The 72089-nt window shown below is 37.4% G+C and overlaps 2 protein-coding genes across 2 annotated transcripts; one reads left to right on the top strand and one right to left on the bottom strand.

Moving 5' to 3' along the window:
* Positions 1 to 20857: 20857 nt before the first annotated feature.
* On the bottom strand, positions 20858 to 24270 carry LOC145793931 (uncharacterized). The gene is made up of 3 exons (XM_082876840.1): positions 24208 to 24270; positions 21051 to 21566; positions 20858 to 20920 (listed from the first exon to the last, which is right to left on the bottom strand). Exons 1-3 carry the CDS (start codon positions 24268 to 24270, stop codon positions 20858 to 20860), a joined length of 642 nt encoding a protein of 213 aa, XP_082732966.1.
* Positions 24271 to 27654: 3384 nt separating this feature from the next.
* On the top strand, positions 27655 to 29164 carry LOC145793119 (putative germin-like protein 2-1). Its single transcript, XM_082875704.1, has 2 exons — positions 27655 to 27882; positions 28462 to 29164. The coding sequence occupies exons 1-2, from the start codon at positions 27765 to 27767 to the stop codon at positions 29010 to 29012; spliced, it is 669 nt and encodes a 222-aa protein (XP_082731830.1). The 5' UTR covers positions 27655 to 27764; the 3' UTR covers positions 29013 to 29164.
* Positions 29165 to 72089: the final 42925 nt, after the last annotated feature.

The following is a 72089-nucleotide window of genomic DNA, read 5'->3' on the forward strand; positions in this document are numbered from 1 at the left end:
ATATTGTAATGTCAATTGATTGAGATTATGTAAGTTCAGTAAAGTTATAAGTTGACTACTACAAAAAGTACAGTTGCCACGTATATGCATATTGTCTGATACAAAACAGTTAAGAGTTGCAATCAAATGGACATAATTGAAACAAAAGTTCACAATTGATGATGCAAAGCGAGGCCATTCAAAATTTGTGCAAAACAAATAACATAAACACAAAAGTACATGGGCTGCTGTAAGAATTGATCTCGAAAAAAAATTAGCATATTCCTTGGTGATGGATTTCGTTTGTTTACAAACATATGTACGAAACCAACAGGTAGCAAGTCTTGAAGGAGAAAACTAACACTGTTGGTGCGAGGTGACCAATATCCATCAGATGCAATGATGACAATTCCTGCAAAGTATTCCAATCAATATTTACAAGAACACAAACAAACAGCTACAACATGTGGCTGTTAACCGGAAAATTTTGCGTAAACACAAACAACAACACCCACAATTTCCCAACACTTATACAGATTTTGAAACGGACAAAAGAAATGACACACATCAAAATTTTGCATTTAGTTCACACAACTTACAATTGAAATAATTATGTGTACAAGCAATAAATGCATAATTTCCCAAAAATTGAAGACGAATGACTACATTTTGTTTTTCATTTAGTGCTGAAGGAGTACACGCACATACTTTTATGAAGGCTCGACTACAAAGAACCAAGAAGCAACTGAACTATTTCATGACGGGGTTAAACAATCTGGACACGATTCTGCTGTCAGTCAAATTGATGCTCATCCCAGGCACAAAAACCAGATGAAACCCCATCAAGTTGAGGGCTTCAATTTCCTACTGAGCAACTTGGTTGCAGAGAATCGAGGTGGCTGCATCCTGGCCCATGCTCCATTACCTTCGGGTGCTCAGACAGTGGGCAGATCAGAGAAGAATACTTTTCTGGGCATACAAGCAAGTTTCTTCAATTGTATGTGACAATGAAACAAGCAAGACTGCCGCTGCCTGCCAACAAAGATTACTAGCGTACCCATCCATTCTCATTCTGGACGAAGGTCATACTCCCACAAATGAAAGTACGCATTTCATGAACTCGCTTAATAAAGTCCAGACAACCCGCAACTCATGAATGACAGCTACCTTCCTCTTGAAATGTAACTGCTATTCAACAGCAAGATGATAACTTCAAGAGAAAGGTTACTGCCATTCAAGAGTTGCATGCAATGACAGGCAAGGCTGTCCATTTCTATGCATGAGATTTTCTTCGTGAATTGCGTGGGCTTGTTAACTTTTCTGAATTTCTTCACGTCATCCCTACAACAGTTCGTGAAGTTGAAGAACTGAACAACTTAGTTAAGAAGTTGAACATCACCTGGGATGGGAGCACACTCTATGTGCATGCACAGTTGAGATCCCTCCTAAAAAGTTCACCTATAGACACGTCAACCACAGAAACAGAGGGCATTGACGATGCCCGGATGGACCACATCTTAGAAAAGTTGGATAGTAGAGAAGAACTGAAGGCAAACTTCTTCCTTAATCTGTTAGGCTTGTCCAAATCAGGTGGGGAGAAGGTATTGGTTTTCAGCCATCGTGTCCACCCGTTTAAGTTGTTGGAAAGGCTAGCCATGAAAGTGAAGGCTTCAACTCTGGAATCGAAATTGGGTGTGGGGAACGAATAGCTCTCTACAAAATTTGGAAATCGTCATCCTCGTTTCAGTTCTTTCAATTGGCTTTCCTATGTTTTAAGTTGAATACCGTCAACTATGCATGAATTTCAGCACTGAAACAAACAGTTGTTTCTTGTGTTGCACGGACTCGAGTACGGGTGCCGGGTGTGGGTATGTATGTACAAGTCCGACTCATTAAATCTTAACCCTACATTCAATGATACGCGGTCTGGGGAAAAAATATCATATTTTTAATCTAATATGTGACATAAAATGGTACTATATGTAACTTACAGTGTCAAAATGACATTTATAGTAATTTGACAATAATTTGCACATATAATAATTGTGTTATATAGAATTATATAAGAAGGGTCCATTTTTCAGGTATCCGACACATATCCCATACCCTTGTCCGACTCTCAGGTGTCCGACACGGGTATTTGATTTATTTTGAAGACTCCGTGTAACACAGATTGTTTCTAAACATAAGTTCCGGCAATATAAAATCACCGAGTACTACAAAATTGAAAGCAGAATTCAACCGAGTGTGCTAGCCGTTGTGGGATCAAAATTAGTCATTGTTTGTTTATCGAGTTTCTTATTTTTGCTTTCTTGGCTACTCTTAAAAAAAAAAAAATTTCCCGTGCCAACATTACACAAATTTTTTTTAAAGTCTCTTTCGTTATATATAACCTAACCTAACAAGTTCGCCATGTAAATGCAGAACACCTTTTATGCTTGTTGCTAACTACTATGATACCTATGTTCAACTTGCAGCACTGGTAGCAGAGGGAAGATTCCTATTCGAAAGGGAGAAAATACAAAAATCGAGTACAGAGCAGTTCTTATTGGGTCGATTTCGGTTAGCAGAGGGAAAAGTTCCTATTCGAATAGCACAAAATACGGAAATGGAGTACACAACTGTTCCTATTGGGTCGATTTCGGGTTGGGTGTGAAGGTATATGTGAATGAAAGAAGACAAACAAGGAGACAAAGAATGTACCAGCACGAAATAAAGGAAATACCAACCGGCGCAAACAAACCGACGGTGGTGCTTGATTAACCCTTGCGGTTGTGCTCCACCGACAAAAATCAACTTCAAAAAAGAATTTATGCATCCACTTCCCTAGCTAGCCTTCCTAAGAACTTAAGCTTTGTTCTTTCAATATGATTTTTGCCCTCAAATATTTTTCTCTGTAAAACCCTACAGCTATGGGGAAATGGAACAACGGAGAGACGGGGAGAGAGAAAGACAAACAAAGAGAGAGGTTCGAGATGAAAGAGAGACGGACGGGCCGAGGGAACTTACACCTCTTCTGAACACTTCGGCATCTTTGAAAATTTTATACTTTATCTGACAACTTACACGTTTTTATGAAAAGTGACATCATTTATAAATTAATTATCTTCATAAAAGTTACACCTTGGAACTTATATCATTTTGTAAAAACGAAACATTCAGCTTCATTGGTCTTCTTTGGGAACTTATATCTTTTGTAAAAACGGAACATTTAGCTTCGATGATTGGTCTTCTTTGGGAACTTATACATTTTGTAAAAACTCCCAAAGTTTACACCAATTCCTAAATTTTACACCTTTTCAAAAAATTTACACCTTTTCTCGGAAATATTTACAACTTTTTTGAAAAATTACACATTTTGTGGAAAGCCTCTTTCATAAAATTTACACTTATTATTTGAAGTTACACCTTTAGTGAAAAACAAAACTTACATCTTTTATAAGGTCATTTACACCTTCATTGGAAAAACATACACCATATTTGAAAATGTTATACCTTTTGTCAAATAATTTCTTTTAACAAACTTTATCAAAAGCATATTTTCCATAAAATGTGTAAATTTTCAAAAAAAAGGTCTAATTGACTTCACCAAAGATGTAACTCCTATTTACAAGGTGTAAATTTTTTTAAACATTTTGTTTCACAAAAGGAGTACCTTTTTAGAAGAGGTGTAAGTTTTTAAAATAATGAGTAAAGTTTTTAAAAAGGTGTAAGTTTTGCTGGCAGAAAAGGTGTAATATCCCATAAAAAGTGTAAATTATATGGAAAAGGTTATTCACAAAAGCAGTAACCATTCAGAAACGGTGTAAGTATTCCCACAAAAGGTGTAATCATTCAGAAAAGGTTAATGTTTTTAACAAAAGGAATAAATTTTATGCAAATATTCCTTCCATGAAAGGTGTATATGTTCAAAAACATGTATGTGGTTTTCACAAAAGATGGAAGTTATGTCACAAATGGTGTAACTTCCCATTAAAGGTGTAAATTTTATGGAAAATATAATTCAGATTTCCATAAAAGGTGTAAACATGTTCCGAAAAGATGTAACTTATTTCACAAAAGGTGTAAGTTCTAATGAAAGGTGTATATTTTGTTCCTGAAAATGTTTCACAAACAGAATAACTTCTTATTAAAGGTTTAATTATTTCCACCAAAATGTGTAAACTTTCAGAAAAAATTAAGCTTCTGACAAAAGGTTTTAACCTATATGAAAACATATTTTCCTTACGTATAAATTTTTTCACATAAGAAGTCCGTTTCAGAGAAGATGAGTTTGGGAGGGCTTGGAATAGCGACTCTAAGTCCAAATCCAACCAAGTATGTCAATGTAAAAGAGAACCGTTTGTAATATAGAGCAACGGACAAACAGACAGAGAGAGAGATAGACTGAGATCAACAGACACAGAGACCTAGATGGACAGTGATCGACAGAGACAGCCAGACCAAGATCGACAGAGAAGAGACCCACATGGACACAGACAGACCAAGATCACTAGAGACAGACCGAGATAGACAGAGAGAGACCGACATCGACAGAGAATAGGCCGACATCGACAGAGAGAGGCCAAGATCGATAGCTAGAGACAAAAAAAAAAACCTTTGATTTAAGGCGGCGGTGGCCGTGGAAGTGGCGGTGTCAGACGGCAGTGAGCATCGGAGGCCACCGACGCTTGGGTGGTCAGCGGGGGTCACAAACCCTTTGATTTGTTCAGTGGTTGTCCCAATTTGTTTATGAACACTTTGAAGTGTTACTCTTTTTGTGTTTATGAACACTTTGAAATGTTACTCCTTTTGTGGTTATGAACACTTTGAAATGTTACTCCTTTTGTGAAATAATTTTTTCCATACAATTTATACTTTTTGTTGAAATTTACACCTTTTTTGAAAGCCCAACTTAAACCTTTTTCAAAAGTCCCTTACATCTTTTGTGAAAAAAAAAAATTCATCAAATTTATATCTTTTGCTAAAATTTACATCATTTCGTGGAAGTGCTTATATCTTTTCTAAAAAGTTACTCATTTTGTGAAACTATTTATCTCGTTAGATTTATACTTTTTTCGAACATACACCTTTTGTGAAAGCCAAACTTAAGCCTTTTTCTGAAGTCAGCTATATCTTTTGTGAAAAAAAAAAAAAATTCATCGAATTTACAGATTTTTCCTAAACTTACACTTTGTCCTGAAAAAACTTACACCATTGCTGAAAAGTTACTCCTTTTGCGAAAGAATTTTTGTCATAAGATTTATACCTTTTTGAAACTTACACATTTTCTGAAAGCCCAACTTAAACCTTTTTCTGAAGTCACTTATATCTTTTGTGGAAAAAAAAATGATGAAATTTACACTTTTTGCCTCAACTTACAGCTTTTCGTGAAAAAACTTACACCGTTGCTGAAAAGTTACTCCTTTTGTGAAAGAATTTTTGGAATAAGATTTATACCTTTTATGAAACTTACACCTTTTCTGAAAGCCCAACTTAAACCTTTTTCTGAAGTCACTTACATCTTTTGTGGAAAAAAAAAATATTCATATAATTTATATCTTTTGCTAAAATTTACACCTTTTCGTGGAAGTGCTTATATCTTTTCTGAAAAGTTACTTATTTTGTGAAATAATTTTGAAATTATTGTAAGTTCAAAAGGCATAAGTATTATGTGTAAGTTGTCAAAAAATTCAAAAGGCGTAAGTATTATGTGTAAGTTGTAAAAATTTTATGAAATAAAATTTTTCACATATGGTGTAACTTTCAGAAAAGTTATTACTTGTTTTACAAAAGATTTAAGTATTATGTGTAAGTTGTCATTCACCTATGGTGTAACTTTCAGAAAAATATAACTTGTTTTACAAAAGATGTAAGTATTATGTGTAAGTGACAAAATTTTATGAAATAAAAATTTTCACATATGGTGTAACTTTCAGAGAAGGTATAACTTGTTTTACAAAAGATATCAGTATCATGTGTAAGTTGTCATTCACCTATGGTGTAACTTCCAGAAAAGGTATAACTTATTTTACAAAAGATGTAAATTTTTTTACAACTTACACATAATACTTACCCCTTTTGAACTTAGAATAATTTCAAAATCATTTCACAAAATGAGTAACTTTTCGGAAAAGATATAAGCACTTCCACGAAAAGGTGTAAAGTTTAGCAAAAGATATAAATTTTACGAATTTTTTTTCCCACAAAAGATGTAAGTTACTTCAGAAAAAGGTTTAAGTTTGGCTTTTAGAAAAGGTGTAAGTTTCATAAAAGGTATAAATCTTATTACAAAAATTCTTTCACAAAATGATAACTTTTCAGCAACGGTGTAAGTTTTTTCACGAAAAACCGTAAGTTTAGGCAAAATGTGTAAATTTCATCAATTTTTTTTTTCCACAAAAGATACTTCTCACAGGAGGTTTAAGTATTTCAACGAAAAGGCGTAAATTTTAAAAAATAAATTATTTCACAAATGTTTAACCTTCCACAAATAGTGTAAGTGTTTTCACAGGAGATGTAAGTAACTTCGCAAAACCTGTAAGTTCCTAAAGCCAATCAAACTATATTTGTCTTCTTCAAATAATGGCAATGTGAGAGAGAATGGCGTTTCAGAGGGCTTGGTCTTTCTCTCAGTAGAAGTCCAGTTCAGAGAAGACGAGTTTGGGAGGGCTTGGAATAGCGACTCCAAGTCCAAATCCAACGAAGAATGTCAATGTAAAAGAGAACCGTTTTAAATATAGAACAACGGACAGAGAGAGAGAGAGAGATAGACTGAGATCAATAGACAGAGACCTAGATGGACAGTGATCGACAGAGACAGCCAGACCAAGATCGACAGAGAGGGACCGAATCGACAGAGACAGCCAGACCGAGATTGACAGAGAGGGACCGAATTGACAGAGACAGCCAAACCGAGATCGACAGAGAGGGATCGAATCGACAGAGATCGACAGAGAAGAGACCACATGGACACAGACAGACCAAGATCGCTGGAGACAGACCGAGAGAGACCGACATCGACGGCTGACATCGACAGAGAGAGACCAAGATCGATAGCCAGAGAGAAAAAAACCTTTGATTTGTGGCAGCGGTGGCCGTGGAAGTGGCCGTGGCTTGGAGGCGGCGGTGGCCGTGGAGGTGGCGACGACAGTGAGCACCGGAGGCCACCGACGCTCGGGTGGTCAGCGGGGGTCACGAACCCTTTTGATTTGTGGTTATGAACACTTTGAAATGTTACTCCTTTTGTGTTTATGAACACTTTGAAATGTTACTCCTTTTGTGAAATTACTTTTTCCATAAAATTTATACTTTTTATTTAAATTTACACATTTTGTGAAAGCCAAACTTAAACATTTTTCTGAAGTCGCTTATATATTTTGTGAAAAAAAAAAATCATCAAATTTACATATTTTGCTAAAACTTACACCTTTTTGTGAAAACACTTATACCGCTGCGGCAAAGTTACTCCTTTTGTGAAAGAATTTTTGTCATAAGATTTATACCTTTTCTTGAAACTTACACTTTTTGTGAAAGCCAAACTTAAACATTTTTCTGAAGTCACTTATATATTTTGTGGAAAAAAAATCATCAAATTTATACATTTTGCTAAAACTTACACCTTTTTGTGAAAACACTTACACCGCTGCGGTAAAATTACTCCTTTTGTGAAAGAATTTTTGTCATAAGATTTATACCTTTTCTTGAAACTTACACCTTTTGTGAAAGCCATACTTAAACATTTTTCTCAAGTCACTTATATATTTTGTGAAAAAAAAAATTCATCAAATTTACACATTTTGCTAAAACTTACACCTTTTCCTGAAAATGCTTACACCGTGCCGAAAAGTTACTCTTTTTGTGAAAGAATTTTTGTCATAAGATTTATACCTTTTCTTGAAACATACACCTTTTGTGAAAGCCAAACTTAAACATTTTTCTCAAGTCACTTATATATTTTGTGAAAAAAAAAATTCATCAAATTTACACATTTTCTAAAACTTACACCTTTTCGTGAAAATACTTACACCATGGTGGAAAAGTTACTCCTTTTGTGAAAGAATTTTTGTCATAAGATTTATACATTTTCTTGATACATACACCTTTTGTGAAAGCCCAACTTAAACCTTTTTCTGAAATCACTTATATCTTTTGTAAAAAAAAAAATTCGTAAAATTTATATCTTTTGCTAAAATTTATATGGTGTAACTTTCAGAAAAGGTATAACTTGTTTTACAAAAGATATAAGTATTATGTGTAAGTTATCATTCACATATGGTGTAACTTTCAGAAAATGTATAACTTGTTTTAAAAAAGATGTAAGTATTATGTGTAAGTTGTCATTCACATATGGTGTAACTTTCAGAAAAGGTATAACTTGTTTTAAAAAAGATGTAAGTATTATGTATAAGTTGTCATTCACGTATGGTGTAACTTTTAGAAAAGTATAACTTGTTTTACAAAAGCCGTAAGTATTATGTGTAAGTTGTCAAAAAATTTTGAAATAAAATTTTTCACATATGGTGTAACTTTCAGAAAAGGTATAACTTTTTTTATAAAAGATATAAGTGTTATGTGTAAGTTGTCATTCACATATGGTGTAACTTTCAGAAAATATATAACTTGTTTTACAAAAAATGTAAGTACTATGTGTAAGTTGTCAAAATTTTATGAAATAAAATGTTCCACATATGGTGTAACTTTGACAAAAGGTATAACTTGTTTTACAAAAGATGTAAATATTATGTGTAAGTTGTCAAAAGTTACGCCTTTGGTGAGCAATTTTACAAAAGTTGTAAGTTGTCAGAAAAGTGTAAGAACTTTCACAAAAAAGTGTAAGTTCTCACAAAAGGTGTAAGTTTTCACAAAAGCAGTAAGTTTTCACAAACGGTGTAAATTTTCAAAAATCCCTTACGCCTTTTTCTGAAATTACGTAGGCCTTTTGTTAAAATTTACGCCTTCTGTGAAAATTTACACATTTTGTGAAATTATTTACACATTTTCTGACAAAATTACACTTTTAGTCATATAATATATTCTTTTATTCATTTACCTGTTGGTGACCTGCTTCCAATGTGTTAGTTTTCAAATATTTGGGTATAACTCAATACCCAAAAAAATGTAAAGGTAACATAAAAAAGTATAAATACCTTGCATACCATATACAATACACACTTAAGAAAAGTTCTTTGAAAATATCACCATTGCTGCCACGCATTTATAGCACTTTTCCCTAAGCATCTTGTACAAGATTACAATAGTTAATTGTTGTCTCCTAACTATTCACGAGTGGCTTGGGAAGTTAATAAATAATCAATTTATTTGCTTATTTGTTATAAGTTAATATATTATTTCTCTATTGTTTATATATTTTTTTTGAAAGAAAAATAGAAAGTCACTGAATAAGCAAATTCTAAACCATCCCAATATGGGAGATTATAGAAAGATAAAAGAAACGTCATCATTATATGAGACAAAGAGTACTGTTTAAATTTTTTTATTTTTATATAATAATAACAAGAAGATTGATGTTATGGTACACATCTTCAAAAATTGGGACGAATTACATGTAAGTCATAATAAGTGAACTTATTATCTAATAGGTCATATCAGGCTTGGTCCTAAGATTTTCGAGGCCTAAAGCCAATAATGAACTAATAAATATCACTAGATCATTTAGAACCTTTCACATTTTTTTTTTATTCAACTAATTTTTTTTTGAAGGTAAAGAGTAAAAGATTTGTATCAAAAGAGTTTGGTTAGGAATTAGATAAGGAGAGAGAGTGGACCATTTTTATTTTCAATGAGCCTCTTAATTTTTCAATGAGTCAATTTACTTTAAGTTAGTTTGGGCTTCATTAATTTTTCTTGGACTTAAAATTAACCTACTATATTACCCTAAATTATAATAGGAGAGGACCCCTTTTTTTGGTGTATTTTGAGGGGCCCTAAGCTATGGCCTGGTCGGCCTATGCCTATGTAACGACCCCATCACGTATAATGATTAGTACTTGATTAATTACGAGGATTTGAAATTTAATTGCCGAGTATTATAATTTAATTTGGGATTTATGAGGATTGTGGGATCTGACTCGTATATGATTCTATTAAAGTGTTATTTTGGAATTAGAAATTAAGGGTCCAAATGGCTTAAGGAAGTGAAGTTAAGAAGTTGAATCGATCTAATTTTAATTACGGGCCCATTTGAGAGTTTAATTAAATATTCGATTTAGTTTAGTGAAATTGAGATTCGATAATTAGGTCCTAATTGGAGTTGATTAAGTCATGAGGATTGAGGATTGTGGTTATTATAAATTAAATTTAATTATGATGTGCCCAATTTAAATATGTAATTTATTGATGGAAATTTGAGTCTGATCCGAAATTGAAGGCTTAGATGATTTGGGAGATCAAAATTGATAATGATAATAAATTTAATTTAATATTTGGAACCTTTTGGGAGTCTAAAAATCTGATTCGAATTAATAAATTTAATATAATTAATTAGGCTCTAATGGAAGTCAAACTAAACTAATTTAATTATGTGAGATTTGTGATTAGGTATGATTAATTTAATTATGTGTTAATCAAGATTTATTTAGATTAAGTGTTGCCTAATTAAGTTAATTTTAATCATAAATTGAATGGTGTAAAATTTGAGGGTGTATGTGAGTGTGTGTGCAGAGAAATTTTGTGTGTGCAGAGAGATCATGTGTATGTGTGTGCATGTAAGTCTTGAGGTGGGCTTCAAAAAGAGTGTGCACGTGTGCTTGTGAGGTGTCAAGAGGTAGAGTGTAGGTTGGTGTCTCTATGCTAGTGAACTCTTGAATATTCATTTGGGTTCAAAACACTTTTGTGCCGTTTGGTAACACTTACGTTTTCAATTTTCTGTTTATATTTACAAAAATTTAAAAAACTTAAATAAAAACTTGTTTGATAAAATTTTTGATTTACAAATCAGTGGTCTCAGTTTATAAATTTGGCCAAAAAATAAAAACATAAAAAATGTGTTTCCATTTTGAGTTTTCAGTTTTTTTTTTTTTATCACCCAACATTAGCCACCACCCGCCATCATTTTCCACTACCGTCTTCCGCCACCACCACCCACCCTCCACCACCACCCGCCACCACCACCCACCAGCCACCCACTTGCCACCACCACCCATCTCTCGCCGCCGCCGCCACCACCACCACCACCCACCTGTCATCCACCCACCACCTGCCACTACCATTTACTGCCCGCCACCACTACCCGTCACTTACTTGCCACCACCACTCACCATCCATCTACCACCACCATTCACCACCTGCCACTACCACTGCCACCAGCCACCCACTGCCACCAGCCACCTGCCACCCACCTGTCACTACCACCCACCACTCACCACCACCACCACCACCACCCACTCGCTGCCACTTACCATCCGCCACCGTCACCCACCCACCCACCACCACCACCACCACCACCACCCGCCACCACCACCCACCACCCACCACCACCACCACCACCACCCACTTGCTACCACCTACCACCCGCCACCGTCACCCACCCACCCACCCGCCACCTGCCACCTACCCGTCACCACCCGCCATCCGCCACCCATTTGCTACCACCACCTACCACCCGCCGGCACCGCCACCGTCACTCACCCACCCACCCGCCACCACCCACTACCACCCGCAACCCGCCCGCCACCGCCACCACTACCACCACCACTACCACCCACTTGCTGCCACCCACCACCGTCACCCATCCACCCACCACCACCACCCGCCACCCACCAGCACCTGCCATCGGCCACTCACCACCCGCCACCCACCTGCCACCACCACCCACCACCACCATCTCCCACTCACTACCACCCACCACCCGCCACCGTCACCCACCCACCCACTACCACCACCACCCACCCGCCACCACCCGCCACCACCAGCTACCCACCACCCACCGTCACCACTTTTTACTACCGTCTTCCGCTGCCACTTGCCATTTCTCACTCTTTTTTATATTTTTAAAATTTTTTAAACATTTTGTCAATTACCAAACGCATTTGTAGTTTATGTTTTTCTAAAAATAAACAAAAACCAGTTTATAAAATTTTTATAAATATAAACTGAAAACGTAAACGTTACTGTAACAGCGCCCGCGGGGGACCTCGTGCTACAGTTCGGACTCGATTTGTGTCACGGTTCTTAATCTGAACCAAAGAGTCCAAATCTGGCAAATCGTTTGAGAAAACAGATTTTGTTGAAAAAGTAGTGCCAAACATGGACTGCTTTGCCAGATACAGAGTCGCCACCTAAATATTTTAAAATGGGGGGAATTTAGGAAACCCTGACTCGGTGCCGAAGGCCACACGTCCGTCATCACCGGAGTTGTCTCGGCTCGGGAGCTTGGGTACGATCGGGGAAGGTCAGCTATGAGCACCCCCTTTCGCCCGGTCCGAAGACCGGCCTCTACTAACCATGATATCCGTTTTTGAAAACTTTACGTGTTCTTATTCCATTTATTAGCCTAGAATTACTACGTTATGCGCACAGCAAACAAGTATAGACTAGATTGCCTAATTTGGAAATAAACATTGCATATCCGTTTGGTTTGAAAATGCTTTGGAATTTGCTACTCGCAAGTAGGCTAAAATACGGATTTCAACGAGTTTTTCCAACTCAAGCAATCCAACCTTCACCCACAGGCATTCAAAACAGTTTTAACACATAAGCATCTAGCCACATGTTAAGCATGCTGTCATGGTAACATTCACACTCATGCGATATGCTAAAGCGGAAATACTTACATAGTACTCCGTGCCAAAACAAAGAACTTGTTAGCAAACATGCATGATCCAAGTCCATGTGAAGTGCCTAATGCATCGCATACAAAATGTTACTAGAATAGGCTCGGCTATCCTAAACATGTCATGTGAAAATGCACAACTTTCACATATTCAGTTTGGAATTGAAGTACTGATGCAGTTAGCGTGATGTACCGAGCCTAATGCATGTAATACGAATGCATGGATGCACGCATGCATAGCATAAGGTATGCTAAATTAAACGTGCCCTAATCTACCATCATAAGCAGGTAAATAAAAGGGAAGAAAGACGTGAGGTTGGAAGACATACACACACTCACACACACTTATTACAGATTTGCCCTCGCTCGGAGGGACCGAATAAATATTACAAATTAATTAACTACGCAAGCTAATTAAATATTACAAATTAATTAATTAACAAATTAACTAATTTAGGAAAACAGTAAAACGTCTCGAGAAGCGCGCCGCCATGCGCAAGCTGCCTCTGTTTTCCTCCCTTTCCTCCTCTAGAGGTTGTCAAAACCTCAGGACTACATCCTTGGACAGAGGGGATCATCACCGGCTAGATGAAATTGCCACCGGCAGTGTAGTATGGCCATCGGCACAAAATAGGGTCTGTCGGCAGAGAAAATGGTGCCGGTCGGCACATTACACTGCCGGTCGGCAGAGTATTCCTGTAGAACCTGCAACTCACAGCAACAGAGGGCAAAACAAGGCATGGTAGCACAATTCAAGGCATGTATGCACCAACCATGTCTCTTATCATTGTAATGACTCAAAGGGACATGTGCCTCGGTTCTCGGACCACCAATCACGCATTTCCATGCATGATGGCCCAAGGAACCAAGTATGCAACTTTGATTTCAAATGCATGCAAACCAATCAAACAAATTAGGCCCTATTCCTATCACCAATTCAAGGAACAAGGCATGCATGCAAAATGCAATACAACCTAGGCATACAAGCTAGGAATGCAACATGACATGGCAAGGCACTTATGCAATCATGCAAGCATACATATGGCAATGCAAATGGATGGCAAGATGGACTTATACATGAATTAGGCAACTCTAAAATAGGCCTAAAACAGTGGCCATAAGTGCTAAAGAGTGAGAGCTAAATGGCATGCACACACACATGCACATAAGGACCAACACTTAAGCACAAAACAAGCAACATTCAAGCACACTTGAAAGGAGGAGTCATGGACAAATTAGCATGCAACATGAGCCCTAAAATCATGTTATAAAATGATGCCAAATCAAGTTATAAATCAAGTCAAGCATGCAACAAAAAGTCCAAGTGTTCAAGGCAAATCAATAAGGCATTGAACTACACTTATCATGACCAAACATGGCGTACATTAAACAACTAAAAACAGATTTTTAGCATGTTAAAACAAGGCCAAAGGACTCCTTAGATGGCATCTAAGTGGCCCAAATACAAAGGCATGCACCATGGCCAAAACATGGAGCATTGCAACACATGCTTTCAAAGCATTAAAGAGACATGCAAGGCAATCCAACGAGCATGGAAATGGGACTGAAATAGCATGTAGGATGATTCCAAATCACCAAAACAATGCAAAGATGGCATGCTACACATGCACATACTCAAGGCCAACAAGCCCAAATACAAAGGAGCTCTATAATGCATGCAAAGATCAACCCAAACGATTATGGACAGAGCTAAAACATGGCAAAATAAGCACATAAACTTCACAAATGCAAGCCTAAAACATGCTCCAACAAAGGCTAACAACCTAGAACATGTTAAGGCACAAATAGGGCATTACATGGCAACTATGCTAAACATGCATGGAGTTCAAAAACCAACTTGAAATCATGTTATATCATGGATATATAAGCATGAAAAACAAACCAAATATGCTCAACACACACTCAAGCATAGGCTTCCTTAAGAGGCCAAAATAGGTCCTTTTCAAGGACAACAAGGAGAGGGGGTGGCCCTCTCCTTCTTGGGACTTCAAAGCATCATCTTCACCACTGAAATCCCTCAAGATTTCAGTGGTGAAGAGACCTCAACACCAAAATCCCGGAGCTAGCACAAAATGGCTCAAAATGAGGCCTTTTGAGGCCTAAGGGTGGTCAACAACCCTCAAACAACAAAACACTCTTAATAAACAATAAAGAGGGCTTAAAAAAAGAACTTTTTATGTTATACAATAATCACAAAAACAGCTCTAAGACTAGTAGAAAATCAATGCAAAAAAGGGGGAAAAAAGGACTAGTTTCTCACCCTTGATGCCTTCTTCAACAAAGATGCTCCAATGTCCTCCTTGAGCTTGAATCCAAGACAAAAACTTCAAAACACACTCTTTAGAACCTCAGCTCCAAGAGGAAGGTGAAACACTAGGTGTTTGTGTGCAATAATGAGACACAAAACACCTAGTATGCAAAAATGAGAGGAAAAGAGAGATAGGTTGTGTATGTCTAACCCTAACCCTAGAAAACCAGAGCTCTCCTCTGTATTTTCTCTCTCAAAAATGTCTAAGCCTCTCTCTTTTGCCTTAGAGAGAGCTTCTCTCTATATGCCTCTTGTAAAGCTTACAAGACAAGCTTTGCAAGAGGGAGATCCCTCCATACACGTGTATGGAGGGGAGCAAAAGCTATACAGCTGTCCAAAAATATCTGCAAAAGCAGATAAACAGCAATCGGCCGGCAAAAAATGCCATCTTGGCCAAACAAAGTGCCGACCGGCACAAAATAGTGCTGACCGGCAACAAAGAGTACCGGCCGGCAAACTATATTGCCGGTGGCAGAAAAAACCAGCCGGTGGCATCTAGCCACTGCCGGTGATGGGTGGGGATGGTCTACAACCCCCACCTTGCCCTTCCAAGGCAGGATGCAAGTGTTTGGTGCAAAACCAGACACTAAACGGTCGAGTTCGGAGATCCTGAGGCAAGGCACGCGAGCCGAGGCCTCCGGGAACTCCAAACAAACACAAACAAGGATAATCACCGAGTGTTCAAACGGTGACGTCCAAGTCTTGAGGACGGTCAAAAATGGGGTGTCTACAGTTACCAAACACACCCTTTTGTAAAGAAAGAAAAAGAGAGCCGAGAAACAGAAGGCTCAACTTTGTGAACAAGAATCCAGGTTGCTGGAAATTCTGAAGCTAACTCAAGAGATGAACTAAAGGAAAAAGAAAGGAAGCAAGAGGAAGTGAAGAGAAAAAAAAGATTAGGAAGAAGGCTCAAGAATTCAACAATTTTAGGTAAATATTTGTCTTAATTTTTGTAGATAATTTAGTTAAAAGCTAAAATTAAGAAAGTTATGGAACCTATTCCATGGGTTTGTAACAAATTGGGTTTTGAGCTAGAAATTAAATTAGATTCATTATTATGGAAATTAATTTAGAAATTCATTAGTTTGAGTTTGATTTTTATTATTTTTCATAAATTTGAGGTTCATCCTCACATGCATGTTAGAATTTCAAAGTTTTAGATTTAATTCATGTGTAAAAAGACTTATGTGATTAAATTTGGGTTTGCATGTAAAATCAAGTTAGGACCAAGAGTATGAATTATGATTTCTTAAATTTGTTAAACTTGGGTTCAATTTTACATAAATAGATGAAGTTAGCAAGATGATGAATAAATGGAGTTATGTTCAATTTATGGAAATTAAATTAGAAATCAATTATTTTGACTTTAATTTTGTAATCTTGCATGAGATTAAGTTCCATTTGTTACATGCATGAATAAATTTTACAAGTTTAATACTCTAATTATACATGCATCATGGATTTTGAAGGATTTGGATTAATTCAATCTCATATTTTGAAAAGAAAAAGGAAATGTTTTATGAATATCAAGTTTATGGAAAATTAGAATTAATCCTAATGCTAGATAAAGTTTTGATTTTATAATTAGATTTTTAATCCATGCATGTAATGTAATTTAAGATTTTATTTAAATTAAACATATTTTAATTATGAATTAAGTTGAGTTTAAGATTATGGAAATTAGCGGGAAAATTTATAAGAAGTTTCATGACTCCAATTTCATGATTTCAAGGAAAATAGAAAGAACTTGATGCCAATTTTATGTAATTAAAGAGAAAATGAGAAATTGAAGCTATGATCAAATGTATGAAAACTAACTTAGAAATTAATTACTTTGAGTTGAGTTTATTTGTCCTAACATGAAATTGAGTTCCAATTGTACGTACATTATGAATTTTTCAAGAGTTTTGAAAGTTTAATTCGTGTTTTAAAATTTGTAGGCTTGAAATTGGGTTTGATATGGTGAAGATGAGTTAAATCAAAATTTGGTCAACTGGAGCATGATTTTGAATAAATGATTTCTAATTGAGAGTGTTTACTAAATTATACAATGGTTCTCCATTTTTGTGTGCCAAAAATACATGTTTTGAGGCTTTGAATATCAAATATGAACTTCAATTACAATTTTGGAAATTTCAGAATTTATGTTGTCTGCTCGAGTGAGGAAAGTCTTGCTCGAGCGTGAAAATCGAGCTCCCAGTAGTTTTTCAAATTTTGCAGTCCGCTCAAGCAACCAAAGTGGCGCTCGAACGGAGACCCATTTTCAGCATGTTTTGGAAAATTGCATTTAGTTTACATTTTTATTCTCATCTCTTTCCAAGGCATTCTAGACATGATTTATGACTCAATAATGATTAATAAACTACCAATCAACATAGATTAGTTAGTTGAAGAATGAATCATTGATCTAGTGGCAATTGTTTAAGAAGCCAAGTAAAAGATCAATCTATTTGGAAAAAAAAAAGGGCTTAGTAATGGAAGAATATGTGAAATAAGAACCCGGTTTATTTGAATGAGAAAGAATAAGCATAGTAGAACTTCGGACTGTTTAGACAGAAAAAGACTAGGAAAGTCAAGTTTGATCAAGGGAGTAATATTGTATTTCAATGTGTATATGTTATGTGCTTGTGTGGGTCACGCGCCATTGCCTGCCTGATTTATCTGATATGTCCAGTAATTCTGATTTGCTTCTGCGGCTATCTGTGAGTAATAACTTAGTAAAGCAATATTCAACTTTACTTAATTTCTGTGTGATGAATTAAGATCTGTTTTCTGAAATGATATGTTCTGTACAATGAATGATTGTCTAATTTCTGATATGTACTCATGACATCCTTAGCATCATGTGATATCTGTTGGTTGTTACCCAGTATCGAAGGTTCTTTTATGGAACTTAATCTGTCAGCACTCTGTTACCCATACCGGAGGCCCCGTCATGGGGGCTCAGCATATTTATTCTCTGTTACCCGGATCCGGAGGTTCCTTTATGGAACTGGTTATTCGTAACCCTCACGTGTCTGCATCTGTTCTGTATCTGCTCTGTTAATGCTAATGGATGTATCACGTATACTTACACATAACTTATGATTTCTGTATATGATCTGGACAAATTATGAATTTGATACAAAACTAAATTATGAATTATGAATTTTGAATCTGTACGGACTCATTCATTAAAACACTTTACTTTGTTATTATTCACTGGGCTCTAGCTCACTGTATTATTTATGTATGTAGGTGATCAGGCGCGTGACCAGGCTTAGAGGCATCTGCCTAGAATCTGTTTTTGTCAGCCAACCTATGTCCCTCCCGTGGAGGTTCCGGATGTGCCAAGTGATTATGGCTATGCGATTTAAAGTTTAAGTTTTGCTTTCTTGTTTAGCTAAACAAGTCTTGTGTGTTTTGTAAATGGGGCTAAGTCCATTTCTGCCTAATCTGTATATATATTATGACGTGAGGATGATGTGTGTATATGCACACAAAAAGTTTAAAATTTTTCTGTCTCATATAAGTCTGCATAGTTCAACGGACGTTGTATATTTGTTATTTGCTTCCGCTAGCCCCTAATATTATGTTAATCTATCTCAGAGGCCTTCGGTAATCCCAAGATTACTGGCCGGTTACGATGTTAAACCTATAGGGACGGGTTTGGGTCGTGACAGCCTAGGGCCAGCCCTAAGTTCTGTGATAATTAATAGCATTTTTTTATCAAATAGTACTAAAAAAAAAGGCCAATAATTGTTAATTTTCAGCGATAGTTTGAAAATTTGACACTAATTATAAGTTTTAGCGAGAGTTTAAAAAAATAATCATAAAAAAGTCACTAATTTGTAACTTTAGCGACAGTTTGAAAAATTTGTCATAGAAAAATGTCACTAATTGTAAGTTTTAGTGACAATTTATAAAAATTGTGATAAAAAAAAGTCAATAATTGTCACAAAAAATTACTTTTAGCGATGATTTTACTATGATTTATTTTCAATAGGATTTAATGGGAATTAAGTCAAACTATTAGGACCTATTAGTAGTTTACCCCAAATGTTGTAAGGACATTGTCCATAATTTTATTCCCCATTTACATGAGATCTGACCAAATCTAAACCAAAAATAGTTGCTGGAGTACAATCTTTTCTCTATATCTGTTTCTCTCATTTGATCTCTGAATTTTTCAATCTTTTCTCTGCTACACGCTTCTATTTTTCTGTTCTAATGGAGAAAATTTTTAAATTCTGAACAATTTTTGAGTTTTAGTTACATGTTGTGAAAACTGTAAAATTTTACTACTTCAATTTTTTGGTGCTGAAATAAATCATGTTTTAAAACTGCAAAATTTTACAATTTCAAAAAATTCTTTAGAAATGTAAAATTTTACAATTTTGTAACATGTTTTCCACTTTGATTAATAAGAATAAATGCTTAATAAAATTATGCTCTGAAACTGTAACATTTTACAGTTTAAAAGCTTACTTTTTAGTTTGATTAATTTTGTAGATTATTTACTTAAACCCTATAAAAGTTGAAAAATAATATATGTTTTTTTTCCCATTATTACTGTTTGTTGTTGTTATGTTTTTTTTTTTTTTTTTTTTTTTTTTTTAGTTTATCTATATTTAGCAAATTTTGCTATATTTTTTCACTATAATTTCTCTATTTTTTTTCTTCCCCAATATTCTGGACATTTCAGTGAGTCTCCAACGATGTTTTTGACGTCTAGCAAGTATTATGGACATTTTAGTGACTTTTAGTGACGTTCAGAACACTCTGACGGTACTCCGGCGAACTTCAGACGATACTTTAACGACTTACCCATGATGTTGAACATTCCGGCGAGTCTCAGGTGACTGCCTGACGGAAGTCCGACGATAGTAGGATGTAACAGCTTTTTTAAATTTATAAGGGTAAATTACACTGACCTCCCTGGAGGTTTACCTTAATTACAAGGACCTCCCCTATAGTTTAAGAAATAACACTGCCCTCCCATGCTTTTGAAAATAATATACAGATTCCCCCTGCTGTTAACTTGACGTTAATAAAGTAACAAAATTAGTGACATCAGCCTCCATAAATATGCCAATACCCAAAATACACTTGTCATCCTTTATAAAACAATACACTCTCTTGCTGACTATTTCCCTCCAATTCACAGAGCACCTGTTAACTTTCTCTCCAAAGTCTCTCTCTCTCTACAACATTGCTTGACATAGATGAAAATTTCATGTGAGCTCTCTCTCTTTTTCTCTCCTAGTTCTGTGGATATTATTTATGGGTGAACTATGTAAATTTTTTTTTCTTTTTTTTTCTGTATGCATGCATAGATACAGTGATATGGCATCATCAAACAATGGAAGAAACACACTGAAATATGTAAACCTTGTTCAAGAAATGATTAACCAAAACTATATGAGAACAATATAATTTGAAGACAAAAAGTAAGATGCAAGTTCGAAACTCTTCAGTCACAATGGCTAACAAAAATTTCATCATTCACTAATATGACAGGATCTATTGACCATAACATGGAGTCACAAATTATAAATAAACATTACAAAAATTACAAATTCACAAATTACAAATAAACAACACAAAAAAATTTACAAATTTAGGGCAGCCCACAATTTCTATAAGCAAATTACAATCAAGGACTTGAATGTTCCAAGTTTTTTTTTTCTTAGACAAACATGACTTTAGACAGACCTGGACCACCTCAAAAGATCTATATCTTACAACTTAGAAGAAAGACTCAAGATGACTATTCTTGATGGGCACACAATTTAAATTCATGTATCTTTCTTTGAAGGCCCATTTGGATCCATCTCAAGTGTCTTTGCATCAACATTGAACTTCAAAGAACCAAAACAATTCACATTAAATTGAACTTGACAAACAACCCCCTTAAAAATTGTACCCAAAACTAGTTCAAACATACAAAAACAAAGAGAGAAAGCGGAATGGAGCTAATTAACCTCTCACAGTCAACAATGAAGGAATGGCATTTAGGTTTGGAGTGGTGGTTTTGTTGGAAACCTCTCTCTTCCCTAAAAAAGAAGAAGGCTTGAAAGCTCTAATTGGACTTGTAAATGCCCAACCCCAACTCTTACTTCTTCCATGCGCCACCGCCACTACCACTGCCGCTGGTGTCAACTTCCTATTTTCTTCAATTAAAGATGAAACCCAGTAAGAAGATGAAGAGGATAAGGAAGTGATCATGAACCCACTAAAAATCCTATCACACTTGACTCTCTCCATGATGCATTCCCGTTCTCCGTCGTCGTGGCGGTGGCCTTCTCTCTGAGACTCGACTCGCCCGAGAGTGTAGTCTCCGAACCCAGTAGAGATTCGCTCGAAAAAGTCCCCAAAAAAGCTCTTGCTTTCACACCTGATGGATCTAGATCTAGAAACTCTTTGGCCAAACGCCGCCTGGTTCGAACTCTTACTCTCATCCACCACTACTGTCGTCGCCACAAACTCCTCCCTCTTCTTCGATCTCTGCGACAACGAACCCAGTGACGAGGAATCACTTCTCCGAGTACTAGATTGCTTCGAAAGGTAAAGAAACGACTAGAACCCTCTCTTCCATGGACTATGTCTTTTCACAATATGGTTCATGGATATTAAGGTCAATTCGGCTGTCAAGTTAACGTTGTTCATGCTAATTTAACGGGAAGGGAGAATCTGTATATTATTTTCAAAAGTAGGGGAGGTTAATGTTATTTTTGAAACTACAGGAGAGGTCCCTGTAATTAAGGTAAACCTCAAGGGAGGTTAGTGTAATTTACCCAATTTATAAAAAAAATTGATTTTTTGGTAATAATTAAAAATATGTATGACTAATTGGTACAAGTCTTTGTTTTGGAATTAGATGGATTTTGAATTTTGTATATGAGACTTATTGATAAGTGTCCCATAATTGATTTATTTTCACTTTATTTTATTTATTTATTTATTTATTGTTTCCACGTGTAAGAACGTATAAAAAATATTAATTTTGAAACTAAAAACTAAGTGAGTAGCACGCCATCTATGAAACTAGTAACTAAATTTTCATGAGATTAACGATGTATATACAATTCAATAACAAAAGCATAATAGATGCAATTTTGTATTTCGATAAAAAAAAAAAAAATTCCTTTTTTTATAATGATTTCAAAAGTGATTACAATTGTTGTGATGCACTTCAAAATTTTGTATTATAAATTTTTTATTTTTTTCATAATTTTGCAATTAAATATATATATTAAAAAAAAAGTTTGAATGAAAGTTAAAATTTGGGTAAAATTGGGCTCATAAGAACCAAGCCTGCTTGAGACCCATTAAACCCATATTTTTAAGCACATGAATAGGTTCTAGGTTTTAAAAATATAAGAGAGACAAGTACGAACCTAACCTATTATTAATCGGTAAAAGTTTATGAATGTGGACCTTATTAAAATGCTTAACTCAAAACCAATTGATTATGAATGGAGAGACTCTTACCACCCAATTGTTATATTGTTAACTATTTGCAAACTAAAAAATTATAATTATAATTTATCTATTAAAAAATGAATGGGTGCAGTTGAAGAACCATTCATGGAGTTAGACAATACGTTAACCAAAGAGAAGACTAGGTAAAAGGACATTAATTATAAGCTTTGTATTGAAAAATAGTAGACGATTTCTCAATCACTCTTAATTATATATTATAGGGAAAATGGAAAAAAAGTTTCATATGAGAATCAGTTACTTCAATCAGTCTCATAAATTTTCTAATACAATGATATGTATTGTTTGTTTTGATAATCATACTGTGAGTTCATATTTTCAATCTTGTATGATTTGACAGACGTTTTTACCCTTTCTCATTGGGGGACATCATCTTAAGGAAATTGGATCTAATTTTTGGACCACGTTTCTGTAACGTGACACTCCCAAAAAACTGTTTAGAAGTTCTATACATTTCAAATATAATACTTTAATATAACACATTAAAAAACTCCTTAATATACTTTTTTCAAACATAACATTCCCAAACAATTAAGGAGATTATAATAACAAATAAATTATTACACATCCAAAGAGATTAAATAGATAAAAAAAAAAATTATAAGACTAATTAAAACATAATTCTAACCTACAGAATTTATCTATATAGATACGTATGCCATGCTTGCTTTGTCAACTCATTTCAAGCACATGGCATAGAAAGTCTAATTTGCTTTCCTTGATGAACAGTCAACTCCTTTGGGATTTAACGATGAATTCAAAACTATAGCTTAACACCCATTTGATTAGACAGATTGTAGTATAAAATTAAAATAATTATTTTACGAGACTCATATTTTATTATTTAATTTTAATTTTTATAATTTAAATTAGATTCTGTCGGATATTTTATCAATAAAATTGTGAAATTTTTTAATTCTATCACTAATGTTAATATTATATAATAACCTATTATAATATGTTATTCATATGTTAGTATATAATATTATATAATAGGTTATTATAATATGTTAGTATTATAATAGGTTAGTGATTGCTTGCTTTCATCATTAGTGTTTCCTTTCTGTAAGCCTTTCGGCCACTTTCGGTAAGCTGCTCCTCAATGGCTTCTCCAAATTATGTAACCTCTCCTCTATATAAAGGAGCTAACAACACAGATACAAAATACATCAATATATACACAATTTATTCTCTCTTTCTCTATACATTATTTCTTACATGGTATCAGAGCAAGGTTAACAACTTAGTAATTTCGCTTCACCGACGGGCGGCAGCCTCACCTTGGCCGCCCGCCGGACCTCTACACATACCCCGACTCCGCTGCTACTAAACCCAATTCAACATTCACTTTCAAGAAATTTCCTCTTGTGGGTACCATTGCTGTGGGTACCGTTGCTGTGGGTGGGGGGGGATATCTCTCTCTCTGCTATGACATGCACATACACAGATATACTGAAGGCACGATCTCTCTCTCTCTCGGCTTGGGGAGAGAGAGGTTAGGAAGAGAGAGAGGAGACACCACACCACCACTGCCATCCCAACACACACTCTCTGAGATGAACACAACACACGACATACACACACAACAATCAACTCTCTCTCCTCAACTCTAATCCTGTACCCACTCCCTGCGTATCCTGCGCACCTCCCCACTTGAAAGCCACAACAATGGGCAAAGGGGGAGCACCTCCCCAAGAACAATGATCATAGCCCCACTTGCTCTTTCTTTTTCTTTTTCTTTTTTTTCTTTTTTTATTGCCCGCCGAACCTCACTCATCCATGCTCTCTCTTTTTTGTTACTCTCCCGGGCCCCATCCCCTCGAGACAGTTGCATTGTGCTTCTTTTTCTTTTATTAAAAACCAAAAAAAAAATAAATAAAAAAAAAAGCTCGGTTGGTGAGTCCCTTTTCCCTCACATGTTTCCACTCTCTCCTCTTTGATTTCAAATACATTATTATTATTTACTTATTTATTTTTCTTTATTTATTTACTTTTCCATTCCATGATACACTATCTGCCAACTTTTGTCCCCCTCTTTTCCTTTCTTTTTATTTTAATCTTGTCCACCCACTCTTCTTTTATTTAAACACAAAATCACTCTTATCTTTTTTTTATTCCATTCTCCCAACACACCCAGCCTCCTCCACCTCACTGATTTTTCTGCTCCAACAACCTTGTACCATTCTTGCCATCCAGCTTGCACAACACCCTTGTTTTATTCCTATCAAAGATCCACCCCGCTCACAGTTCTACACCACAAAAAAAAAAAAAAAAACAAAACAAAACCTTTCTACCATTTTTTTTTTTTTTTTCACATCTTCACTCTGTGTTGAGCTGTTTTGCTCCACTTTATCAATTCCTTTGTTTCAACCTCAAATAGGTTTCTATCTTCACACCTATTTGAGTTTAAGGGGGGGTTATACATATATCATGGTGAGCATGGTTACACACCATGTGAACCACTCAAGCTGGTGAGCATGGTTATACACCATGGGAACAACTCAAGCCACCTCATGGCGCACTCTCTAAGTCGCCTCCTTGGTGCACCACCACAAGCTTCTACAACGGTCCGGCATGACCACATAAAACTGTCCCGACATTGATTCCGGTCAGCTTCTACACCGGTCCGGCATGACCCCGTAAACTGTCCCGACTTTGATTCCGGTCAGCTTCTACACCGGTCCGGCATGACCCCGTAAACTGTCCCGACATTGATTCCGGTCAGCTTCTACAACGGTCCAGCATGACCCCGTAAACTGTCCCGACATTGATTCCGGTTAGCTTCTACAATGGTCTGACACGACCACACAGTGTCTTCTCCAACGGTGTGACACGATCATACCGTGTCTTCAACAACGATTTGACACAACCATACAGTGTCTCCTATCTTATTTTATTTTATTGTCATTTTATTTTCCTGTTTGTTACTCTCTCCAAACTCAAGTTGGTTATGTTTATCCTCCTTGAGTTTGAGGGGGGCTGTTAATATTATATAATAACCTATTATAATATGTTATTCATATGTTAGTATATAATATTATATAATAGGTTATTATAATATGTTAGTATTATAATAGGTTAGTGATTGCTTGCTTTCATCATTAGTGTTTCCTTTCTGTAAGCCTTTCGGCCACTTTCGGTAAGCTGCTCCTCAATGGCTCCTCCAAATTATGTAACCTCTCCTCTATATAAAGGAGCTAACAACACAGATACAAAATACATCAATATATACACAATTTATTCTCTCTTTCTCTATACATTATTTCTTACAACTAATAATACAAAATAAATAGATAATTATAATTGTACATGTTCATATATATTACAAAATAAATATTGCGAATTACACTAATTGTCCGTATAATTTGGGACTTGTATCACTTTAGTTCTTCACTTTTCAATTGTGATACATTTGATCCTGAAATTTTGAATCTTCATCCAAATAAGGATAATTGAAGATATCATTACTTAATTTCAAGGGTAAAATCGCCAATTTGATAAAATATAAGCTAATTTGACCCAAAAAAAATGTCAAAAAAAATAAAAATTAAAAATTATTTCTATCCACCAAAGATAAAATTATGAAAAATTGATAAATCTTTTGGACATTTATTATTTTTTTTAACCAAATTAATTTTTATTATGTTTTTGGATTATAATCATGTAATGAGTGGTTGTTAGGATTTTAATATATAATCGATATATTTTATATATGAAATATTTTTAGTTTTGAATTTTTTGATTTAATTGATTGGTTTAATAATGATATCAAAGTTGTCGCCATATTTGACGTTTGAAAAAATAAAAAATAATTTAATGAAAATAAAAACAACCACCCACTACATGATTATCATCCAAATACATAATAAAAATTAATTTGATAAAAATAAATAAATGTTTAAAAGATTTATCAATTTTACATAATTTTATTTTTAGTGGATAAAAATAATTTTTAAAAATTCAAAAATATTTTTTTGACATTTATTTTTGTCAAATTAGTTTATATTTTTATCAAATTGAAGATTTTGCTCTTGAAATTAAGCAATGGTATCTTCAATTGTTTTTATTTGGAACAAAATTTAAAATTTAGGGTCAAATGTGTCACAATTAAATAGTCAGAGACCAAAATAACACAAGTCCCAAACTATAGGGACTATTAATTTAATTCACTCAAACAAATATGAATAAGAGATAATTATTTATCTCGCTAATTCAACCCAATAACCAAATCTATACTAATCTCATATATTGTTAATTCTATTACCAAACATAACGTAAAAGTATTGCCTACAAAATTAATTTCTATTTGTTTTTTTTATCAATAAAAAAATGAAAGTAACGAATAAAAAATTTACAAAGATAAACAAAATATTATTTTCAAACATTTATGGTGTATTATAAAATGCATTTTTTTCTTTTAAATTTTAAAGGCATTTATGTGTAGTGAATATATGAATTATTATTTCTTACTCTATCTACACAATTTAATTGAGGAATGTAAGTAAATTTTATCTTGTTAAATCTAATCACTTAAAGAGCATCCAAATATTGTAAAACTTCAATCTTTCTGTTTCTTGAAGAAATATTTAAATAAATTGAGACAAATTATAATTTATAATGTGTAGGGATAGACAAAATGGTAACAGGTGATAATATTTAACAATCTTTAATTTAGAATTAAATGATGAAATTATGCTTGCATTGTGTCTTTATGAATCAAGTCAAGAGATAGTGGAATACTGTCTTCCCAAGATGCAAAAATAGTCGGATACTAATAATTTACAGATGATTATGCATATCTGGTGTGGTTGAAATTGTCCATTATAAAAAATTAAAAAAAAAAATTAAAAAAAAAAAGATGAAATAGAAAAGTCAATAGAAGCATTTCAATAAGCAGTAAGAAAAAAGATATTAGAAAAGGGTTTAGTTGTTGAAGAACCGTTCATCATTGAATTAAATGGCCAATAAGGAAAGAAGCTACCCATTGACGACTTGGTAATTCTTCTCTCATTAGCATTGGAAAATACTTAATAAAAAATTCAACTACTCTCATCCATCTATATCTATAAATAGACAGGCTTTCCATGCTTAGATATCTGTCTCCTTCTTCAAGCAATTAGGCATAGAAATTCCAATTTGCTTCCCAAAAAAAAAAAAAAACAGCTACTGCAATATTTTGTTTGTTGTTTCCGAGTGATAAAAATGGGCACTCACTTTATCCTTGTAACCATAGCTATTATGGCGTTGGCTTCCACACTTGTCTCTGCTTCAGACCCTAGTCCTCTACAGGATTTCTGTGTTGCTATTAATAACTCCGATGGTATATTTCATGCTCATCTCTATCTCCCAACTTTAAGCCTTCCAAACTTAAGTTTTAGATTTTGAAATATGATTTTAGTGACAAAACTTATTCAAAGCAGTTGTATTTTGATAATAATTAAAACCTCAATTTTTTTCGTTGGAATTCATGTCAGTTTTTCATTTTGAAGTCAAATATTGATTGATTAATTGTACTTTTGGTAACATAAATATGTTTTTGTGTCATTTTGATAATCAATATTTTAATGGTGCCAATTTCGTATTCAAAGTATTAAATATGTATTAAAATTGTCTCCCTCGCTGACATCGTCAATATTCATCATCAAAATAAGTAGTATTTTCTGAACATAAAATAACATTAGCTAAAAAAATGGTTAATTACACTTTTGGTCCTCAAAATATAAAATATATTTCATGTTGGTCTCCAACATTTTAATTGTTTTAATTTGTAAAGGACCAATTTTTAATTTCTTAGATGTCATTATTGTAACATTATTGAAAATTAGTTAGTCTATATGTTATATTTTATTTCTTTCACCCAATCTTACTGAAGCACAACTCCATTTCTTTTGCATTGTAGTGTTCGTGAATGGCAAAGTTTGCAACGACCCAAAGCTTGCCACAGCAGATGACTTCTTCTTTTCAGGCCTCCTTACTCCTCAAAACACATCGAACCCAATTGGGTCAAAGGTTACTCCCGTAAACGTTATCCAAATACTAGGCCTCAATACTCTCGGCATCTCCTTAGCTCGCATTGACTTTGCACCTTATGGCCTCAACCCACCCCACACGCACCCTCGTGCAACTGAGGTCATCGTGGTGTTGGAAGGTACTCTCTATGTCGGCTTCGTGACCTCCAACACTAACAACCGCCTCTTTACAAAGGTCTTGTACCCAGGAGATGTTTTTGTGTTCCCACAGGGTCTCATTCACTTTCAATTTAATAATGGAAAGACTAATGCAGTAGCTCTTGCTGCCTTAAGCAGCCAAAACCCCGGAACCATTACAGTTGCTAATGCAGTGTTCGGGTCAAATCCAAGGATTTCTGATGATGTTCTTGCCAAGGCATTCCAAGTGGACAAGAAGGTGGTAGATTATCTTCAAGCTCAATTTTGGTGGCCCAGCAACTAGAGAAAGAAAGAATGGAGAACCTATGAATCTATTATTTGTTAAACTTTAATTAAATATGATGCAATATAGCATAAATAAGTGGATTGGCTGTGGATGATTTCCTTAAGATTGTTTTCTTATGATTTTATAATAATGAAGTTTGTTAAATAGTACTCCTTGTCTCTCTCCTCATACAATGATGACACTCTCATGATATTTTTTTAGGCTCCCTATTGATATAATAATGACACTCTTGATCTTTCTTGGAGTAGTTACCAGTAAGTCCCATGCACAAAATTCAAAATCCATCTAATTCCAAAACAAAACACTTACATCAATTAGTCCTACATATTTTTAATTGTTACCAAAAAATTCTTTTTTTTTAATAACTTTAAAAATGTTGCTACATCCCACCACTGTCGATTTTCCGTCAAACGGTCACTAGAGACTCGCCGGAATATTCAACATCATCGATCGGGAAGTCACCGGAAAGTCACCGGAGTATTGTTGGAATTTCGCCAGAGTGTTCTGAACGTCACTGGGAGTTGTCGAAATGTCCAAAATGTTCGTTGAACATCAAGAACATCATCGGAGACTCACCGGAATGTCCAGAATATTGTCGGAAAAAAAAAGAATAAATGAAAAAATTATAGTGAAAAAAACATAGCAAAATGTGCTAAATATTAATAAACTAAATGGGAAAAAAAATAAAAATAACAACAAACAACAATGGGAAAAGTATATATTATTATTTAATTTTTGTAGGATTTAAACAAATAATCTCTAATATTGATCAAATTGAAATGTATGTTTTGAAACCATAACAAGCATGATTCTATTAAGCATTTATCCTTATTAATCAAACTGGAAAACATGTTATGAAACTGCAAAATTTTATAGTTCTAAAGAATGTTATGAAACTATAAAATTTGACAGTTTTAAAGCATGATTCATTTTAGCAACAAAAAACCGAAACTATAAAATTTTACAGTTTTCAGCGCCTGTAACTAAAACTTAAAAACAAATTGTTCAGAACTTGAAAATTTTCTCCATTAAAATAGGAAAATAGAAATATGTAGTAGAGAAAAGGTAGAAAATTTGAGAAATCGAAGGAGAGAAATAGATATAGAGAGAATATTGTACTCCAGCAATTATTTTTGGTTTAGATCTAGTTGGATCTCATGTAGATTTTCTCAGATCTGATGTAGATCTGAGTATATCTACTAATTTGCTTCGCCGAAACTCGTTTCTTTCGCCGTCAGTTAGAGTGATGTAAAGAGTCAATAGTCAGTGGTTGCCGGTGAACCCCAAGCAATGATGGTCGTCAATCACCGATGACTATATATTAGAAAGAGAAAGAGAAGAAGTAAGGTATGATCGACGGTCACCGAAAATCATGAAGAGAAAGGGGTAGAGAAAAACAAATGCACAGAGAAGAATGAAGATGAAAAATATATAGTGGACTTTTGAGAGTATTCAAAAGGTTGTGGGACTAAATAGACTTATCTTATCTTAAATAGAACTTTCAAGTAATTTGCCCATCTTTCTTTAGGCTCTCATATCAATAGCTAGGAGAAGGCAATGGACCACCAAACTTTTGTTAATTGAAATCTTCCAATTAGTTTCGTCATAACATTGGCTCGAAGATGGCCTGACTCAATTGAACCCTAAAATATATGGGCTGGGCATGGGTTGAAGGATAGGACTTGTGGGCTTGATGGACATTTTGAGGCCTAACTTGAAACTCAACCCATAGGCCCATCCCAAAAGCCCACATTGGACCCATATACACCAAATAATTGATTTATAATTTCACTTTAGTTTTTTTTTATTTATTTTTTTTATATGCATGAACATATGCACTTTTAGTAAATAATAATATGCACTTTTAGTAAATAATAATATTGAAAGGAAATAACTAAGTGACTAGCATGCAATGTATGAAACTAGTATTTAAATTTCTATGAAATTAAAGATGCACATAATTCAATAATATAATCATAAAAGATGTAATTTTGTATTTCAACAAATAAGGATCTTTTCTTTTCGTTTTTCATGATTCAAAAGGTGATTATAATTGTTGTGATGTACTTCAAAATTTTGTAGGGCGTTCGGTTCAAAAGTCCAATTATGGATTTTTTTTTGTCTAAAGATCCATGCTCTAAACTACTTTGTCCATAAGGACAAGTTTTTGTAAAATTACCAAACTACTCCGTGATATATATATATATATATATATATTTTATAACAGGTGAACGTAAAATAAAACCCACTCTCTCATTCTCTCTCTCTCTTCCTCTGCCCCGCCGTTGCCTTCTTTTTCGCTTCCCACCTCGTTGCCTCATTCTCTGCCTACAACGCTTTTTTCTCTCTCCTCTTTCTTCTTCTCTAGACTCTAATCCTAGCCCCCTGTCTCAGTTGATTACTATTCTGTCAGATCGCCCACGCCTCTAATGTCCTTCACTTCCCCATCTCTCTCTCCTGCGCTCTGTCTATATTCTCTTCAACTACGATTGGCGTTGTCGACACAATAGCGCGACAACATGGGATCCAGCGATGTCTCAACCCCCTTTCTATCACCACTCTCTCTCTTTTTTGTCTCTCTACTCTCTCTCTACTCTTAGTTTCTAGGTCAGATCTGACCAGTTATCGAACTGGATGATGAGGAAATGCAAGAAAACATAAAGAATTTTTTTTCTTGTTTATTTATTTGTTCATTCTTGTATTTTATGCAACGCCCCAAGAAAATATGCCCAATAAAATACATCCACCATTGCTTCTTACAATAAATAAAAGTGAATCCGCAACACTAAAATACATAATCATATGATATTTACAAAATAGTTCTACATGCAATTATACATTCTATGACTTTAGTACACGAATCTATAGTATGTAGAACATCCAGTCAAAATAAATAAATTCCCTCAAGGGGCTACAAAGTCCAAGGCTTAAGCCTGGTTACATAAAATGGTTGCTCGAACCCATACAAATATAACCCTTGGCTTGCAAAAAATATGATCACAACAAAACTATAGCCTTGTGCTCTCAACATACACATCCACGCCCTTGGTTTGGTGGAATCACCACTTCTTTTCCTGCACAAAATCCCATAAGGTGAGTATAAAACCCAGTACGAAATTCTTAACAAAGTATATACATTTTATACAATTCTCACAAGGTGAAATGCATATGCATATGCCATGCCATGCTTTTAAAAGAAAGTCACGTTATCATCTTCTTTTTTTTTTTTTTTGAAAGCCATCATGCTCAATGAAAACTTGAAGATCTAACAATTTAATAATTTTACATCAAGTTCATGGAGCGGTAAATATGACTCAGGTAATCTATGGGTTAGTGTCTGGAAGTAGGCATAACTAACACTATTAAAACCCCTACTTTATTGGTAGCTAACAGGAAGGCACGCGGTACCTCATCCGCGCGTATTTTCGGTCTTTCACTCTGGACACTCAGGCCAACTTAAACAATTTTCTCTATACCCCCTATCTGGACTTACCAACATATTTTCCCCAAAACACTTCCATGGAATTTCATTTCACAAACATTTCTCTTTTAAATGCAAAATTTTCAATTCTCAATTCAAAACTCGTAATAACCAAATGAATTGAAGTGTCAATGCAACATATAACAATACATAATAATATCCTTCCTTTTTCAATTCTTCCATACAATTTTTCCCATTTTGGTCACCATTCTTATTTCTCTTTCTAAAGAAATTTCACAAGATAAACATATATACTCATCAATTACTATCGAGCATTTTCATCAACTTTATCATTTCATGACTATATCAACATTTAGAGCAACAAACTTCCAAACCCACTAATTCTATGTCAACAGTTGTCATAATATTGATCAAAAATCAATTTCATAACATCACCACATTTTCTTAAAATTTCCCAAATTTCTAGGGTTTCCATAAACTAGGTTTCCTCCTCATTTTGAAAGAAATTATTTCAAGCTAACACTTCTCTACAGTAATATAACTCACAATCTCAAGGATTTTTAGAAAAACATTATGGAAATCCACCCTTAAAATCATTCACAACACATGAGCCAACATTAAAGTTTCCATACTTCCCAAAAAATTCCAAATCAACATAATCTTGCAATATATATATATAACTCTAAGAAAATCCCATCCTCAAGTTTGAAGAAAAAACGAGATGAAACCCCCCAAAATCATTAGTGTTGAAACTTGATCTTCACTGCACAAAATGTAGCTCTCGAGAAGTTCTCCAACTTTGATCAAGGAACTAAGGTCAAAATGTTAATGGATTTGGAGAAATCAATGATTTTGTGAGGTTTGGTGTAGGAAAAGTAAAGAGAAGGACGAGAAATGCGTGTTTGGAGAGAGAGAGATGATGAAAAAGTGATATACACTCAGCCCAAGAAGAAGGAAAAAGCAGATTTTTCAAACTCAGCTTTCACTACAACAAATTTGGGATTTAAAAACGAAATAAATTTGTCTCAAAATGTATATATTTCGTCACCCAAACTAATTACGACGAAATTTTTTCGTCACCCGTTTTGTCGCCAAAGCGTCGTCGCTAAAGGGTCTTAGAGACAAAAAAACAAATTCGTCATTGAAAATAATGAATTTGTGACGAATTTTTTTGTCTCCAATGCACTCTGTTGGGAACATACTTGTAAGTAATTAACAACAAAATATTTCGTCATTAAAGGAGAAATTAGAGACAAAAGTATTTTGTCATAAATATAAGAAATAGAGACGAAAGAATTTTGTCACATTTAATATAAATAAAGACGAAAAATTTTTGTCAAAGAAGCTACCAATAGAGACAAAAACAAATTCATCATTAAAAATGATAAATTTGTGACGAATTTTTTTGTCTCTAATACACTTTGTTGGGAACATACTTGTAAGTAATTAGCGACAAAATATTTTGTCATTAAAGGAAGAAATTAGAGACAAAAGTATTTTGTCATAAATATAAGAAATAGAGACGAAATAATTTTGTCACGTTTAATATAAACGAAGACAAAAAAATTTTTTCAAAGAAGCTACCAATATAGACAAAAACAAATTCATCATTAAAAATGATAAATTTGTGACGAATTTTTTTGTCTCTAATACACTCTATTGGGAACATACTTGTAAGTAATTAGTGACAAAATATTTTGTCATTAAAGGAAGAAATTAGAGACAAAAGTATTTTGTCATAAATATAAGAAACAGAGACAAAATAATTTTGTCACGTTCAATATAAACAAAGACGAAAATTTTTGTCAAAGAAGCTACCAATAGAGACAAAAACAAATTCATCATTAAAAATGATGAAACAATGTCAAAAAAAAATTCGTCACACATTGAGGCTAATACTGACAAAATGTGACAATATTTTTTGTCGTGACAAATTCATTTAGCGACGAAATAAAGAATTCATGACAAAATTAATCATCCACTTAAGCCAAATAAGAGACAAAAAAACCTTCTTTAGGGATGGAAAATTTTGTCAGTAATTTCACAATATTTTTTTCCACATTATATACCTATTTTATCAAATCTAAATTTTAGTTCAACAAATATAACCTTGTTCATGTTGAAACTTGTTGAATATAACAATTCCATCACAACTTAACCTAACCTGTTATCAACACATTTATGAATTAATAAAATGAAAATATCCATTCATCATTACAAATAATTTCATCATAATACAATAAAATAGTGAAATATCCACAAAATATCCAAAAGTTATAACTTGTTCAATTTCACCAAACATCCAACAATAACTAGTGCAACTCCGCAAAGTATGTGTATTCTTATCAAACAAAAATGAACATTCAAGCAAATTACATCATTGTTGCACATCAAAAATGTCACCCCAATCCAATCTGCAAAAAAATAAATTAAAAGTTTTAGTAATTAATCAATTATACAAAAGATTAAAAACATTAGTAACTCATCAATTTACAATTAGATCAATTATACAATTTATCCCTCTAACAGACTTTTTTCGAGATTGTGAGAACAAAAAATTAATTTTAAGGCTAATTCACAAATGGTGCATCCCATTAATGTGCCGTAAGTTCATACAACTTATATTAGTCCCTCCTAAGGTGTTTCTATTGGTTCTTGTACAAATCTGTAGTTGTGTGATAATTTAGCATTTTAATGGCTTTTTTTGAAGCTTTAAGTATAGGTGCACGGGATGTATAATATTTTTTAGACTAATTCACAATTTATACATCCCGTACACCTGTACAAATTGGATATCATATGCACGTTTCCATTACTTCCTAATTCTTCAAACATATATTCTTTTATAAAATTTGTTATATTAAAGTTAATATACTTTACCAAGAAGTATGTCCACTTGTGGATGAGTCTCTTCCACTTCCAAAGTGTCCAGTGAATCCTTTGGTCCTAAAAAAGTTGACCACATCAGTTATTATCTCCCCTTGCTTCTTCCTACCCTTTTCAAGATCTTCTATTTTATTGTTCTACATTTGTATTTGTTCCTTATGTGTCTCTATTTGCATCTCAAGGCACTTCACATAATGTAACGCCCTCAAAAAAAACCCTTCTGATAACCATAACGTTAACATGCATTTATAAAAGAAAATGAATCATTTGGGTTATTCATCAGAGTATTCTTATTGAAAGACATCACATGTAACATCCTGCAACATCAAAATAAATGCCCGAAGGGCTTACATCTTTCCAAGCTAACACTTGGACACAAAAAGGATGAGTACTAACTCATTTACAAGTTAAGCCCTAGGCTTGAATGTTTACATGAAATCTCAAAAATAACAAAATAAAACATATAACTAAAAACAAGTCTTCAAAATCCCAAACATCAAATCCTTCCAGGCTAAGTCCGTGGAGGTAGCTTATCACCTGAACCTGAAAATGATGTTCCCATAAAGGGTGAGCCACAGCCCAGTAGAAAAAATACTAAACCAAATATAAGCATTGAATAAAGCTATAGCATTCAATAGATGGTTAACTAAGATAATCAATTTTATCATTAAACAGTCTCATGACACTAATGTCTAAGACGCATTTCACTTTCCATTATTATCAACATGGCTCAGAACCTGGCCAAACTTACAACAGTGAATTGTATATCATATTCACATTACTTCCAATATCAACAAAATAAACGAGACTCATGCTCATATCAACACACTTCATACTTCCCATTTGATACACATTTTAGTGCTGTATCAATAATCATGTAAAAACACTTCAATATAATAAGCACACATAAAAATGGTGCTAATGGAGTCCATCCCCTATCTCCTCCCAAACAAAAATCCGGTTTAGAGGTCCATCCCCTATCTTCCCCTAAACCGTGGAGTACATCCCCTATCTCCTCCCAAACAATATGCATATGCAATGCTCAATCAATACATGTAATTTCTGTATTAATTCAATAGTCTAAATTTATGACTTAAACAAATTGATTAGTTTCAATTTTCCCTAATCCGCATGCAATGTCTACAACAAGCACGACTATCCTCCACCGATAGCCCAAAACAATTATTTCTAGACTCGACAAACAAATATACCAACAATTCAATAGGCGAGTGATTTATATTATCCATCTACACCATTTAATCAATAAATTCCCCAATTTCATGGATTTAACCAAATTGCCCAATTTCCTTAAATTAATTACTCAAATCAATTTAGTAATTCAACTAGGGTTTGTTTCCAAAATTTTCAAAGTGTCCCCAACCTATCAAAATACCAAACTTAGAACAAAGCATATAAAATGGAGTAGGAAAATCCCTACCTCGAAGAAAATAACCCGTATGGAGAAGATGGAGATGAAGACCAAAGACCAACGTGCTCCAAATCCCAAGTTTCTCAGATTAAAACGAAGCCCTCAACTCACTCTAACTTTTTAAAAAAGGATCAAAGGTAGAAACTCACTCTAAGTAGATCAATCGAAAGAGAGAAGGTGTGTAGAGGGAGAGAGAGATAAAAACACTCCAGGGGCGGTTTTTAAAAAGTTATGAAGGAAAAGTAGGTCAAAAAGTGATCCAAAAAGTGAAATCACGGACTGATATAATCGACTCTACGCTCGAGCGTAGAAAGCCCCACTCGAGCGTAAGGCACAGAATCATGCTCGAGCGTGAAGAAAGCCGCTCGAGCGTCGATTGCACCCTTCCAGAAGTTTTGCAGGCGCTGGCACCCGCTCAAGCGTCAAACTCCCCGCTCGAGCGGAGGAGCAAAAACAAGGGATCACGCTCGAGCGTAAAAACTATCGCTCGAGCGGAAGAACTGCAGAGCAAAATACTGGGAGATGGAAAATCACGCTCGAGCGTCAAAATTTCCCGCTCGAGCGGAGAAGCAACAACGAAGGGACCGCTCGAGCGTTAAAACTTCCGCTCGAGCGTGAAGGCCAAAATCTGGGCATCACCTATTGGCATCTAAAATCAACCAACCTGTAACAGACCCGCCCAACACAACCTATACTTCAAATACAAAGAGATTAAAGGACAACAACAACCAATAAGTAATGACAGGATCCACGGAACCTAAGTCCGGATACAATAATTTAAAGAGAAAAGACCGGGGTCGCTATACATAATCATTTGTTTCAGCATATACGGTAGTGGTCCTCCTAATAGAGGATGAAGGCCTCATGCCAAGTCCATATGGTAGTGGTCTTCCTACCCTTTTAGGACTTTGATTGACAGCTCTTCTGCAATCAAAGGGGTTGCAGTCAAAGGGGTTGATCCCGACTGTGAGAGGTGATCAGTCTATGTCTGTATCATATTTTCATATCAAATATTAAAAAATAAATAAATAATTATTAGAAAAATAAATAAGATTATAATAAATAGTATTATAAAATTTTGTTAATAAAAATTGCAATATACATTCACATAATTACACTGAGATTGAGATGAGATCCACTCATGTGTTTTCTCATTATAGTGAGTTTCCTTGTACAACTCTACTAGATCAGGTAGCATCTTCTTTTCTCATGCCTAATTCGATAGACCAAATATTCAATAAATAAAGATAAGAATCTAATATAATTCTGAAAGTGCAAGGATATGTACCAGCTTTTCTACTCTAACAGGGATTGACCTAGAACCACACCTATGTTTTGTATACATCCTTTTTGTGTTTGCAATGTTGGCCTTTAATTGTTCCTATAATGAAGAATGACCACTATAACAATGAAATGTATCATTAGTAAGACAAATATGTTGGCTTTTGATTGTTCTTGTAAGGAATAATGAACCAATATAACAATGAAATGTATCACTAGTAAAACAAATTTAATGCTTGATAATAAAGAAATTGCATTGTTCATCTCTATCATTTTCCTATATATCATTTCAACTTAAAAGATATTTCAAATTATTCACTAGTTTCATTCAATTCTTTGAAAAATATATTAGAGGACTTGTTGAGATTTCATCATAAGATAATTTTTCTAGGTGAAAAAAGAAAAACGAGTAATTTACACCATTCACAAATAGGGGACATATAAGCATGGGCAAGATAGATTGTGAAAAAATTCATTTACATTTCACAAGATATGGAACAATTACTGATACCAAACTCATAACCCTTTCTTTCTTCCATAACTCTATCAAATCTAGAGTTCTGTCTCAATACCCTGTATAAGTTACGTAGCTAGTTACTTACCATTATCATGAAACTTTAGACCAAACCCAAGAACAAATAGAAAATACAATCATAGAAACTGAAATCTTAGTTCTTTATTCTATGATGTGAAAGATGCACTTTAAGGAACCATAAATTAATCTCCTATTATGTGAGCCTTCCAATCCATGTTTAATAGTTTCCCTTTCTCATTTTCCCACTTATTTGGTTTTTATTATGTGCTACTTACATGCCTAGAAAATAAAGGGAAAAGAAGACATATGGAATTTCACAGCAAATTGATTGTGTTCTTTCTAGTTTTTTTAGAATCTCTCCCTATTCTAATCAAATTCTTTCTTCACTGATATAATAAAAAAGATGAAAATGCTACCAAAAATTCTTTAGTGTTCCACTTCTTATCAATAAGATCTATCCACTTGGTAGGATCAACATTCTTCTGTGGGTGGTTTCTTGCATACTCCTCCCCTTTAGCCTCCTTCAGCTCCATGAATTATTTGTGCATCCTATAGGTATGGTTACTCAACCTCCGACCAAATTTTGTGTTCATTGCCTTCTCTATATCAACAGGGTCTCCTTGTAAATCAAATTGATCCTGCAAAAAATAGATAAGTCATAGATAATTCTTATAAAAAATAAAATAATTACAATAAATAATTAAGATTTCCATCCTACTATAAAAATGTGTAAAATGTTCTATAATAGAGTAGACAACGAACTTACATTCAAGCGTTGAAACATTGCCTCCTTAACAGAGGCATCAACATACTTCCACCTACGAACACTTGGATCTGGTAAACGAATTCGCACTTCTACACCAATCTTTGAGGCTAGTTTTGAGGCATAGTCCCCTACCGGTGCACGAAATTCTGGAGAGATAGCCACGCTAAGCTTTCCATCTCTATCAACATGGCCTTGAACCTCTTTGCCTCGAGTCGGGCCACGAACACGCTTAGCAGCTGATATTATGAAGCCATAATAATGGAATAGTATGTGAACAAATTTAATTAAGATCTCAAATCAATGTAAATAAAGAGTGAGTCTTACCAATAGTATTACCAGCAGTCACCTCAAGTTGAGGCTCCACATTGAGAGGTGGTGGCGGATGGCTAGCCACCTCAGGACGTGAAGAGGTATCCCCCTCTTCTGATGCGTGGGTCAATGCCTCATGATAAGATTGTGAACGGGCTCTCGATGGTATCTCCAACAGCTAAATAACATAATAAAATATGAATATATGTACAAAGATATACATGTCTATGTGTGTATGAATTGAAAGTAACAAGAAAGAATAAATTTCACAATGAATAAGTGTATAGTACCTCATGCTCAAACGAATCATAGGATTCAGTGTCACTGCCATCTTCAGCCTGTGACGGTTGATAATCATCGTCATTTTCCTCAATTGGTATTTGTTTTTCCTTCCCCAATTTCTTACGTTGAACCGCAGCCTTCAAACAAGTTGTTATATTCTTCACTCCTAGAGCATTCATTCTCTCACGGTTTTCATTAATTGTCTTCATTCTTTGTTTCTCGTAGTTCGTTACCTTCTTAGTTGCGGTACTTGGTTTGGTCAACTGTTTTTTTGTAGTGTCCATTTTGCCCAACTATAAAGCATAATTGAACATTTTTTTGGTGGATACGCATAACTGAACATTAGATGTAAAGAAAAGATAATTATATATTTCTATACATAAAGCACAAAGCAACAACAATCTCAACAAGTGGATGTGTCATATAGGCTCTAAATCATTAAAATATGGCTAGAGTGAGATGGATGATTTTTGTTTTTACCTTTTACATATCATAGAACAAATTAATTATAAAGCCATCAGACACATAATATGACCAATCAACGATAAACCTACATAACAGTAGATGAACCCCACAATTGAAATTCAACTACATTAATTAAGAACAATGTTCATATTGAAAGTGCAAAATAACTACAAATCCTAGTCTACATCAAGATCCATAACGTAATCCACATCAAGTTCGTCACACTCTTCATTTTGTTTGTCAGCTCTATGCTCTATCATTATTTCATCAGATGACCTAACCCTTGCAGCAATATATGTATATATATATAGTATAAAAACTAATAAGAAATCAATATATATGAAAATGATAATACTTCAGAGCTAGCTATATTGATTCTAAAATAATGAGTAATTTTCTTTTTCGAGATAGTCGATTGACTTAAAAAAAATCAATTACAAATTTTTTTCTTCAAAATACAATCTAATCATCATCAATTGGTAGTTAAAAATACAATCACATTTTATCTCATAAAAAAAAAGAAAAAAAAAAAGAAATAGTGAGTTAAAAATCCAATCACAAATTAAGTCAATTGATAATTAAAAAACATAATAATTTATTTTTCAAAAAACAAAGTGAGTTAAAAAGATCAATTACAATTTTTTTTTTAAATACAATCTAATCATTATCAATAAAGGATACTTTATGTAAACCTAATGAGTGCAATCTATTTTATTTTTCAAAAAACACAATGAGTTAAAAATCAAATCACAAGTTAAGTCAATTGATAGTTAAAAAACACAATAATTTTTTTCAAGAAACACGGTGAATTAAAAAAATCAATTACAATTTTTTTTCTTCAAAATACAATCTAATCATCATCAATAATTGGTACTTTATAAATACAGTGAGTTAAAAATCAAATCATAAAAAACATAGCAAATTAAAAATCAAATCACAAATTAAGTCAAGTGATAGTTAGAAAACACAATAATTTTTTTGTAAAAAAATCACAGTGATTTAAAAAATCAAATTATAAATTTGTATTTGCTATACAAAATACAAATCACATTTTTTTTTTTTTTTTTTTTGGGTGTAGATATGCCGAACACTTGGAAAGAATGGTTGAGTATTTGAGTCTAAGTGTAACGCCCCCAAAATAATACAATAAAGATAACTCATATGTGGAATAAATATGAGAAACAACATACTTTCATATATCAGAGTTCACTGTTTAACAACCAGTTAAATGCCATGTAGGTTTATATCTTTTCAAGTCGTTGTCTGGTTACATAAATTGAGTCTCGCTCATTACATCTTAAGCCCTTGGCTTTACAAATAACAAACATACACACATAAATCCTATGAGGTTTATGCTATGAGGTTCATTTCCAATTCATATATGCTACTCAACTCATGAGTTAAATTCATTATCAAATTTTTACGGATATTTCGTCCGAAGGAATCGGCACCCATTTATATATTAAATTTCAGGTCTTTCCCCTAGGACATTCCGGCCAACTTACTTTAAATGAAGTCCATCCACTTTCTCCTCCCAAACAAATATACACGTGCAATGTATTTATAAACATAATCATGTATGGAGTATATCCCCTTTCTCCTCCCAATAAACATACATATACAATGTATTTATAACATAGTCATAGTCATATTCACTGACACCAACAATGGATTAGCATTAAATCGCCTAATCCTCATGTAATTTCTACAACAATCATAGCTATCCTTCACCAATAGCCCAACGCAATTATTTCAAAAGAAATGTTCAATATCAAAATAAAAAGTTTATTCAAAACTTCCATAGGTGAGATAATACATATCCAATATCACCATTTATAATCACAACCTTCAAATTTCACATTTTCAATATTAATCCCAATTATTTATGCAAAATAATAATTTCATCAAAATTAAGGCAAAATCCTCATTTCACCAAATATCAATCCAAACACCAAAATCAACTATTTTGGCACAACATGATCTTATATTCAAGCTTCATACTTGTTTACCTCATGATTTGTCCAAACCACAACCAAATCTCATCATCTATACACAATAACAAATAACTAAGCTAAAAACCATATTAGAGTGTAGAAAATCCCTACCTCAAGTTTGAAGAGAAAACAAGTAAAAGTTTAAATTTTTGATTTTGCCGGATTTTGATCTCCACCGATCAAAATGTTGCTCTCACCAAACTCTTCACTTTGGCCTCAAGAACAGGTTAAAAGGAGATACCACTTCCATAGTGTCATTTCCAAGATCCTTTCCACCCATAGAGAGAGCGTTCATACATACCATGTAGTTGTTTTTATCCTCCATCACATTGAACTTTCTAAGAGCAGAACTGATGCATTTGTTATGACATTTTTCTGTGGTGGGGCAAAACGATGAGTGGCCTTCTTCCTTTCAGACCAAGCATTTTTAGCATTCCCCTGGATAGACATTGTACGGGGAGCCAATATTTGTCACTGTCCGTACTTCTTTCGTCCAAGCTTCGTGTCTGTCCAATTAACCTGAAAGCACAACGGCGGTGAGCTACCCGGCGGTGTGTTGCTGGAAACCCCTCCAATGGTCAACTTAGCACACACTCAGAGAGAGAGAGAGGGAGAGAGAAAAACACACTGAATGTAAGTCTATCTCACCAAATGATGTTCCATCCTCGGCATGGGGGGCGCAGTCATACTTATATACTTTCTACACTCAACTCTGTACCCATTAGTCTCTTTACACGTGGAGCTGCTCTCCCATCTGTCAGCATAAATCCAGCAAACACCACCTAACCAAACCGCCAGACAACATTAACGGGAACTCGGCAGCGAACACCTCCTTCGACTGAGCTACTTAACGAGTCCAACAGTGCCACTCGCCGAGCTCCATCACAACTGAGCTCGGTAGCATTCCAGTACGGCCGAGCTCTAGACAGGTTAGGATGGTTTGTGAGAGACCTTTCTGCCGAGCTACATGCGTGAACAATAAGCCTGGGTTGACAGACGATCATCTCGGCCGAATGGGCCCTGGACCTCAACCGAGCAATCCACTCTAGTTCAGCCAACGTTAGCTCGGCCCAAACATGCTCGGATCTCTTTTTAGCCTGGTCATTACCACGGCCCAAAGCCAGATTATGAAATCTCCCTCACAATTGCCCCTTAATTCTGTCCGCATTTGCGTGACCGAAATTACATTACAAGGCCGGGCTAGACTTTTCGCTCGGTGGTTCACTTTGCTCGGTCGGCGAGCAAGGTCAGCTCGGCCACTTTCTTCTTGGCGAGCAAGATCAGCTCGGTAAGGAACTCCAAGGTCGGCGGGCAAGGTCCGCTCCGCGACTTGCTTTTTGGCGAGCAAGATCAACTCGGCAAGGAACTCCATGGTTAACGAGCAAGGTCCGCTCCGCGACTTGCTTCTTGGCGAGCAAGATCAGCTCGGTAAGGAACTCCATGGTCGACAAGCAAGGTCTGCTAGGCAACTTGCTTCTTCGCGAGCAAGATCAGCTCGGCAAGGAACTCCATAGTCGACAAGCAAGGTCCGCTCGGCGACTTGCTTCCTGGCGAGCAAGATCAGCTCGGCAAGGAACTCCAAGGTCGGCAAGCAAGGTCCGCTCGGCGACTTACCTCTTGGCGAGCAAGATTACCTCGGCAAGGAACTCCAAGTTCAGCGAGCAAGGTCCGCTCGGTGACTTACCTCTTGGCGAGCAAGATCAACTCGGCAAGGAACTCAAAGGTCGGCGAGCAAGGTCAACTCGGCGAGTTTCTTCTTGGCGAGCAAGACCAGCTCGGCATAGAACTCCTAGGTCGCGAGCAAGGTTAGCTCAGCGACTTGCTTCTTGGCGAGCAAGATCAGCTCGGCAAGGAACTCCAAGGTCGCGAGCAAGGTACGCTCGGCGACTTACCTCTTGGCAAGAAAGATCAGCTCGGCAAGAAACTCAAAGGTAGGCGAGCAAGGTCAGCTCGGCCACTTTCTTCTTGGCGAGCAAGACCAGCTCGACAAGGTCGCGAGCAAGGTCCGCTCGGTGACTTACTTCTTGGCGAGCAAGATCAGCTCGGCAAGGAACTACAAGGTCGGTGAGCAAGGTTCGCTCGGTGACTTACATCTTGGCCAGCAAGATCAACTCGGCAAGGAACTCCAAGGTCAGTGAGCAAGGTCTGCTCGGCGACTTACTTCTTGGCGAGCAAGATCAGCTCGGCAAGGAACTCCAAGGTCGGCAAGCAAGGTCCGCTCGGCGACTTACCTCTTGGCAAGCAAGATCCGCTTGGCAAGGAACTCAAAGGTCAGCGAGCAAGGTCAGGTCGGCGACTTTCTTCTTGGCGAGCAAGACCAACTCGGCAAGGAACTCCAAGGTCGCGAGCAAGGTCCGCTCGGCGACTTGCTTCTTGGGGAGCAAGATCAGCTCGGTGTAGACGTCCTCGAACGTCCCGGGAGGGAAATCCCATTTTGTTCATATGGGCTCACTACAGTTTAGGACTTAAATGTCAAGGTCCTGTATCTAATTTCGCAGAGTGCAATGCAAGACCGATGAATCATCAAAGAGTCCAAATCCGGCAAATCATTTTGAAAAATAGATTTTTAGAAAGAAGTGCCAAACATGAACTGCTTTGCCAGATACAGAGTCGCCACCTAAATGTTTTATTTTGGGAGAATTTAGGAAACCCTGACTCGTGCCGAAGGCCACATGTCCGTCATCACCAAAGTTGCCTCGGCTCGGGAACTTGGGTACGATTGGGGAAGGTCACTTCGTGAGCACCCCTGCTTGCCCGATCAAAGATCGGCCTCTACTAACCATGATATCGAGTTTTGAAAACATTATGCATTCTTATTCCGATTATTAGCCTAGATTTACTACATGATGTGCACAGCATACAAGTATAGACTGGATCGCTTGAATTGGAACAACACATCTCATGTTTGTTTATTTTGAAAATGGTTTGACGGTGCTACCCGCAAGTAGGCTAAGACATGGATTTGCCACCCTCGGGTGGGCTTAGAAAACGTGATGGTTTGCCACTCTCAAGTGGGCTTAAAACTCACAGTCAATGCATTATTCCAATTCAGATAATCCAACCTTCACCCATAGGCATTCAAGCAGGTATATCACATAAGCACATAGCCTCATGGTAAGCATGCTATCATGGCAGTCAGTCACACACATGCAAGGATGCTAAAGCATAAACACTTACCGAGTACTCCAAACCAAAACAGAAGCTATGTTAGAAATTCATGCATGATCCTTACTATGCTGAAATGCCTAATGCAACATATGCAGGAATGTAACTACAATAGGCTCAGCTATTCTAAAGATGGCATGTGAAATGCTACAACTAACAAATATTCAACTCGGAATTGAAATACAATGCAGTTAGTATGATGCGTTGAGCCCGGTACATGCAAGACAGATGAATGAATGCAAACATGCTATCATAAGTATGCTAATTGAAACATGCCCTAAACTAACCATCATAAGCTGGTAAATAAAAGAGAGAAAGACGTGAGATTGGAAGGCATACATTACACACACGCACACTTATTACAACAATTGGCCCTCTCTTGGAGGGTCTGAATAAATAATACAGTCCGAATAAATAATTAATTACTCTAACTAATTAAATATTAGAAAACCCTAATTAATCAACAAATTAACTAGAAAAGCAAATAAATTAGCATGCAAGCTAAATGGACCGCCTCAGCTCTGTTCCAAATGATGAAAGGTGTATGCATGCTCGAGTCGCCTTGTCGGTAAATTCCATCGCGATGCCTCGCCTCACCCTTGTTTGCAATTGATCTCAGAAACTTGCACAAAGCTCCAGAAGGCTGAAACTCCACCTTGGGAAGGCCACTGACCAGTTATTAGCATGGGAGACCACCTGCCGACCACCCTTTGTGGTGGAGACCAAAGAGGGTGGTCGGCCTGCCAGAAAATCTGGTCGGCCGACCAGTTTCCACCTCTGGTTTCTGGTTTTTCTGCAACAAAGGAAAGAGAGAGAAAAGGCAATGTATTTTCAACAAATGTGTGCATAACCACTCTCCCTATCATTGCACAAGCTCTAGGGAGTGTAGTCCTCGATCCCTGTGCCATCAATCACGCATCTTGATGCATAATGGCCGAGGAGTCGAATTGCACGCCTCAATGGGACATGAATGCACATATAAGCAACTAAAGCCAACGACTCTATCATGGATAGTCAAGGGTGTTGGCGACTGAGAATCGAGGCACGATTTGTCACTTGGAGTACGAAACATCCCTCGTTTCCCATGTTTGGACTAAACCCTACTCCAAACACAACCCAATATGCATGACATGCATGAATACAACTCTAACATGCAGCCTAGATGCAAATGTCACTAAATGACACAAACATGCAAAGGATGACATGCAAACATGCTACTAGCATACACAATGCTATGAAATAATCAATGGCATACTCAATGTAAGATGATTCTATATGGCATACGCAATGCATATGAAGACTAACAAACACAATGAAACGAACAAGGCATACACAATGCAATGCTCAAATCATGCAACAACGTGAACTAAATGGCATACACAATGCAAGATGGACTTAAACCAACATGAGTGGACCTCAGCCACACCCAAATCAGTGGCCATTATGATGAAAATGAGACAACCGAAATACATACAAACATGCACGGATGCAAAAGACCGATCCTAAGGCACAACATGCAACTCTAACAAAGCATGACAAATGATGAAATATGGCATAGAATGGCATATGATCCAGCTCTGAAATATGATACACAATGGTTCCGAATCATGCAAACACTTCACACGATGCATGCTAAATGGCCCGAATACCGAAACTAGTAAAGTGCGTTACATTAGAGGTACACAAAACAATGTACAAATGGCAAAACCAACCCTAAACAGACCCTAGGCAGGTCCAAGACAATGGGAAATTGGTCAAAAATGATGGCTCGGAATGCATTCAAATGAAGCCCATGCAATGGTTAGTAAATGAGGCATACAAGCCCGACTTTCTAATGCACTTAAAGAGTGGAAATCATGGGAATATGGCATGCATATAAGCTCTGAAATATGATGTGCAATGGCCTAAAAACATGAAAACACCTCAGTATATGCATGCGATGGACCTCAAAACTCAAAGTTAAGCATGGATATTGAACTACAGGCATGCAAAACAAACATCATTCGACCATGAGACCCAAAAATAGAGCTAAGGAAGTCCAAAACATGCACAAAATCAGTTTAAGGCATGGCCAAAATATGCTAGGAAAGGCGGCCAAAACATCATGCAAAACAAGCTAGTGAACCATGATTTGCACTATAACTATATGAAGCACATGAGAGATCACCAAACCAACCAAAAAAAGAAGTATGCCATGCCAAAATATGACCAAAAATCCACTGAAACTCAGTCAATGCATGCAAGAATGATATGTCCCTTTGAAAGGCCAATAAGAGGGTCGTTCTACACATGTATGATGAACACACAAAATGGCAAAAATACCTCTGGATAGAGGTTATGAGGGCCCTAAAACTCACCGAAAAGGGCCTGAAATGAGTCTAGGAAGCATGCAAGTAAAGGCCCCTTTGGAAGGCCTTGAAGAGGATTACTCTACAAATGCAAGATAGACACCTAACATGGCAAAAACAACTCTGGACAAAGTTCATTCAGGTCATAAAACTCACAAATAATGGCCTGAAACATGCTCAAGAAGTGTGCAAATATGGGCTCCTTTGTAAGGCCAACAATGCTAGTAAATAAAACAAAGGGTGAGAGAGTCACTCCTCTCTGATTTTGGGGCTCAAAACTGCATGCTAGCCATTGAAAATCCACTGGATTTTAGTGGCTAAAAGGCCAAACAAAGCACAATACAGAGGCCTTAATGCATGGCTCAAAACAAGATGAAAACAAGCATACAAGGGGGTAGATGACCCCCAAGAGGAGCTCAAAATAAGACTTTTTTAAGTTTATGACAAAGCCCAAATATGCTTGCAAACTAGGCTAAGATATGAAGCAAAACAATGCTAAAAAGGGGGAAAATGAGAGTTACCCTTGTAGTCAAAAGAGCCAGCAGCTTCTGGACCAAAATAGTAAGCCTTCAACCTCTGAAAACCAGCTCCAAGGTGCTTAGAGTAATGGTGGAGGTGTTAGGATAGGAGGTGTAGTGCAATGGTGCAAGAACAATGGAGCTTTGGAGCTTGGATGTAGAGAGATAGAGAGAGGTGTATGTATATGCCTTAGCCAAAATTTTCAACCTTGGCTCATGAGGGAGAGGCTCCCTCTTATAGAAGAGGAGGTCCATAGCTTCTCTAAGAAGCTTGGAGCAAAGAGGCCAAGCTTCTAAAGGAAGCTAAACCAAAAGGGTCAAGCTTCTTGAGGAAGCTAGACCAAAGGGGTCAAGCTTCCTCAGGAAGCTCAACAAAAGGTCAAGCTTCTCTTAGAAGCTAAGCAAAAGGGACCAAGCTTCTTTAAGAAGCCAAAACAAGAGGGTCAATCCTCGGAGGATGGGGCAAATGCCTCCCAACTGACACAACTGGATAGCACTCAAAGAGACAAAAAAGCAGAAGGCTAGCCGACCAGTTCAAGTGGTCGGCCGACCACTTGCCCTGGTCGGCTGACCAGGGGTCAAAAGGTTCAAGTTGAAAAGGTGGTCGGCCTACCTATATTGGTGGTCTCCCAAGTGAATGCAACTCAATGGTGGTATGGAAGACCAGAAATTGTGGCTCAAAAGTGAGGGAGACCACTTACCTGTCAAGAAAAAGTCTCCAAGAAGAAAAGGTGGTCTCCCATCCTACTACCACCTTCCCAACAATGAAACTAGGGTCCATGCCAAAAATGAACCCACACCGATGCGAAATGAAGGTTCGGGGGCCAAAACGCGCAGCCGGGGGCCCCAAAAACTGACTATTAAGCATCGAAAGTGGCGTGCGACCACGAAGGTGGTCTCCCGGGCCATAGTGTCCCTTTAAAGAGAGGAAACAAGGTGTGTGCCAAAAATCGGAGCAAACGGAGGTAGTTAAGCAGTCCTGAACCGAGGCACACGGCCGACGGCTCCAAAAACCGGAAACTGGTCTCCAAACGGGAAAAATGGCCTATGACCACGAAACGTAGCCTATGGCCACTGAGAGATGGTCTATGAGACCTCTCCCTCCCTTCAAGAAGAGAAAACAGAGAAAATAGGACCTGGTTCACAAACCGAGGCAAGGCACGAAAAGGTTCCAAAGCCCGGAGGCAAGGCTCTCAGCCGAGACTTTGCAATCTCAGAACGAGCACAATATGCAACATCACCAAGCGCTCAGTTGGTGACATCTGAGTCTTAAGGTCAGTCAAAAATGGGGTGTCTACAGTTGGCAAAGAACTCCAAGGTCGGCGAGCAAGGTCCGCTCGGCGACTTACCTCTTGGCCAGCAAGATCAGCTCGGCAAGGAACTCCAAGGTCGGCGAGCAAGGTCCGCTTGGCGACTTGCTTCTTGGTGAGCAAGATCAGCTCGGCAAGGAACTCAAAGGTAGGCGAGCAAGGTCAGCTCGACGACTTTCTTCTTAGCGAGCAAGACCAGCTCGGCAAGGAACTCCAAGGTCGCGAGCAAGGTCTGCTCGGCGACTTGCTTTTTGGCGACCAAGATTAGCTCGGCAAGGAACTACAAGGTCGGAGAGCAAGGTCAGCTCGGTGACTTTCTTCTTGGCGAGCAAGATCAGCTCGGCAAGGAACTCTAAGGTCGGCGGGCAAGGTCCGCTCGGCGTCTTGCTTCTTGGCGAGCAAGATCAGCTCAGCAAGAAACTCTAAGGTCGACGAGCAAGGTCCACTCGGCGACTTACCACTAGGAGCGCAAGATCAGCTCGACAAGGAACTCCAAGGTCACGAGCAAGGTCCGCTCGGCGACTTGCTTCTTGGCGAGCAAGATCAGCTCAGCAAGGAACTCAAAGGTAGGCGAGCAAGGTCAGCTCAGTGACTTTCTTCTTGGTGAGCAAGATCAGCTCGGCAAGGAATTCTAAAGTTGATTAAAACCATCAACAAACATCTTGCCGAGTAAAATCCATTCGGCAAGGAATTCCAAAGTTGATAAAATCATCAACAGACCTCTTGCCGAGTAAAACCCGTCCGGCAAGGAATTCCAAAGTTGATCGAAACCATCAATAGACCTCTTGCCGAGGAAAACTCGTCCGACAAGGAATTCCAAAGTTGATCAAATAATTAACAAACCTCTTGGCGAGGAAAACCAGTCTGGCAAGGAATTCCAAAGTTGATAAAATCATCAACAGACCTCTTGCCGAGTAAAACCCGTCCGGCAAGGAATTTCAAAGTTGATCAAAACCATCAACAGACCTCTTGCCGAGGAAAACCCGTCCGGTAAGGAATTCCAAAGTTGATCAAATCCATCAACAAACCTCTTGCCGAGGAAAACCCGTCTGGCAAGGAATTCCAAAGTTGATCAAAACCATCAACAAACCTCTTGTCGAGCAAAATTTGCCCGGCAAGGAATTTAGATCTTTCTATCCAAATGATTGTTAGTTGCCCCTTGGACCGCACTAAATCCACTTGGTGAGGCAAAAATACAACAACTTTCAAGAAAATGGTCTACTTGTTTCATTGCGCCATTGGCAAAAAGGGTTACAAAAACAGAACTAAGAACAAAACTTTAGATTGGCAGAGTTCGATGTTCTGGAAATGGATCAGCCATTTACATTCCGCGAGTTTTATGCCCCTTTTCCTCGGCCTTCTTATAGACGTCTTCCAAAAATCGAACTCGCTATATCTCTTCCATGGCGGTTTGCATGGCCATCATCTTGTCCGATTGCGTGAACCTTTCGCACTACTCTCTTATTCTCTACTACCGGACTTGTCGTCACGGTAGCTACGGCTGCATAGTCTTTGACTCAGATGTGCTCATTGATGCGCTGCATTAGTTGGCCCATGGATGTTGGTTGGTTCATGGTAAGCGAGTCCCGCAGCCTATGTCCGACTGGGAGACTGCACTTATATTGGGTGATTGCCAGGTTGATCGGGCAATCTAAAATCTCATTGAAGGTTTCCCAGTATCTGGAGTTGTATGCCTTGAGTGTGTCGCCCGACTCCATTTTGACACTGAGAAGATGGTCCACCTCTTTTGGCGTTTTAGTGTTGGTCTTGAAACGAGTCACAAAGGCTTCCGCCAACTGCTGCCACCTTTCGATGCTTCCCTCTGGCAGCCTCTCAAACCATTTCAAGCCCAGCTCGCCCAAACTTGCCGGGAAGATAAGGCACATAAGAGCGTCATTGTGCCTATGTCCGGCCATGACCTGCCGGAAGTGGCTTGCATACATATACGGATCGGTCTTTCCATCATAGAGCGTAAACTTAGGCTGGTGAAAGCCCGCGGGGAGTGGTGTGGTTTCTATCTCAAGGGAGAAAGGGGTGGTGTTCAGCCTCACCAAATCTGTGTCTAGAGGGACAGGCACGGCCGGGCGGGGTGGCGGCATTACGACCTCCTCACTGGCGTGACCCTCGTAAGATAGCCGCTGGAGCGTCGGCACCCTTTCGACCTCCCGTTGGCGAGCTCACTCCTTTAGGACATCCCTCAAGTCCTCTAAACGGACGGAGTAAGAATATCCTGAAGTGGTCGCCGAACGTAGGGATGGTAGGTACTATCTTGTGCGCTAGACTTCTTTGCAGGCGTATCTAGGTCTCCACACCTATAGCTTCTGGTGATAGAAAGGGAGGGAGTGTGCCGCTGGCTCTGGCTGCCTGAACGGCGGGGTTGGGTGCGCTCACTGTGGTCTCCCACTCCAGAGACACCCTTCCCTTTGACCTGGCGTTTGAGAGCTTCTATCTCTACCGCCATTCTCTGGATGACAGTGTCTTGGTCCCTAAACTTGTGCTCCAAACGTCTAGCGTGCGATTCTCTTTGCCACCGGTGTCCGTCTGGGCTCCATGAATGACCAAAACTTCTACCGCGCTTATCTCGCACATCTCTTGAATGTCCTCCTGGGGAAGTCTCCAGGTCCGCCATGTTCTGAACGGCGGGGAATCCGTCTCTCCGTCTGGCTGATTCCGGGGTAACACCGTCAATGGCAGACAATGGTATTTCGTCCTTGTTCGCCATTGAAAGCGATCGGATGAGCTTGGAAGACAAGGTTTTGTCTGTTGAACTCTTCCAACAAACGGTGCCAATTATACGGGGAGCAAATATTCGTCGATGTCCATACTCCTTTCGTCCAAGCTCCGTGTCTGTCCGATCAACCTAAAAGCACAATGGTGGTGAGCTACCCGGCGGTGTGTTGCCGGAAACCCCTCCAACGGTCAAGTTAGCACACACTCCGAGAGAGAGAGGGAGAGAAAAACACACTGAATGTAAGCTTATCTCACTAAATGATGTTCCATCCTCGACATAGAGGGCGCAGTCATGCTTGTATACTTTCTGCGCTTAACTCTGCACCCATTAGTCTCTTTACACGTGGAGCTACTTTCCCATCTGTCAGCACAAATCCAGCGAACACCACCTAACTAAACTGCCAGACAACATTAGCGGGAGCTCGGCAACCCAACGGTATCATCCCGGCCTCCTTCGACCGAGCTACTTAACAAGTCCAACAGTGCCACTCGCCGAGCTCCATCACAACCGAGCTTGGTAGCATTCCAATACGGCCGTGCTCCAGACAGGTTAGACTGGTCCGTGAGAGACCTTTCGGCCGAGTTACATGCGCGAACAACAAGCCAGGGTTGACAGACGATCATCTCGGCCAAGTGGGCCCTAGACCTCAACCGAGCAATCCACTCTAGTTCAGCCAACGTTAGCTCGGCCCAAACATGCTCGGACCTCTTTTTAGCCTGGTCATTACCACGGCCCAAAGCCAGATTATGAAATCTCCCTCACAGACATGCAACAACTCTTCCCACAGGATATAATATTAAGGAAATCCACGCCACTGGCCTAACCACAAACCTAGCAACCTCAGTGGCGTTGTGAACAGCTATACTTTTTGGAGTAATTTCAATGAGGAGCAAAACAGCAACAGTCATCACCCCAGTAGCTGCACTCACACCAGCTTCACCAAATATTATCGTTGGTGCTTTTGTGACAAGTGTAGTTACTCCAATGTTTACCACAATTGTGCCAATAAGTATAGTTGTTAGGAACCGCGTAACATCAATGCTAAGCATTTTGAAAAACACCATCCTCAGATTCCTTTTCAGCCAACTCTTGCACCTTCCAAGGCCTAAGAGTGGTGATTGAAGTTTCAGCCATAGAGAAAAATGCTGAGAGACCCAGAAGAGCAACCAAAACCAAACCTTGCTCTTTGAAAACTCGAAGAACCTTCTCAGTGTCGCATACAATGAGTGTGTCTGTTGCTATTACTGTGATTCCAAGTAAAGTGTCGGTGTCCTCAATGAACCTCCAATCCTCCCACTTGCTTTCATTTCGGTGCAATCTTTTGATCCAACCATCTCTTGTTGCCATATACAAGATGCCCTCTTTATCCACACACAAGTTGTAGACGCGCCCGTGGGCCTCACTACAGTTCGGACTCAATTTGTGTCACGGTCTTTAATCTGAACCAAAGAGTCCAAATCTAGCAAATCGCTTTGAGAAACAAATTTTTGAAAAGAAGTGCCAAACATGGACTGCTTTGCCAGATACAGAGTCGCCACCTAAATATTTTTTATGGGGGAATTTAGGAAACCCTGACTCGGTGCCAAAGGCCACGTGTCCGTCATCACCAAAGTTGCCTCGGCTCGGGAGCTTGGGTACGATTGGGGAAGGTCACCTATGAGCACCCCTTCTCGCTCGATCCGAAGATCAGCCTCTACTAACGGTGATATCCATTTTTGAAAATGTTATGTGTTCTTATTCCGGTTATTAGCCTAGAATTACTATGTTATGCGCACAGCAAACAAGTATAGACCAAATCGCCTAAATTGGAACAAAACATTTCATGCTTGTTTTGAAGATGGTTTGCTACTCGCAAGTAGGCTAAAATGAAGGTTTTGCCACCCTCGAGTGGGCTTTTAGAAAAACATGATTTTGCCACTATCTAGTGGGCTTAAAACTCACAGTTTTTAGTGCATTATTCCAATTTAGGTAATTTAACCTCCATCCACAGGCACTCAAGCAGTTATATCACATAAGCAGCTAGCCTCATGGTAAGTATGCTGTCATGGCAACACTTACACACATGCAAGGATGCTAAAGCATGAGAACTTACCGAGTACTCCGAGCCAAAACAGAAACTAGTTAGTAATCATATGCATGATCCTAGTTCATGTGTAAGATGGCTAATGCAATACATACAAGATGCAACTACAATAGGCTCGGCTATTCTAAGATGGCATGTAATGATGCTACAACTAACATGTATTTAACTTTGGAATTAAAATACAAATGCAGTTAGTATGATGCGCCGAGCCCGGTGCATGCAAAGCAAATGTATGAATGCACGCATGCATAGCATTAGGTATGCTAATTTAAATATGCCCTAGTCTACCATCATAAGCGGGTAAATAAAAGGGAAGAAAGACATGGGGTTGGAAGACATACACACACTCACGCACACTTATTACACAATTGTCCTCGCTCGGAGGGTCCGAATAAATATTACAGTCCGAATGAATAGTGCTAAATTAATTATTACAGAAGTTCCAATTAATTAACAATTTAAACAAAGAATTAAAGTGGCCACAGCCCCTGCCTCAAAATGCGTGGATGATTCATGCTTGACTCGTCTTGCCCAAAAATTCGTACCATGCCACTGTTGCCTCTGTTTACACTGCCTTGCTCCTTTGAAAATTGTGCAACTCCCAAGGTGCACTCTCTGGACACTGGGGAGCATCACCGACCAAGTGAAATTTTCACCGGCCACGTCCGGATGGTTATCGAACATTTTTAAATCCATCGGCAAATAATGAAGGGCCGGTCGGCAGTATATTTGGCCGGCCGGCCAAATATTCCTGCAGAACCTGTTTTTGACAACAGCAGAGGGTAGACATTGCATGGCAAGGAAATTCAAAGCAATGTATGCATGTCCATTCTCCCTATTATGCAATGGACTCAAGGGAGCATGGCCCTCGACCCTCGGGCCATCAATCATGTACTTCAATGCATGATGGCCCAAAAGCCAAGTGTGCAACTTTGATATCAAATGAAATGCAAGCACAAAACACATCAAAGGGCCCCAACCCCTATCATGGTTGATCAAGAGGCAAGGGAATGCACAATGATGCGCATGCGACCTAAGCATGCAAACAATCATACGAACATGCAATGCAGCTACATGGCACACACAATGCTAACAACATAACATGCACAACGCATTTAAACATGGCATACACAATGCAGGATGGACTTATACCAATGTGAGTGGACCTCAGCCACACTCACATCAGTGGCCAATAAGATGGAAATGAGGCAACCGAAATGCACACAAACATGTCCAATGCATGGACCGATCCTAAGATACAACACGCAACTCTAACTAAGCATGGAAAATGATGAAACATGGCATATGAACATGCAAATTCCAGAACTGAAGTATGACGCTAAACAGCCCCAAAACATGGAAAAATGGCACCCGATGCATGAGATGAAACCCGCAACTCGAAACTAGGCACACGGAATGACTTATAGCTATACAAAGCATGCATTATTTGATCATGAAGCATGAAGACAGAGCCAAGATAGTCCCAAAATATGAACATTTCAAGTTCAAAGCATGGCCAAAAAGTGCTAGTAAGATGGACTAAAGTAGCATGCAACTTTGACTAGCAAACATGGTTTACATGGCAAGTGTGTGAAGCATATGGAACCTCACCAAACCAGAAAAAATCAGTGAACAAAACATGTGAAAATAGGCCCAAATAACCACTGAAATGAAGCCAACACATGCAAAAATGATGAGCTCCTTTAGAGGGCTATGCGAGGGATTCTTAAGCACATACAAGATGGACACTTAGCATAGCCAAATCAACTCTGAAAATCAAATATGGTAGTCCCAAAACTCACCAAATTGACCCTGGAAAGTGGCTTCAAAGCATGCAAGATAGGGTCTCTTTGGAAGGCCAAAATGACCACCAAACAAGTCAAGGAGAGAGGGGGTCACCCCCCTCTGATTTGAAGGCTCAAAACAGTGTGCTAGCCACTGAAAATCCACTGGATTTTAGTGGCTAGAAGGCCAAACAAAGCAAGCAACAAGAGCTTCGGTGTAAGGCTCAAAATAAGGAACAATCAAGCATACAAGGAAACATATGACCTCAAACAAGAAAATGCCCTTAATAAAACATGAAGATGATGTCAAAATGAGACTTTTTTCAGTTTATGAAAAATCTCAAAAATGAACACAAATAGGGCTGATCTATCATGCAAAAATGGCCCTAAAAGAGAGAATAGAGACAAGGGACAACAGATGGCCTCAAACAGTGAATATCCCTTCAACAAAATTGAAGAGGGGCTCAAAATGAAGCACTTTACAATTTATGACCAAGTCCAAAACAGCTCACAAATAAGACTAAAATACATGCAAAAATAGGCCTAAAAGAGGGATTAAGCACAAAGGGTGAGGAGAAGACCTCAAACAGCAAAAAATTCTTGATCAAACATGAAGGTTAGCTCAAAATAAGACTATTTCTAGTTCGGGTTGGAGCCCAAAAATGTAAGCAAAAGGAGGTAAAACATAGAGCAAAATAGTGCAAAAAAATGGGAACATAGGAGCTTACCCTTGTAGAACAACAACAAAACAACTTTTGGTCTAAGGAAATGAGCTTCTAGCCTCTAGAAATCAACCTCAAGTTGCTGGAATGGAGTATGGAGGTCGTAGGCTTGGAGGTGTAGTGTAAAGGGTGCAAGAACCTTAGGATTTGAAGGGTTTGGGAGAGAGAGATAGGGAGAGAGCTGAGAATTTTTTAGAGAGAGGAAATTCTTCTTCCTCCAAGTTGTATCTCTCTTCTCTTCTCTCCTTGTCTCCTTTTTTTTCGAAAAGAAGCTTGATTGATATAGAAATATATCAATCTGCAGCTCCTCAGAGCTCCCACGTCTAGGCATGGGCTGGGGTATGGCCTGGAATGACAGCTGCCAGCTGTCTACAGAAATATCTGTTGAAAACCACATTTGGCCGATTGAAAATCAAGGTGGCCGGTGGGCAGGAGACTTGGTCGACAGGCTCCCTCCTGTCCTCAGGAACACATCTACAAGGTCTTGGTGCAAAACCAGGCACAAAGCAGTCGAGTCGAGAGATTCCGAGGGAAGGCGTGCAGCCGAGGCCTCCGGGAACTCAAGACGAACACAAACATGGATGATCACTGAGTGCTCACGCGGTGACGTCCAAGTCTTGAGGACGGTCAAAAATGGGGTGTCTACACACGTCTTCTGGGTTCTTCAAAAATCTTTCTCAAAGTTTTGTCACTTTCAGTAAGAGGCTGTTTGTGGAAAGAAAGGGAGCAGAAGAAGAGGGTCAAGGCAGTTCAACTGGGTCTGGAGATATTGAAAAGAAGAAGAAGACTTGAAGTGTGATTGCAAGTAAACAACCTAATACAAAGCTAGAACATGTTGTCTTCCAATGCCTGGAAGAGGAGGCCCTTGCACTTGCAGAGGCTGCTGCTGAACTTGAATCCATATATAGCTAGCTCGGCAATTAATTAATTCACTACTTGATCACCACTACTATGATGAGAGAGAGAGAGAGAGAGAGAGAGAGAGAGAGAGATAAGTATTATTTTTAATAGCCCCACCCCATGTGTGTCTTTTTTTTAGCTTTAATAAATGTTGTCCCTCATTCCCTCTTCTTTTACCGAGTGAGAGACAATGGCCAGCTAAGTCCAACCAGATAGAAAGCAAAGGACACATGGGATGGTCCAATGAGAAATTCCACCTTCACATCCCTCTTCTCTCTTTCTCTTCAAAATCATTCTCTCTAAAACAAAATATATTTGCCCACCTACACACATCATCATAATCTATATTCCATCTCCCCCAAATCATATCACCGACCAAATATCCTTCTTTTTTTAATTTTTTTTTTATTTTAAATTTTTGGGTCATCACATTAAGTTTGATTGTTTTATAGTTGTTATGTTATCGTTGTGACTATTCATGTTTATCTAACCACAATCACATTTTTCTCATGACAAAAAAAATAAATGAAAAAAAAGAACCATTGAATTAATTACAATCAAATTAAAAAATCACATTTAAAAAAGGCAGTGGCTTTGGTCCAGTCCAAGATCGGACTGAACCGTGCTGTTGGGCCCGTGGGGGCCCACCACAGCTCCCGTTTTGATAATCCAAACCGTTCAATGTGTAGAACTCGTCGAGTACTATATGCTTGTAAAAAATCACGTTGATCGGATATCGATAGCTATGTGAACAAAACAGTTTTTCATCAACCATTAATTGTTTCACCGTCCCTTTTTTTTTTTTTATACAAAACTGATTTGATCACATAGCTATTGATATCCGATCAACGTGATTTTTTACAGGCATGTAGTACTCAACGAGTTCTACACATTAAACGGTTCGCATTATCAAAATGGGCCCAAAAAATGGGCCCCATGGGCCGAACTGGACGGGTCCAGTCTTGATCTCAACTTGGGACAAGCTGGACCCTTTAAAAAAAAGAACCATTCAACAAACTACAATCACATCACATTTTTTTCATAATAAAAAAAACAAAAGAAAAAGAAAAGAACCATTGAACTAATTACAATACAATCAGATTAAAAAAAAAGAACAAGTGAACTAATTATAATCACATTAAAAAATCACATTAAAAAAAAGAACCATTAAACAAACTACAATCACATCACATTTTTTTCATAATAAAAAAAATGAAAGAAAAAGAAAAGAACCATTGAACTAACTACAATACAATCACATTAAAAAAAAAGAACAATTGAACTAACTACAATCACATTAAAAAAAAAAACCATTAAACAAACTACAATCACATCACATTTTTTTCATAATAAAAAAAATAAAAGAAGAAGAAAAGAACCATTGAACTAACTACAATACAATCACATTAAAACAAAAGAACAATTGAACTAACTACAATCACATTAAAAAATCACTTTAAAAAAAGAACCATTAAATAAACTACAATCACATCACATTTTTCGCATAAGAAAAAAAAATAAATGAGAAAAAAAATGAACCATTGAACTAATGACAATACAATCACAAAAAAAAAAAAAAAAAAAAAACCATCACAATTTTTTGTTGGGGATGTAGATATGCCAAACACTTGGAAAGAATGGGGTGCTGTTTGATAACACTTACGTTTTCAGTTTTTAGTTTATATTTACAAAAATTTTAAAAATTCAAATAAAAACTTGTTTGGTAAATTTTTGATTTATAAATCAATGGTCTCAGTTTATAAATTTGGCCAAAAAATGTAAACACAAAAAATGAGTTTACGTTTTGAGTTTTCAGTTTTTTTTTTTTTTACCACCCAACACTAGCCACCACCCGCCACCATTTTCCACCATCGTCTTCCGCCACCACCACTCACCACCCACCACCCACCTGCCGCCACCACCACCTACCACCCGCCACCACCACCCACATGCCACCCACCACTACCCACCACCCACCCCTCGCCACCGCCACCGCCACCGCCACCACCACTACCCATCACCCACCTGCCATCCACCACCCACCACCCACCACCACCACCACCACCACCCGCCACCCACACATCGCTACCACCCGCCACCACCACCACCACCACCCACTCGCTACCACCCACCACCCGTCACCATCGCCCATCCACCCACCACCACCCCTTGCCACCACCACCACCACCACCACCCATCACCCACCTGCCATCCACCCCGCCACTACCCACCACCCACTACCACCACCACCACCCGCCACCCACCCGTTGCCACCACCCGCCACCACCACCACCACCACCCACTCGCTACCACCCACCACCTGTCACCATCACCCACCCACCCACCACCACCACCCGCCACCACCCACCCGCCACCACCCATCCACTTGCCACCACCACCCACCACCACCACCACCATCCACTCTCTACCACCCGCTATCGTCACCCATCCACCCACCACCAACACCCACTCGCTACCACACCCGCCACCGTCACCCACCACCACCACCCGCTACCTACCCGCCACCACCACCCACCTGTCATCCACCACCCACCTGCCACCACCACCCACCACCCACTACCACCACCGTCACCCACCCACCACCACCCATCGTCACCTACCCACCCACCACCACCACCGCCCACCCGCCACCACCCACCACCACCCGTCAATCGCCACCCACCCACCACCCACTCGCTACCAGCCGCCACCGTCACCCAGCACCCACCCACCCATTTGCTATAATTTTCCACCACCGTCTTTCGCCGCCACCACTCGTCTCCACCCACCACCCGCCACCACTTGCCATTTCTCACTCTTTTTATGTTTTTAAATTTTTTTAAACATTTTGTCTAAACCAAACGCGTTTGTAGTTTATGTTTTTCAAAAAATAAACAAAAATCAGTTTATAAAATTTTTGTAAATATTAACTGAAAACGTAAACGTTACCAAACAGGCCCGTATTTGAGTTTAAGTTTGGCTATTTTGCAATTGTTATACTATCTTTGTGACTGCTTATGTTTACCTAACTACAATTATATTTTTCTCATAACCAAAAAAAAAAAAAATCATTAAACTAAGTACAATCAAATTAAAAAATCACATTAAAAAAAAAAATCATTAAACAAACTACAATCACATCACATTTTTTTCATAATAAAAAAAATAAAAGAAAAAGAAAAGAACCATTGAACGAACTACAATACAATCACATTAAAAAAGAAAACAATTGAACTAATTACAATCACATTAAAAAAAAAAATCATTAAACAAATTACAATCACATCACATTTTTCTCATAAGAAAAAAAAAATAAAAAAAATGAACCATTGAACTAACTACAATACAATCACATTAAAAAAAAAAAAAAGAACCATTAAACTAACTACATCTACATTAAAAAAAAAACAGCCAATGAATAAACTACAATCACATCACATTTTTCTCATAATAAAAAAAATAAATAAATAAAAAGAACCATTATACTAACTACAATACAAAGGGAAAATTAGTCTAGGGTCCCTCTCCCACTTTTCGTAACGGAAGAGATCCACAAAATTATTTTTTGATGTCTAAGGTCCTTCAACCCCAAACTCATATATCACAGAGAAATTTAAGAAGTCTCTCTCTTCTCACTCTCTGCTCTGCTCTGCTCTCTCTCTCCTACATCAACCCCAAACCCTAGCTTCTTCCTTCATCCTTGTGAGCTTGCTCACAACTATCAGACCTTGTTCTTGCTCAAACACGTCTAGACCCACGAACCGTGGTCTTGACGGAGCTGTGAACACAGACCAAATCAAAGAGTTACTCCGAAAGCACCGAAACGGAATCGCGGCAATCGACAGGCCGACGAAGAGGACACCGCTCTCTCTCTCTCTCTCTCTCTCTCTCTCTCTCTCTCTCTCTCTCTCTCTCTCTCTCTCTTTCTTATTGGAAACTCCCTTCTATTTCTCTCTCCCTAATCTCTCTCTACAAAGTGTGAGTTTACTTTTTCTGTCCTTCCTGGCTTTGCCTCTGGATGTGTTTTTTCAAACTTTCCCCATTTCTCTTCCCTTCATTTCTGATTTCAACATCTCATTTTTCTCTGATATATTTTGCAATTCCGTCTCCTTATCCATCAAATTTGCCCTCAAATGTTCAATGTTGTCTTTTGATTTCTTCAGTTCCTTTTCCAGTTCATATTCTCTCTGGCTTGGTAAGCTCTTCTCAAGCTTCATATGCAGCCCCTCATTCTCCTCCGAGATACCTTGCAATTTAGTTTCCTTCAAATTTCTCTAGTTGTTGAAATTTGTCTGGTAGATCTTTGGTTTGTTCAAATTTCTCTGGTAGGTCTCTAGGTTTTTCACATTTCTCTGGAAGTTTTGTTATTGCCTCATGCTATCTCCAGTTAATCATTTATCTTGTTGTGCATTTGTGTTGATGCTATGAAAGTGCTCTTGCTTATTTTGCTTTCATGGTGCTGCTACAGATGATGTAGAAAGAAGATGACGGTGATGATGAAGGTTGCTTGCTGCCTTTTATGGTTGTGAAGAAAGATTTCAATGTCAAGTGGAATTTGATGAATGAATTCTGAGAAATTTTCAACTATACCAACTTTATTAGATTTGATTTCATTGAATTTCCAAGACCTCTTCTTCTGCAGAGAAATTTCAAGTTTCTAACATCTCATTTTTCTCTGATATATTTTGCAATTCCGTCTCCTTATCCATCAAATTTGCCTTCAAATGTTCAATGTTGTCTTTTGATTTCTTCAGTTCCTTTTCCAGTTCATATTCTCTCTGGCTTGGTAAGCTCTTCTCAAGCTTCATATGCAGCCCCTCATTCTCCTCCGAGATACCTTGCAATTTAGTTTCCTTCAAATTTCTCTAGTTGTTGAAATCTGTCTGGTAGATCTTTCGTTTGTTCAAATTTCTCTGGAAGTTTTGTTATTGCCTCATGCTATCTCCAGTTAATCATTTATCTTGTTGCTTGTGTTGATGCTATGAAAGTGCTCTTGCTTATTTTGCTTTCATGGTGCTGCTACAAATGATGTAGAAAGAAGATGCTGATGATGATGAAGGTTGCTTGCTGCTTTTTATGGTTGTGAAGAAAGATTTCAATGTCAAGTGGAATTTGATGAATGAATTCTGAGAAATTTTCAACTATACCAACTTTATTAGATTTGATTTCATTGAATTTCCAAGACCTCTTCCTCTGCAGAGGAATTTCAATTTTCTAACATCTCATTTTTCTCTGATATATTTTGCAATTTCGTCTCCTTATCCATCAAATTTGCCCTCAAATGTTCAATGTTGTCTTTTGATTTCTCCAGTTCCTTTTGCAGTTCGTATTCTCTCTAGCTTGGTAAGCTCTTCTCAAGCTTCATATGCAGCCCCTCATTCTTCTCCGAGATACCTTGCAATTTAGTTTCCTTCAAATTTCTCTAGTTGTTGAAATTTCTCTGGTAGATCTTTGGTTTGTTGAAATTTCTCTGGTAGGTCTCCAGGTTGTTCAAATTTCTCTGGAAGTTTTGTTATTGCCTCATGCTATCTCCAGTTAATCATTTATCTTGTTGTGCATTTGTGTTGATGCTATGAAAGTGCTCTTGCTTATTTTGCTTTCATGGTGCTCCTACAGATGATGTAGAAAGAAGATGATGATGATGATGAAGGTTGCTTGCTGCTTTTTATGGTTGTGAAGAAAGATTTCAATGTCAAGTGGAATTTGATGAATGAATTCTGAGAAATTTTAAACTATACCAACTTTATTAGATTTGATTTCATTGAATTTCCAAGACCTCTTCCTCTGCAGAGAAATTTCAATTTTCTAACATCTCATTTTTCTCTGATATATTTTGCAATTCCGTCTCCTTATCCATCAAATTTGCCCTCAAATGTTCAATGTTGTCTTTTGATTTCTTCAGTTCCTTTTCCAGTTCATATTCTCTCTGGCTTGGTAAGCTCTTCTCAAGCTTCATAAGCAGCCCCTCATTCTCCTCCGAGATACCTTGCAATTTAGTTTCCTTTAAATTTCTCTAGTTGTTGAAATTTGTTTGGTAGATCTTTGGTTTGTTCAAATTTCTCTGGTAGGTCTCTAGGTTGTTCAAATTTCTCTGGAAGTTTTGTTATTGCCTCATGCTATCTCTAATTAATTATTTATCTTGTTGTGCATTTGTGTTGATGCTATGAAAGTGCTCTTGCTTATTTTGCTTTCATGGTGCTGCTACAGAAGATGTAGAAAGAAGATGATGATGATGATGAAGGTTGCTTGCTGCTTTTTATGGTTGTGAAGAAAGATTTCAACGCCAAGTGGAATTTGATGAATGAATTCTGAGAAATTTTCAACTATACCAACTTTATTAGATTTGATTTCATTGCATTTCAAAGATCTCTTTCTCTGTAGAGAAATTTCAATTTTCTCTGTAGAGAAATTTCAATTTTCTAACATCTCATTTTTCTCTGATATATTTTTCAATTCCGTCTCCTTATCCATCAAATTTTCCCTCAAATGTTCAATGTTGTCTTTTGATTTCTTCAGTTCCTTTTCCAGTTCATATTCTCTCTGGCTTGGTAAGCTCTTCTCAAGCTTCATATGCAGCCCCTCATTCTCCTCCGAGATACCTTGCAATTTAGTTTCCTTTAACTTTCTCTAGTTGTTGAAATTTCTCTGGTAGATCTTTGGTTTGTTCAAATTTCTCTGGTAGGTCTCTAGGTTGTTCAAATTTCTCTGGAAGTTTTGTTATTGCCTCATGCTATCTCCAGTTAATCATTTATCTTGTTGTGCATTTGTGTTGATGCTATGAAAGTGCTTTTGCTTATTTTGCTTTCATGGTGCTGCTACAGATGATGTAGAAAGAAGATAATGATGATGATGAAGGTTGCTTGCTACTTTTTATGGTTGTGAAGAAAGATTTCAATGTCAAGTGGAATTTGATGAATGAATTCTGAGAAATTTTCAACTATACCAACTTTATTAGATTTGATTTCATTGAATTTCCAAGACCTCTTCTTCTGCAGAGAAATTTCAATTTTCTCTGTAGAGAAATTTCAATTTTCTAACATCTCATTTTTCTCTGATATATTTTGCAATTCCGTGTCCTTATCCATCAAATTTGCCCTCAAATGTTCAATGTTGTCTTTTGATTTCTTCAGTTCCTTTTCCAGTTCATATTCTCTCTGGCTTGGTAAGCTCTTTTCAAGCTTCATATGCAGCCCCTCATTCTCCTCCGAGATACCTTGCAATTTAGTTTCCTTCAAATTTCTTTAGTTGTTGAGATTTCTCTGGTAGATCTTTGGTTTGTTCAAATTTCTCTAACAAATCTCTAGGTTGTTCAAATTTCTCTAGAAGTTTTGTTATTGCCTCATGCTATCTCTAGTTAATCATTTATCTTGTTGTGCATTTGTGTTGATGCTATGAAAGTGCCCTTGCTTATTTTGCTTTCATGGTGCTGCTACAGATGATGTGGAAAGAAGATGATGATGATGATGAAGGTTGCTTGCTGCTTTTTATGGTTGTGAAGAAAGATTTAATTGTCAAGTGGAATTTGATGAAAGAATTCTGAGAAATTTTGAACTATACCAACTTTATTAGATTTGATTTCATTGAATTTCCAAGACCTCTTCCTCTGCAGGGAAATTTCAATTTTCTTTACAGAGAAATTTCAATTTTCTAACATCTCGTTTTTCTCTGATATATTTTGCAATTCCGTCTCCTTATCCATCAAATTTGCCCTCAAATGTTCAATGTTGTCTTTTGATTTCTTCAGTTCCTTTTCCGGTTCATATTCTCTCTGGCTTGGTAAGCTCTTCTCAAGCTACATATGCAGCCCCTCATTCTCCTCCGAGATACCTTGCAATTTAGTTTCCTTCAAATTTCTCTAGTTGTTGAAATTTCTCTGGTAGATCTTTGGTTTGTTCAAATTTCTCCGGTAGGTCTCTAGGTTGTTCAAATTTCTCTGGAAGTTTTGTTATTGCCTCATGCTATCTCCATGTAATAATTTATCTTGTTGTGCATTTGTGTTGATGCTATGAAAGTGCTCTTGCTTATTTTGGTTTCATGGTGCTGCCACAAATGATGTAGAAAGAAGATAATGATGATGATGAAGGTTGCTTGCTGCTTTTTATGGTTGTGAAGAAAGATTTCAACGCCAAGTGGAATTTGATGAATGAATTCTGAGAAATTTTCAACTATACGAACCTTATTCGATTTGATTTCATTGCATTTCCAAGATCTCTTCCTCTGCAGAGAAATTTCAATTTTCTCTGTAGAGAAATTTCAATTTTCTAACATCTCATTTTTCTCTGATATATTTTTCAATTCCGTCTCCTTATCTATCGAATTTGCCCTCAAATGTTCAATGTTGTCTTTTGATTTCTTCAATTCCTTTTCCAGTTCATATTCTCTCTGGCTTGGTCAGCTCTTCTCAAGCTTCATATGCAGCCCCTCATTCTCCTCCGAGATACCTTGCAATTTAGTTTCCTTTAAATTTCTCTAGTTGTTGAAATTTCTCTGGTATATCTTTGGTTTGTTCAAATTTCTCTGGTAGGTCTCTAGGTTGTTCAAATTTCTCTGGAAGTTTTGTTATTGCCTCATGCTATCTCCAGTTAATCATTTATCTTGTTGTGCATTTGTGTTGATGCTATGAAAGTGCTCTTGCTTATTTTGTTTTCAAGGTGCTGCTACAGATGATGTAGAAAGAAGATAATGATGATGATGAAGGTTGCTTGCTGCTTTTTATGGTTGTGAAGAAAGATTTCAATGTCAAGTGGAATTTGATGAATGAATTCTGAGAAATTTTCAACTATACCAACTTTATTAGATTTGATTTCATTGAATTTCCAAGACCTCTTCCTCTGCAGAGAAATTTCAATTTTCTCTGTAGAGAAATTTCAATTTTCTAACATCTCATTTTTCTCTGATATATTTTGCAATTCCGTCTCCTTATCCATCAAATTTGCCCTCAAATGTTCAATGTTGTCTTTTGATTTCTTCAGTTCCTTTTCCAGTTCATATTCTCTCTGGCTTGGTAAGCTCTTCTCAAGTTTCATATGTAGCCCCTCTTTCTCCTCCGAGATACCTTACAATTTAGTTTCCTTCAAATTTCTCTAGTTGTTGAAATTTCTCTGGTAGATCTTTGGTTTGTTCAAATTTCTCTGGTAGGTCTCTAGGTTGTTCAAATTTCTCTGGAAGTTTTGTTATTGCCTCATGCTATCTCCAGTTAATCATTTATCTTGTTGTGCATTTGTGTTGATGCTATGAAAGTGCCCTTGCTTATTTTGCTTTCATGGTGCTGCTACAGATGATGTAGAAAGAAGATAATAATGATGATGAAGGTTGCCTGCTGTTTTTTATGGTTGTGAAGAAAGATTTCAATGTCAAGTGGAATTTGATGAATGAATTCTGAGAAATTTTCAACTATACCAACTTTATTAGATTTGATTTCATTGAATTTCCAAGACCTCTTCCTCTGCAGAGAAATTTCAATTTTCTAACATCTCATTTTTCTCTGACATATTTTGCAATTCCGTCTCCTTATCCATCAAATTTGCCCTCAAATGTTCAACGTTGTCTTTTGATTTCTTCAATTCCTTTTCCAGTTCATATTCTCTCTGGCTTGGTAAGCTCTTCTCAAGCTTCATATGCAGCCTCTCATTCTCCTCCGCGATACCTTGCAATTTAGTTTCCTTCAAATTTCTCTAGTTGTTGAAATTTCTCTGGTAGATCTTTGGTTTGTTCAAATTTCTCTGGCAGATCTCTAGGTTGTTCAAATTTCTCTGGAAGTTTTGTTATTGCCTCATGCTATCTCTAGTTAATCATTTATCTTGTTGTGCATTTGTGTTGATGCTATGAAAGTGCTCTTGCTTATTTTGCTTTCATGGTGCTGCTAGAGATGATGTTGAAAAAGATGATGATGATGATGAAGGTTGCTTGCTGTTTTTTATGGTTGTGAAGAAAGATTTCAATGTCAAGTGGAATTTGATGAATGAATTCTGAGAAATTTTCAACTATACCAACTTTATTGGATTTGATTTCATTGAATTTCCAAGACCTCTTCCTCTGCAGAGAAATTTCAATTTTCTCTACAGAGAAATTTCAATTTTCTAACATCTCATTTTTCTCTGATATATTTTGCAATTCCGTCTCCTTATCCATCAAATTTGCCATCAAATGTTCAATGTTATCTTTTGATTTCTTCAGTTCCTTTTCCAATTCATATTCTCTCTGGCTTGGTAAGCTCTTCTCAAGCTTCATATGCCGCCCCTCATTCTCCTCCGAGATACCTTGCAATTTAGTTTCTTTCAAATTTCTTTAGTTGTTGAAATTTCTCTGGTAGATCTTTGGTTTGTTCAAATTTCTCTGGAAGTTTTGTTATTGCCTCATGCTATCTCCAGTTAATCATTTATCTTGTTGTGCATTTGTGTTGATGCTATGAAAGTGCTCTTGCTTATTTTGCTTTCATGGTGCTGCTACAGATGATGTAGAAAGAAGATGATGATGCTGATGATGAAGGTTGCTTGCTGCTTTTTATGGTTGTGAAGAAAGATTTCAATGTCAAGTGGAAGTTGATGAATGAATTCTGAGAAATTTTCAACTATACCAACCTTATTAGATTTGATTTCATTGAATTTCCAAGACCACTTCCTCTGCAGAGAAATTTCAATTTTCTCTGCAGAGAAATTTCAATTTTCTCTGCAGAGAAATTTCAATTTTCTAACATCTCATTTTTCTCTGATATATTTTGCAATTCCGTCTCCTTATCCATCAAATTTGCCCTCAAATGTTCAATGTTGTCTATTGATTTCTTCAGTTCCTTTTCCAGTTCATATTCTCTCTGGCTTGGTAAGCTCTTCTCAAGCTTCATATGCAGCCCCTCATTCTCCTCCGAGATACCTTGCAATTTAGTTTCCTTCAAATTTCTCTAGTTGTTGAAATTTCTCTCGTAGATCTTTGGTTTGTTCAAATTTCTCTTGTAACGCCCTCAAAATAATAACATTAAACCCAACAAATAAGACGAGCGTTGATAGATAAACTAACCACCTTCTATCATTCATTAGAATTCCATTACATAAGTATTACATGTTAATCTCATAACAAAATGCCCTACGGGCTTACAGCTTTCCAAGTTAACACTTGGTTACAACAAAGAGTTCTAACTCGTTTACACATTAAGCCCTTGGCTTGAAATTACATGTAATACATCAAAGTAAAACGACAAAACTATGCCCGCCACAAGCCTCCCAGCTATGTCCTTAGAGGTGGCATGCTTCCTGTACCTGAAAATGATGTTCCCATATAGGGTGAGCCACAGCCCAGTAGAAATACACTAAACCAACCATGGACAATGACTAAAACATTAGCAATTGATAGTTGGTCAACACTGATACAATCACATAAATTACATATTTATGTCAACGACTTACAAGTCCCAATTACTTTTCATTTTCCCTTTTTCAACAGATAAGCATGCTAGCTCTATCATCATTTCCACAGATATGTATAAAAACTATATCTCACATTCAGATAAGCATAAAAGCTATATCCACAATCTCAACAGATATGTATATCAACAATATCCACAGATAAGCATACAAGCTGTATCCACACTTCACTTCACAAAGATAAGCATATGAGCTCTATCTTCACTTCTCAGACAAGCATATGAGCTCTGTCCACGGAGTACATCCCCTATCTCCTCCAAATACCTATCCGGTTTAGAGGTACATCCCCTATCTTCCCCTAAACCGCGGAGTACATCCCCTATCTCCTCCTCTACACATAACGCATATAAACACATTGGTTCTATATACAATCACACAATACACACATTTAATGTATTCTATCAACTGTCAAATTCCATGACACATTCCATTGATTAGTTTCAGTTTACTTAATCATCAAGCATTGTCTACAACAATCACGACTATCCTCCACCGATAGCCCAAAGCAGTTATTTCTAAACAGAAAATAAATGCACAATGGATATTCAATCAACATTTCATTCCTTCATTCCTCTCAATTAATTATCCCAATTAATTAAACAATGTAATTAGGTCAATTCCCATAATTAACATTTTAACCCTTAGGTCCCATTTTCATCAATGATTCAACATTAATTCCATTTTCCATGCCAAACATGCATCTAGGTTTATTATGAATAAAACCCCAACTTTTGTAAAAATTACACAAAAGCCCCAAACCTTTACAAGATTACCCAACCAAGCCCAACATCTCAAAATACCAAAATTTAAAGACAAAACCCATAGAGAGGAGTAGGTTATCCCTACCTCAAATTCGGAGTCCCAAAGGAGAAGACGACAAAACCCAACGTGCTCCAAAACCCGTGATTTTCAGATTAAAATGAAGCCCTCGACGATCAACAACTTTTTTGTAAAGGCCAAAGGTGAGTAAACCACTCCTACTAGATCAAAACCTAGAGAGAAGGTAGTATCTAGAGAGAAAGACTCAACAATGGCGTTTTTGGAAAAGTAAGAGAGAGAAGAGAAAGTGAAAAAGTGATTTGAAAAGTCACAATTTCGGGACTTAAACCCAGTCTTCCGCTCGAGCTTAAAACACCCCGCTCGAGCGGCCACTCACAGACTTCCGCTCGAGCGGCCAACCTCCCGCTCGAGCGCAGAATGCACTCGCCCAGCACTTTTGCAGAACCAGGCCTCCGCTCGAGCTCCCAACCCTACGCTCGAGCTCACAACACTGCACAACAAGATACTGGAAGGATGTAATCTACGCTCGAGCGCCAACACCTCCGCTCGAGCGTACAGGCCAAAAATCTGGGCAACTAGTTTTGGTTTCTAAACTCAACCAACCTGTAACAACCCGCTCAACACATCCTATAACTCACATACAAAGTAAGAAAGGATGTAAACAAGATAATAAGCAACTACCAACATCCACGGACACATGTCCGGATCACTATACATCAAGGGTAAACCCGGGATCGCTATAACCTCCCCCCCTTAAAGAATTTCGTCCCCGAAATTAAACACAAGTTTTCAAAAACAAGTTTTCCTCCATTTTAAACAATGTTACATTTTAACATTCAACAATTCGACCCATTACCGGTCATCCCATCCCTTTAACAAGAGACATATCACAATATGTAAACAACATATGTATTTTCAACATGCATCATCATTATGCACTATCCTTCCAGTTTCAACAATATATTTAACACATATAATGTCACTTTCAACTTCCATATGAGGCAAGTTCCAAAACATACTTCCAATAACCAAAACATTTTCAATGTTTCACAACTTAAGACATATATAAAAGCTCTTAAGTTCAACAAAAATGTAAAATTTAAATATAAGATTACATATCAACAAACAAGTCCGGATATTTCTCTCGGACTTCCAACTCACGTTCCCAAGTGGCTTCCTCCACTCCGTGATGTTTCCACAAGACTTTCACCAAAGGAATGGTCTTGCCACGCAGGACCTGATCCCGCCTATCCAAGACCCGAACCGGTCTCTCCTCATACGAGGCATCCTCATCTACCTCTAAATCAGTCCAATCCAACACATGTGATGGATCTGGCTCATACTTCCGAAGCATACTCACATGAAACACGTCATGCACTCCGGACAACTGCGGCGGTAAGGCTAACCGATAAGCAACCTCACCTATCCTCTCAAGGATCTCAAAAGGACCAATAAACCGAGGGGACAACTTCCCACTCTTCCCAAACCTCATCAGGCCTCGCCTAGGTGATATCTTCAGAAAGACATGATCACCTACCTCAAACGCCAAAGGCCTCCTCCTACGGTCGGCATAACTCTTTTGTCGACTCTGGGCTGTAACAAGCCTCCTACGGATAAGCTCAACTTTCTCCGTCGTCTCCCTAACCAACTCCGGACCCAACAAAGGTGCATCACCCACCTCGGCCCAACAAACTGGAGACCTACACGGTCGGCCATACAAGGCCTCAAACGGTGCCATACCGATGCTAGACTGAAAACTGTTGTTGTAGGCAAACTCTACCAATGGCAAGTGCCTCTCCCACGTCCCACTGAAGTCCAGGACACAACCCCGAAGCATATCCTCGAGGATCTGAATAGTACGCTCGGACTGCCCGTCAGTCTGAGGATGATAAGCCGTACTAAAGGTCAACTTAGTGCCCAAGGCACT

This window comes from Camellia sinensis, chromosome 6 (genome assembly GCF_055761805.1).
Source record: "Camellia sinensis isolate YWXY chromosome 6, ASM5576180v1, whole genome shotgun sequence".
Lineage (NCBI taxonomy): Eukaryota > Viridiplantae > Streptophyta > Magnoliopsida > Ericales > Theaceae > Camellia > Camellia sinensis.

Coding starts and splice junctions, on each gene's coding strand:
- LOC145793119 (XM_082875704.1), top strand. CDS start 27,765: ATGGGCACTCACTTTATCCTTGTAACCATAGCTATTATGGCGTTGGCT. Junction 27,883..28,461: donor TGCTATTAATAACTCCGATG/GTATATTTCATG, acceptor TTTGCATTGTAG/TGTTCGTGAATGGCAAAGTT.
- LOC145793931 (XM_082876840.1), bottom strand. CDS start 24,270: ATGATCATTGTTCTTGGGGAGGTGCTCCCCCTTTGCCCATTGTTGTGG. Junction 21,567..24,207: donor TGTGGCTTTCAAGTGGGGAG/GTGCGCAGGATA, acceptor TCGTTGTCGCAG/AGATCGAAGAAGAGGGAGGA. Junction 20,921..21,050: donor CCATTCCTTCATTGTTGACT/GTGAGAGGTTAA, acceptor GGTTCTTTGAAG/TTCAATGTTGATGCAAAGAC.